The sequence below is a fragment of the Engystomops pustulosus genome, chromosome 6 (assembly GCF_040894005.1).
Source record: "Engystomops pustulosus chromosome 6, aEngPut4.maternal, whole genome shotgun sequence".
Lineage (NCBI taxonomy): Eukaryota > Metazoa > Chordata > Amphibia > Anura > Leptodactylidae > Engystomops > Engystomops pustulosus.
In genome coordinates this window covers 41,113,142-41,185,230 of record NC_092416.1, presented here as the reverse complement: position 1 = coordinate 41,185,230, position 72,089 = coordinate 41,113,142, and the positions used below count along the sequence as shown (strand labels likewise).

Here is a 72,089-nt window from a genome sequence, read left to right as displayed (position 1 = left end):
AAGTTAGTATTCAAAAGTTAAGCATTAGAGTGGACGCTTTATACCGTACTAAAAACCATAGTAGTTATGTAGGGAATTAGGCAATGTACAGTATATCCAAGAAGCTGTGGGTAAAGTCAAATAAATGTATACTTGGTCACTATTGTAGAAAGATTATCACTTACTCCATGTGTAGGTGACAGTGTGTTTGCACAAATTTTGGACAACCATTCTGGCCAACCCCTGCAGGTGCACCTAGTCATTGCAAGAAAAAGCTCGCCATGACTGCTTTGTGGGCAGTGGGCCTAACTCACTGGCCATGGAGCAGTTATGGTGGCTTTCATGCTGTATTACTGCTGTACCAGCATAATGAATTGGGTGCAAGCCTGCTCTTTACTACCCCACCCCCATAGGATAGGCGAGCTAGCCTTTTCTTCCCCTGACAAGCCCGGATGTGCAAAACATGCCATGTCGGGAATTGTTTACTGGGACTCCTACCATAAATTGTTTCCTAAACAACCAAACTGGGACCAACATTCACTGTAGGTTGTATTAGGGTCATTTGATTTTAGGGAAAGGTTCCTGTCGAGGTGGTATTTGCCTAGGACTAAGGCTCTGATTAGAGGCTACTAGGGTGTTCTAGGTTCATATGTGACATGATATCATCAGCGATAGAGACCCTGGTCCAGAGGTTACCATACCCACTCTGGAATTATTATACCCTAGTCATCACATTATACCTCATACCAGCATACACACTCACAAGAAGTGAATATATCTATATTAGCCATGTCCAAGCAGTAAGGGCATTGGAAACCTGATCCCTCTTTTTACTCCAGCAGGCAACAGGTTAAAGTAAGCACTCGTTCATTCAATGTACTTACCATTATTTTATACATTGCTGTTGCCCCTTATTAAGTTTTTAACTGCTGAAGTGTACCCTCTAAGTATACCCCTACCAACACACTCAGTAAAAGTTATGATTTGTATTTTGTATTGAACTTTTTGAGGTGATCGGATTTGGGGGGACTACTCCACCGATCCATTTTTGTACTTCAATCTCATAGAAGAAATGAAATGTTACCATAATGAGTCGGTGATATTAATAGCTGGCTAATCGGGGTCAATAAATCGGCACATAACTGTATTCATATAGGGGACCCATAGTACCGTGCATCCATGCAGACACATTTTAATTATTCCCCTTTGATACTATGAATAGATCATTTACATATGCTTTTGGATGAGTTTTGCTCATCAAAGGAAACTCCTAGTCCCAGTAATCCAAGCATTTCATGATGCATAGATTGTATTAACCATGAAAACAAATGTGGACCATTATTATCTAGTTTCCGTAGGACCAGAATTGGTGGTTTAGCTCTGAATTACAAATAGATGTCGTCTCTCTCTAAGCGGAAATTCTACAGCTCGTTAATTTGCATATGAGCCATATAGCCTCATTACCGCAAAACAGGATAGCAAGTGTTGTATGGAATACACAGCTGCACATCAAGTAATGCAAGAAACAGCTATTAGGCCACACACCATTACCTGTCAGAGGGATTGCACTGAAATACATGGAGGAGTGGGAGGCATGGGAAGCGGAGGCACTAGAAACATGTTTCATACTTACATTTCTATTCTCTTAAAGACAATGTTATTCCTTTCAGAGATGGTCTACTTTGGACTGACCATAGTAGAAACATTATAATGTAAGCCATTTATCTTTATATACCTTATAAAATGTACTAAAACTCCAAAAATAGCTTTAAAAATCAGTTACCACCCAACTTAACCCCTTTTTTATGATGGTTGGACAAACTCTTTATGTAGATATTCTTTGTCACTGGGGAGCTTCTGTAGGCACCAACAGTGTTGTCCTCATCTCCGATAAACTCCATCACCAGTTTTGCTATGTCCATGTGCATTATATTTTGAGGAAGGGGCAAAGCACTTTTTTGGTCAGTGGGTGGTATGAGGGGCAGTTTGGCAACTTTTTCCAGAAACCTTAGTAGAGGGAGCTGCAAGTACAACTTTTCCATTCGATCTCTTAGTTTATATGATGCCTAAATCGAGGTCATGAGACTTAGCTGTTAGGAGGATTAGGTATGTTAAGTTATAATGAGGGAGGATAAAAGTAAGTTTCCATTGATACGAAATTAAAAACTGTTCTTCTCGTTCCACCTTTTGTTAGTTATCTCCCCATAAGGCAACGTCCAATATTTTAAGGAAATCTACCATCAGAAGTAGATCTGATGGTAGATTCCTCCTTCCTGTCTCTGCCTTAATCTTTAATAATCCTGGAACCTAACCTAATTTGTTAAAAAACTTTATTTTAGTAATATGTAAATTAACCGCAGAGGCTATTGGGGCGTGTACTATCCTGGCCGGGCACTGGGAACTAAGACTACTCCACACCCCAGTAGCCTCTGCAGTTAATTTACATATTACTAAAATACATTTTTTTTAACCAGTTATGTTATGTTCCAGCATTATTTAATTATAGAAGGAAGGAAGAATCTACCATCAGATCTACTTCTCATGGTAGATTACTCATGGCAGGTTTCCTTTAAATATTGGACATTGCCATATGGGGAGTTGACTTCCAATAGGTGGAACTAGAAGCATAGTTTTTAATTTTGTATCAATGGAAACTTATTGTACATGTAACATACCTATTCCTCCTAACAGTTTCATGACCTCGATTTAGGCATCATACAAGTATAAGTAAGGGATCAAATGAAAAGGTTGTACTTCAGTTCTACTTCTGATGGTAGATTCCTCATGGTAGGTTTCCTTTAAGAAGGCTAGTTTCTTCTCCTCGTTAAGTTAACTAGTTGAGAGGTTGATTGGATCAGACTCACAAGGGAACATATTACCACTCTTTTAGGTAAAGGTTCACGCTACCTATCCAGTCAACCAGATTTGGTTGTCAACAAACTTTTTCTAAATTAAAAGTGGCTAAAACATTTTAATGACTTTTCAGAAGTGGCCAAAAATTGTAAGGATTATTACAACAATATAAGTCTTATACAGCCGCCTTTATTTTACATCTAGCCATTCCATCCATGGCAGCCTACAGCACATATGTGCAGCTGGTCACTACACTTCCAATGAATTAAACATGGGCTCAGTTACTTTCATCGCATCTCAAATGAGTTTTTTCTGGAACCTCATTTTACATCACACATAGAATAGATGAGCAGTACACAAAATGGCATGTAGGACAGTGGATCCTGCCATGAATATGGCTATACTTTGTCTCCAAAACTTGCACAATAGACTTCCTTTAGTAGTGCCAAGGGCATTACTGGGCGTCGGATAATACATTTCCTCCATTACATTATAATTAACCCATGTGCCCCAGTCTTTCACGATAACTGATCTCCAAGCTGACACCCTTTTTCCTCAGCTTTGGCATGTCCAGAACTAACAACGACCCTGGCAAGACAAGATAACCACGCAAAACACAGGGAGATGAATGGCCGGCATGGGACATAGCTCTCTCATGCAGCAGTGATTTCAGCTTTAATGGCAAAATCATTATCATTGCGACAATGGCTCACAAATGAGCAGAGGGTGAAATAAAGAGGAGGGGGGAGAATTATGTGTGGAATAAATGAGCGCTTCCGAAATTCATAGCATCATAAAGAGAACCTTATCAAATGAACCAGCAGAAGGTTAGACGAGCAGCAGAGCAATTAGGCTAACACCGTAGGGCCTCTATTTCATCTTCTGTGTGCTCATCATGTACAAATTCCCAATTAGATTTATTCCTTTCATTATCATCAATGGGAGTTCAAAACAATTGTGTATACAGCAACCCCCCCTTTAAAGGTACAGTTTTCCCACCGCGTATCGTTAATAGCGAAGAAAAAAAATAAAACGCAGTAAATTAAGAGCAAATCGCTTTTTTATATACTTTTCCCTATTTGCTCACTAATTTAGACATCTATTGCCAATATGTTTATGTTTTCAACCATATAACATATGTAAGGGTACATTTAGACAGCCGTCTGTGGGGATGTATATACGGCCACAAATCTGCCGATTGGACGCCGATGGCAGCCCGGCGGCTGTACGGCCACACATGTGTGGCACCGAACCGCTCCGTACACGTGAAAAAGATAGAGCATGCTCTATCTTTCCCTGTGCGTGCAGGCCATGCGCCACTTTTCTCAACAAATTAAACCACTTACGCCACCATGCACCTGCATCTCACCATCACCTCTGGGTCTGTCTCCTACAGTAACATCCAATAAATTGCTGATTGGTGGGGGTCTTAGTCCCCCAAAGATCACCAGAACGGGGGTCCAACAGGGTCCCAGGTACCTCCTTCGGACTCCTCATCACTCCCCCAGATCAATGGAGCGGGCGGTTCTGTCCATTCTGCTCTATTCATCTCTATGGAGCTGATGGAGATTGCCAAGCGCCACACTCGGTAATCTATGTCAGCTCCATAGAGATGAATGGGGCAGCACCGACCATTCTCGGCCATCTGCTCCATTTATCTCCAGGAGTGAATGAGACCCCCGCCGATCAGCAAGTTATGCCCTATTCCTATTTGTCCCGGGTAGTATGGAATTTCTTTTCCTTTTGGCCTACACATAGTTTTAGTTGGGGTTTGGGTGAGTGACCCGGACGTATTGCTGGAATGGCGGCCAAACAGCCAATTCAGCAAATTGAATCCCATTGCTACTAGCTATGGTCATGATGGGGGACATAGCCGGTAGCAAGGGACTTCAATTTGTCATGTTTAAGGCTAGAAGCGAGAGACCTTACTTTGCTGGATTGGCTGTTTGGTTACCAATCTGGCAATACGTCTGGGTCGCACGGTTGAACCCGAACTAAAACTATACTTACCAGTAGTTACTAATACACCCTCCAGCAATGTCTGCAGGTCTGTGTTTTCTATACTATTTGATACTATTTGACTAGGTGCCACTTACCACAGTTCACTGCTATTTATTGTTTGCAATAAGCTCTCCCCATAAAGGGAAAAACACTCTCTCTAGTGCCTTCTTAATGTGAGCAGTCAGATCCTACATAACTATAAACAGTTCTCTTTCAGACTTTTTCCTAATCACCATAACATTATCTGTCTGTCATCTCTCGAAGAAGCTCTTCAGAACAACGCTATTGACAGATACTTTGCTATGAATAGCTAATTTTCCTAGTCAAGGCTTTTTTCAAGATCTCACTTTGACACATTTACTTACAAATCGCTATATTATGGTTATAAAGAGATAAGAAAATTGTCAAAGACAGGTCGCTGATAGGTTTACAGGTCTGCACATGTCATCGGGGTTGTTCCTTTCTCCTTCCTAGAGTTTTATGCCCCATGTAACACGCTGTGCTTGCGCTCATTTAGCTAAAAAAGGTGTGTGTGTGGGGGGGAACTTTGTTCCCACAAATCACCATAACCTTTGGATTCATAACGAATTGAATTTTCCCTGAAATTTCCTGAATTCGGACCGAACTCCACAACGTTCAAATCGATTTGCCTATCTGTAATTGAGTTTCGAACCCTGGACCCTCTATAGCAGTGGTAGCAAACCTATAGCACGGGTGCCAGATGTGGCACTCAGAGCCCTTTCTGTGGGCACCCAGGCCTTCACGCCAACACAGAGTTTGCCAGCTAGGACTCAAGGCTTTCTCCTGTGATCCAATACAGCCCAGGACGTGCCATGCTCAGTGCTATTTTAAAACAACATCCTTGCCTGCCAGGGCTACAGGAGGAGTGAGAAGGTGTGGATAGAGATGGATTATCATTGGAGCTCCTGCTCTGGGTCCCCTGATTCTCTCTCTTCAGGGACCCTGGAGGGAAGCTACAATTCAAATTTCTCCATCCTCTTTCTATTGTATTGGTGAATTCAGAAGGCCAATACGATTAAAACCTGTGCTACAGTAAGAAGCAATAAGTTACTGCTTAAATTGTCATGTTGGCACATTGTGACATATACGTGGGTTTTGGGTGTAGCTTGGGCACTCTTTATTTAAAAGGTTCGCCATCACTGCTCTATAGGATCCTCTTGTTCGGGTTTGCCAGACCAACCCTGAAGAGTGCCTTCTTAGCTGCTTTTCATGCTTACTTTATATTCATTGTATAACTTGTTGTTCATTTATCATCATCTCATAAATTACTTTCCATTATTTTCCAGCTCGTTATCCGCCGCCGCCCCCTGCTATATATTGTAGGTATCCTTCTTCCTAGCATTCTGCTGATGATTGTGGACCTCATGAGCTTCTACCTACCCCCTGACAGCGGCACCAGGATCATGTTTAAAACCAGTATTCTTGTTGGATACACAGTCTTTAGGGTTAACATGGCAGATGAACTACCAGCTACCACCTTAAGTGTACCATTAATCGGTGAGTCCACCAAACCAAGACAACTTTTATTTTAAAAGTTTGTAACTACATAGATTGTATCAAAGCTTCACCATTTTGCTGCCCGGGGCTTTTGAACATATTTGTGATAACCTAAAAAATGTACTCTCTTTACACAAAGATAATACTAAAGCCACTCCCCATATTCTTCTTCAGGTAGGTTGCTTGTAGATCCCAGACTCTACCCTGAATGGAGGTTACCAGTTATGATGACTATTCATACCCAATATAATGTAATTCTAGTTTTTTTGGATGGGAAGTCAACATTAAATCTTATATGTTCTATAATAAGTCATGTCTTCTAGCTTTTATTGGACCACTCATGATCATTATGTTTATTATGTTTATTATACAGTAATCATTGAGATCAATGGTCTGTCTATGTAAAGCATGGATGTTTCAGATCCTCCAGATCAAGACATGATCTTTGTAGCCCCCAGGCCTATAAATAAGGGTCTTCAACTGCCTGGCAAACATCAACATAGGAAAAACTTTTTATGTGTTTATGTCAGAGGACTGCTAATTGGATATATGTATAAAAATCTACATTTTTCTTCTATAGGTGTGTTTTTTGTTGTATGCATGATACTCATGGTTTTGAGCCTCGGCAAATCCATTGTGGTGATAAAGTTTCTTCACATTGACAAAGAGGCATCTGGAGATCTTCTTATATCTCGTTGCCCAATGATGAGAAGATCCAATCATTATGATGAAAACACAGAAGATAACTCTATGGGATCAACCAATGATACAGCAGGTATAAATGGGAATCCATTAGCTCATTTGAATAATGTCTGATTTCTTGGATCACATTAGTCTCACAAATTGTGGCCAGATCATGACCCCCATAGTGGTCTGTAGCACACTGTGTCATGTTGGCTTTAAATATGTAGGTGCAAAAAGTCCTTTGAAGTGTGATACACGTTGTATGATGCTCATATGTCCTCATATTGGGTAATAGGACAGCTTCTTTATAAGATATTTCTTTTGCATTCTAGAGAGCCTCTGTGGTGTTGATGATGTGTTCCACAGCCCAGCAATACCAGATGATCCATTGATGGAGCAAATCCTACAGGAGGTGACCTCAATCCGTTCCTACGTTCAGGAGATGGAGTCAGAAGAAACATGGCACAGCCAATGGCTTAATCTGTGCTATAAATTAGATGGTCTTATGTTCAAAGCCTACCTACTGCTGTTCGCTACCTACGCTGCTACTCTTACATTTTTATGGTGGGCATGGAGCTCATACTCTGTACCTACATAAATATATGATATAATAAAATGTGTTATCATTCAACATCATCTGACAAGTTACAAATACAACTCATCTGCATTAAAAGTTGTTTTAGTACTTAGTTACATAGGTTGCACGTGTGACTTAACTGCATTATTAAATATCCCTGAATGTGTATCAAGTGATTCAGAGTTCCTGCTACTTACATTTGTATTGTCTGCAGTCTACATGATTCTTTGTTTACATGTCTGAGCTCTGATGAATAGGGGGAGCTGTGACAGAAGACTCATCCTGCTTCCTCCCTTTCCCCTCTTCCTGTCTCTCTCAGTGAGGACGGACAGTGAAAAGAAAGACACAGTTGAAGCCAAGAGGGTGTGCCTCAGAAATAAAAAAAAAAGGAAGCTTATGTATGCAGAGGGCAGCATGGTGCGAACAAAGAAAGACTGAAGCTCTCAAAGGAGGCGAAGACACAGGAACTATTACATGTAGATGTAATTGAACATTTATTTAAAAGTGGCTTATCCCTTTAATATATGTGATTTAATGTAAGAGTAACCAAATATATCTTTATCATCTACTATTTGTTGGATATTAATGGTAAGCCATTTACAAGAACTTGCAATGTCTGCAGTCATCACCACTTACAGTACAATGGAATAACCATTATAAATGTGCCCTGAAATAAAGTTTATGGCAAATAAAACTCTTGTGATATCAATAAGTGAAATGTTTGATAGTTTAATAGTAACATTACTTGTCAAATATATGTCAATAAACCTGAAACCCAAAGCAAAAAACCCACATGATGTTCATGATACTGTAGAATATTGTAGACTTGGGGTAATGCACGAGGGATAGGAGGCTGAAGCTGCATAGCAATACATTGGTAAAAAATATTTTAGTCTTGCGATTTTGTTCCCTTGCAGACAATGATTGTCTGGATTTATGTACCAAATTATACCCCTTTTCCTAAGATTCAACAGGGTTCTACCTTTTAAATCTTTTTATTCATGTTTCCCTGAGGACTGTATCCATGGGATTAGAGCCACCATTCATCTAAAAATAGACTTTTATTGATGCCCTCTATTACTAAACATCGGTAACCTGGCCACCCTCAGAAATGAGGGAGTTGAGAGAGACGTTGGCTGTGTGTGACTCGCTGAAGAAAAATCAGCTCCCTCATTCACTCCTCCCACAGGAATTCATCTCATTGAGTCAAACACAGCTAGCATTGCTCCATCCCCTCATTCCACATTCCCTCAGGAATTCTCTTCAGCGAGTTTCACACCCTTTAAGGGTTTTAAATAGTTTATGATATAACTGCACAATTCATCTAACTGTAAACTGGAGACTGACATCCACTCTACACGGGAGAGTGGTAGCATTTAGAGCTTATAACATTTGTTTTTGGATTATTTTTTATTGAAAACGAAAATTCATCGCATAAGTTTACTGCCGTAACATGAGGGTGTATAAGCGGAGTACAACATACTAGGAGCACTGGAAATAGTAAAGACTAAAGAGTAAAAGTTCAAGGGTATGTACATCTCTGGAACTACATTTTGTTTCTAAATTGGGCAAAATGTATCAAACTGGGAACAAATTGTAGAGACAAATAGTTTTACTAACTTTGCTTCGCTAGATTGCCTAATAGGTTTGTTGTACCTCATGTAAATATTATGCACTTGTATCTGTTACACTGTGTATCTTTGAGGCTTTATCATTAGGTGTGACAGTTGCTTTAAAAGAAATGCAACCCGAAAGAAGACCTCATTCTCAAACTATCTGGGGTTGTCCTGGTGCTGTCACCATTCCATTCCTCTATCCCTTAGACCACCCTCTTATCCCTGACATACAGCAATGCAGATGGTGGAAGTTATCTGTAATGGACATGATATTGTGTGCGGCATCCTAATATTTTTAACAAATCACTAGAATAAAGGATAACTTTTAAAAACAAATATTTTAATTAGCAGTGCCGAAGAAATGTACGAAGACTTTTCCAAAAATGATATAACAATGTAATAGATAAGTCATATGGAAATGGATATTCTAACTGAGTTAGGATCTAGAGTCTTTGGTACTGCTGGAGTCCTTGGTCTTGGCCTGCAGTGCTGGATGCTGCATTGGCACAGTTCTCTCCTGAGAAGGTTTCTGTGAAACCTCTACATGCAGTTGGCCTCCATTGGTCACTGTACAGCTAAGGTCTTCTGCTTGTACATCTTGGGGAAGATCGACCTCCTTCCTGAAGATCTGACACGTGTAGGAAAAGGAGCCTTTCCCATCTTCACTCTTGCATTCCTTTTCTCCACTCACCAGCAGTTTCTTTCCAATTATCTTGACTGTCAGTTCTTCGGGAGAAAAATCTTTGACTCCCAGGGAGATTACAAAACCACCCTCAACTGACTTCATATCACTGATGTTTAGAGCAGTTTCCGCCTTATCCAGAGTTATCCTTTCATTGGTAGCATTCTGTGGTTTTTCTCCCAAGACAGGCAATGCCTTGTTCTCAGTGGTTTCTTGAAGCAGCTGGTGGTAAAAATTGTCCATGAGCTTCATACTAGCTTTTACTTCTTCAAGTGTATGCAACATGTCTTCTTCGAGGCTGGAAAAAATGTCTATAGACAATGGCCACAGAGGCCGGAAAAAAGGCCTGAAAGGGCTTGAGGAGGACATCTTTGCTAAATGAAGGCTCATAATGATGTGTCTTGGTTCTTCCAGAGTTGAATCTGAGCTTGTTTTCTAGTCTGGGCAAACTAACCACAGAGCACTGGTTTTATACTTCAATCTAACATTTCTAGATGCTTCTCAAATTCCTTGGACCTGGTCTTCATGTCCCATTATTAGTAAGCAGGACTTTACACTTGATGACTCAGATGTGAAGTCTTCAGCCACTGCTCAGCATACTCAACACGGCTAACTGTGCCAGCATCTGAACTCAAAATATCACAGTGACTTAACCTAGCAACCTATGTAGTTCACATCTAATATGACGTGTCTACAAATAGCAAAGTCAAACAGGTTCTACAGTGAAATAGCAAATATGTCAAAGGGTATATATTTTATTTATTATTCTTATTAGTTATTAATTATTATTATTTTTTTAATTCTTAGGGTAAGGCAATGGGGCAGATTTACTTACCCAGTCCATTCGAGATCCAGCGGCACGTTCTCTGCCCTGGATTCGAGTCCGGTCGGGATTTATTAAGACAGTTCCTCCGATGTCCACCAGGTGGCGCTGCTGCGCTGCAGTTCTCTGGAACGCAATGGAATACACCGAGCCGGGCTGAGTGAAGGTAAGTGCAAGCTCCGCAACACATTTTTTTTTTTAAATGCGGCAGTTTTTCCGAATCCGTCGGGTTTTCTTTCGGCCACGCCCCCCCGATTTCCGTCGCACGCATCCCGGCGCCGATGCGCCACAATCCGATCGCGTGCGCCAAAATCCCGGGGCAATTCAGGTACAATCGGCGCAAATCGGAAATATTCGGGTAACACGTCGGGAAAACGCAAATCGGGCCCTTAGTAAATGACCCCCAATGTGTAATGGGTGTCTCTGTCCATACTCTCTTCCTAAATAATGTGGGTGTCTCTTTCCATACTCCTGAATCATGTGGATGTCTCTTTCCATACGCCTTAATCATGTGGGTGTCTCTGTCCATCCTCCTGGATCATGTGGGTGTCTCTGTCCATCCTCCTGAGTCACGTGGGTGTCCACTTCCTTCCTCCTGGGTCATGGAGTCATGGCTATGGCTATGTCACTTTAAATGCTGAATCAAATGCAGCTGTTGTGCAGTCCTCTCCCCTTTTTCTGTGAGCAGTATATAAGAGTCACATTGTGATTTTTCTATGCTGCTAGGTTGTGATCGGGGTATGCAACTCACTGCGGAGTGCATCCTTACAGCTCCTCACTGTCCAATTAGTTTTGTACCTCAACCACTGCCTAGAGATGGGCCTAGAGAAGCCATACATGTGCAGTGAGAGTGGAGACTCAACACCTCTGTTCTACTCAATGGGCAAAGGAGAGGACCACAAAAGCAGATGATTTGATTCAGCAGTTACCGTGACATAGCTGTGAGAGTCGGTGATGGCAAGGAGCCAGGTACTTTTTCAAGCTTTTTTTTTAGGTGAAAACAATGGATTTTTTTTTTAATAAAAGAAGCTTTGTACTCATTACAACTCCTATTACAGTAATTATAACATAGGTGAGTCTATACTTTAGGCCGCCTCATGTATACGATTGTTATAGGGCTGTCATCTGGTTGCAAAATTGCCGACCAGATCACGGCTGCCACAAAGGTCTATGGCACCTGGTCACGGTGCAATAAGCAAGAGGCCTTAGCCTTTTAAAGTTTGGTAAATGTCCAAACCCTTTAAAGTACATTTTCAAGGGGGTCTATTCTGTGGATAGTATTTATTTAGAGAGTCTGAATTTGTTTTAGGTTTGCTTTGTTTTCTCCATTTATTTGTATGGCAATAGAAGCTGTTGTATCGGTTGTAGCAGGAAGCCAAAGGTGTCTAGGGAGCAAACTACATGTATATATTATCCTGGCCCATGCTTTATTTATTAAAAAAGAAATTCTAAAAAAATGGAATACTTTTTCTTTGCTGTATTAGCATGGTGTGGTATAAATCATCACTGTGGCTGCTACATGGAGCCTTGTCTCATCTGTGCAGTTGATGCAGGTGGGCGCACATCTCACTATTTTCCCTTGTCACATCCTATTGCTGCGAGTCCAGAGAAATCCGGAGACATAGGAGGGACAAAATACGGCTTCACATTTATTGTCAGGATGCAGTAGGGGGAGGAGGTCTCAGATCATTTAGATATTGTTCTCCAGGAAGGCTTCCTCCTTCGCCGTTGATGGCCTCACATCCATAATGTAAATTATCCATGACGCTTATTAGATCAGTGAGCCGAATAAAATAAAGTTTAATGTTCAGCGCTGCATGGAGTGAGCACACTTCTTGATCTAATCACAAAGCTAACAAGGTACCAGAGCTTGGCAGAAAACTTGATACCTCTCTAGGGTCTGATTCAGTACAATTATCAACCCCTGGGAAAGGAAATCAATGGGGAGCAATTGTCTGCAGATTCATATTGTACTTTGGATCGCAACGTATACATCAAACGTGGCTGTAACGCTGCTGTGTATGGCGTCACTTAGAGATCAGCCAGTCTTTACACATTATTACTAGAGATGAGCGAGCACTAAAATGCTCGGGTACTCGTTATTCGAGACGAACTTTTCCCGATGCTCGAGTGCTCGTTTCGAGTAACGAGCCCCATTGAAGTCAATGGGAGACTCGAGCATTTTTCAAGGGGACCAAGGCTCTGCACAGGGAAGCTTGGCCAAACACCTGGGAACCTCAGAAAAGGATTGAAACACCACGGAAATGGACAGGAAACAGCAGGGGCAGCATGCATGGATGCCTCTGAGGCTGCTTAATCGCACCATTATGCCAAAATTATGGGCAACAGCATGGCCATGACAGAGTGACAGAATGAAGCTAGATAGCATCTAAAACATCCAATAATTGACCCTGACACTATAGGGGACGGCATGCAGAGGCAGCGGCAGCAGCGGAAGGCTAGAGAGTGGCATGGCGACATACCCTAAATGGACTCAGGCTTCAAACCAATGGGTAGCAGAGAGGAACCAAAGGAGGTGAGCAAGAAGCGCTCAAATAATATTGGTACATGATAAAAGTTTGCCAGTATATTTTGTGGATTACACAGCAGGGTGGCGACAAAGTTAACATGGAAGCCATGAAAACAATCCAAAATTCTGCCTGACACAGCTCGTTTGATAAGGGGACCATGTATGGAGGCAGTGAACTAGTAGTAGATTAAAGGTGCTGCAGTTAAAACTATGTTAGTTGGTTCTTGGCATGGAGCTGGCGCTCCGCTGCCAGGCGAGCTTTCGCCAATCCAAGCCCCTGTCTCTAGGCTACTCCCCAAACAGCACTTCTAAGAACCTTTCGGATAAGATCAAGTGTAGTAGCGTTCTTATAAGTTTGGGATATGGCGGGTGAGGGGAATGTAAACATCTGCGCAAGAAGCGCTGAAATAATATCCGTAAATGAAAAAAGTTTTCCAGTATATTTTGTGGCTTACACAGCAGGGTGGCGACAAAGTTAACAAGTTTGATGTGGAATGCCCTGCAATAGCTCTTGGGCGGTGTGCCTTTTATCACCTAGGCTCAGCAGTTTGAGCACCGCCTGCTGTCGCTAAGCAACGGCACTGCTGCTGTGCCTAGAGCTACCGACTGATGGCGCCATGCCCACGGATGGTAATTCGGAGGAGGAGGAGGTGGAGGAGGGGTGGGAGGATTTGGAGGTATAGTAGGCCTTTGAGACCTGGACCGAGGTAGGCCCCGCAATCCTCTGCGTCGGCAGTATATGACCAGCCCCAGGGTCAGACTCGGTCCCAGCCTGCACCAAGTTAAGTGTAGTAGCGTTCTTATAAGTTTGGGATATGGCGGGTGAGGGGAATGTAAACAGATGCGCAAGAAGCGCATGATGCGCATGGAGCTGGCGCTCCGCTGCTAGGCGAGCTTTCGCCAATCCAAGCCCCTGTCTCTAGGCTACTCCCCAAACAGCACTTCTAAGAACCTTTTGTATAAGATCAAGTGTAGTAGCGTTCTTATAAGTTTAGGATATGGCGAGTGAGGGGAATGTAAACAGATGCGCAAGAAGCGCTGAAATAATATCCGTAAATGGTAAAAGTTTGCCAGTGTATTTTGTGGATAACACAGCAGGGTGGCGACAAAGTTAACAACTTTGATGTGGAATCCATGAAAACAACCCAAATTTCGGCCTGACAAACCTCGTTTGATAAAGGGACGATGTATGGAGGCAGCTATATGGACGACTTTTGGAGGTAGCAATGGAGACAACGTGTGGAGGCTGCTATGGAGACAATTCAATTTGGATAGTGCCTGTATGTGGCAGTCCAAAAAATGTTTCAAACCAGAGGAGCAGGTAGGTGGCCCTCCAGAAAAATGGAATAGATTGAGTGCCTGTATGTGGCAGTCCAAAAAATTTTTCAAACCAGAGGAGCAGGTAGGTGGCCCTCCAGAAAAATGGAATAGATTGAGTGCCTGTATGTGGCAGTCCAAAAAAGTTTTCAAACCAGAGGAGCAGGTAGGTGGCCCTCCAGAAAAATGGAATAGATTGAGTGCCTGTATGTGGCAGTCCAAAAAAGTTTTTAAACCAGAGGAGCAGGTAGGTGGCCCTCCAGAAAAATGGAATAGATTGAGTGCCTGTATGTGGCAGTCCCAAAAAATTGTTTAAAACAGAGGACCGGAAAGGTGGCCCTCCAGAAAAATTGAATAGATTGAGTGCCTGTATGTGGCACTCCCAAAAATTGTTTAAAACAGAGGACCGTGTCGGTGGCCCTCCAGAAAAATTAAATGCATAAAGTACTATACCTAGAGCCAGTGGGCCCTGTCAAAAAACAGCCAGTTTCCTCTGCTTTACTGTAGAAAGAGGAGGAGAAGGAGGAAAATGAGGAGGAGGAGGAGTGGATAAATTATTCAGGTTGAGCTTCCTTCACCTGCTGGAGATTTGAAATTAGGAGAAATCCATGCTTTATTCATCTTGATAAGCGTCAGCCTGTCAGCGCTGTCAGTCGACAGGCGTGTACGCTTATCGGTGATGATGCCACCAGCTGCACTGAAAACCCGCTCTGACAAGACGCTAGCGGCAGGGCAGGCAAGAACCTCCAAGGCGTAGAGCGCCAGTTCGTGCCACATGTCCAGCTTTGAAACCCAGTAGTTGTAGGGAGCTGTGTGATCATTTAGGACGATGGTATGGTCAGCTACGTACTCCCTCACCATCTTTCTGTAAAGATCAGCCCTACTCTGCCGAGACTGGGGACAGGTGACAGTGTCTTGCTGGGGTGACATAAAGCTGGCAAAAGCCTTGTAAAGCGTACCCTTGCCAGTGCTGGACAAGCTGCCTGCTCGCCTACTCTCCCTCGCTACTTGTCCCGCAGAACTACGCACTCTGCCGCTAGCGCTGTCAGAAGGGAAATACTGTTTCAGCTTGTGCACCAGGGCCTGCTGGTATTCATGCATTCTCACACTCCTTTCCTCTCCAGGGATGAGAGTGGAAAGATTTTGCTTGTACCGTGGGTCCAGGAGAGTGAACACCCAGTAATCGGTGCTGGAATAAATTCTTTGAACGCGAGGGTCACGGGATAGGCAGCCTAGCATGAAATCTGCCATATGCGCCAGAGTACCAACGCGTAAGAATTCACTCCCCTCACTGGCCTGACTGTCCATTTCCTCCTCCTCCAACTCCTCCAACTCCTCTTCTTCTGCCCATACACGCTCAACAGTGTAGGACTCAACAATGGTCCCCTCTTGTGTCTCGCCAACATTCTCCTCCTCTTCCTCCTCATCCTCCTCCACCTCCACCTCCTCCAATATGCGCTGAGAAACAGACCTAAGGGTGCTTTGGCTATCAACAAGGGAATCTTCTTCCCCTGTCTCTTGTGAGGAGCGCAAAGCTTCCGACTTCATGCTGACCAGGCCAAGCAGCGGGATGGTGAGGCTGATGATGGCGGCATCGCCACTGACCATCTGTGTTGACTCCTCAAAGTTACTCAGCACCTGACAGATATCAGACATCCACGTCCACTCCTCATTGTAGACTTGAGGAAGCTGACTGACCTGACTACCAGTTCTGGTGGAAGTTGACATCTGGCAGTCTACAATCGCTCGGCGCTGCTGGTAAACTCTGGATAACATGGTCAGTGTTGTATTCCACCTCGTGGGCACGTCGCACAACAGTCGGTGAGAGGGCAGTTGGAGGCGGCGCTGCGCTGCCCTGAGAGTGGCAACATCTGTGCTGGACTTCCTGAAATGCGCACAGATGCGGCGCACCTTCGTGAGCAAATCAGACAGATTGGGGTATGTCTTGAGGAAACGCTGAACTATCAGATTTAACACATGGGCCAGGCATGGCACATGTGTCAGTCTGCCGAGTTGCAGAGCCGCCACCAGGTTACGGCCGTTGTCACACACAACCATGCCTGGCTTCAGGTTCAGCGGTGCCAGCCACAGATCAGTCTGCGCCGTGATGCCCTGTAATAGTTCTTGGGCGGTGTGCCTTTTATCGCCTAGGCTCAGCAGTTTGAGCACCGCCTGCTGTCGCTTAGCGACGGCACTGCTGCTGTGCCTAGAGCTACCGACTGATGGCGCCATGCCCACGGATGGTCGTTCGGAGGAGGAGGTGGAGGAGGGGTGGGAGGAGGAGGAGGCATAGTAGGCCTCAAACACCTGGACCGAGGTAGGCCCCGCAATCCTCGGCGTCGGCAGTATATGACCAGCCGCAGGGTCACACTCGGTCCCAGCCTCCACCAAGTTAACCCAATGTGCCGTCAGAGATATATAGTGGCCCTGCCCGGCAGCACTCGTCCACGTGTCCGTGGTCAGGTGGACCTTGTCAGAAACGGCGTTGGTCAGGGCACGGATTATGTTGTCTGACACGTGCTGGTGCAGGGCTGGGACGGCACATCGGGAAAAGTAGTGGCGGCTGGGGACCGAATACCGAGGGGCGGCCGCCGCCATGAGGCTGCGAAAGGCCTCGGTCTCTACTAGCCTATAGGGCAGCATCTCCAGGCTTAGCAATCTGGAGATGTGCACATTAAGGGCTTGGGCGTGCGGGTGGGTTGCACTATATTTGCGTTTCCGCTCCAGCGTCTGGGGTATGGAGAGCTGAACGCTGGTGGATGCTGTGGAGGATCGTGGAGGTGACGATGGGGTTTTTGTGGCAGGGTCCTGGGCAGGGGGCTGACTATCAGCTGACACAGGGGAAGGAGCAGTGGTGTGCACGGCCAGAGGTGAACGCGCTTGTTGCCACTGAGTGGGGTGTTTAGCATTCATATGCCTGCGCATACTGGTGGTAGTTAAGCTAGTAGTGGTGGAACCCCTGCTGATCCTGGTTTGGCAAATGTGGCACACCACAGTCCGTCGGTCATCCGGTGTTTCCTTAAAGAACCTCCAGACTTCTGAAAATCTAGCCCTCGCCGCAGGAGCCCTCGCCACGGGAGCTTCACTAGTTGACACATTTGGCGCTGATGCACCAGCTCTGGCCCTGCCTCTTCGTCTGGCCCCACCACTGCCTCTTCCAACCTGTTCTGGTCGAGGACTCTCCTCCGTCTCAGAAGCACTGTGTTCACCCGGCCTCTCAACCCAGCTTGGGTCTGTCACCTCATCATCCTCCGATCCCTCAGTCTGCTCCCCCCTCGGACTTCCTGCCCTGACAACAACTTCCCCACTGTCTGACAACCGTGTCTCCTCATCGTCGGACACCTCTTTACACACTTCTTCCACTACGTCAACAAGGTCATCATCACCCACAGACTGCGACTGGTGGAAAACCTGGGCATCGGAAAATTGCTCATCAGCAACCGGACAAGTGGTTTGTGACTGTGGGAAGGGTCCAGAAAACAGTTCCTCAGAGTATGCCGGTTCAAATGGCAAATTTTGCTGGGAGGGGGCAGACTGGGGGGGAGGAGGCTGAGGTGCAGGAGCTGGAGGAGTGCCGATTTCGGTGACATGGGTGGACTGCGTGGAAGACTGACTGGTGGACAAATTGCTCGAAGCATTGTCGGCAATCCACGACATCACCTGTTCGCACTGTTCTGGCCTCAACAGTGCTCTACCACGATTCCCAGTAACTTCAGACATGAACCTAGGGAGTGTAGCTCTGCGGCGTTCCCCTGCTCCCTCATAAGCAGGTGGTGTCTCACCCCGCCCAGGACCACGGCCTCTGACCCCTGCAGTAGTTGGACGCCCACGTCCCCGCCCTCGTCCTCTACCCCTAGCCCTCGGGTTAAACATTTTGAAAATGAGAGTTATAACTTTATTTTTTTTTTTACCTTTTTTTTTTTTTTTTTTGTGTTTTTTAGTTTTTAAAACCAAACGATGCTATCCTATTGCTATGGCTATTTTCTAGCCAAGTATTACAGCACACCACTATGCCAGATGAGATGACGCTGAGTTATGTAAAAAATAAACGTAAAATAAAAAAGGAAATGGCAGACTGTGCCTAGTTGAAATACAACCCCGGGCCCTAATAAATTTTCCCACTTCGGTCTTTGCGATGGATATGTGCGTCACTAAAACACAGTGGTCGCAAGTCTGACTCCAAATTGCTCCCAATTTGATAGTAGATGCACTGCAGCAAGTACAGCCACCAGCAGATCAACCAGAAATCAAATATATATAACGCTACTGTAGGCGTAATTAAGACGTTTGTATTCTCCTATGGCTATTTTCTAGCCAAGTATTACAGCACACTACTATGCCAGATGAGATGACGCTGAGTTATGAAAAAAATAAACGTAAAATAAAAAGAAACTGGCAGACTGTGCCTAATTGAAATACAACCCCGGGCCCTAATAAATTTTCCCACTTCGGTCTTTGCGATGGATATGTGCGTCACTAAAACACAGTGGTCGCAAGTCTGACTCCAAATTGCTCCCAATTTGATAGTAGATGCACTGCAGCAAGTACAGCCACCAGCAGATCAACCAGAAATCAAATATATATAACGCTACTGTAGGCGTAATTAAGACGTTTGTATTCTCCTATGGCTATTTTCTAGCCAAGTATTACAGCTCACTACTATGCCAGATGAGATGACGCTGAGTTATGAAAAAAATAAACGTAAAATAAAAAGAAACTGGCAGACTGTGCCTAATTGAAATACAACCCCGGGCCCTAATAAATTTTCCCACTTCGGTCTTTGCGATGGATATGTGCGTCACTAAAACACAGTGGTCGCAAGTCTGACTCCAAATTGCTCCCAATTTGATAGTAGATGCACTGCAGCAAGTACAGCCACCAGCAGATCAACCAGAAATCAAATATATATAACGCTACTGTAGGCGTAATTAAGACGTTTGTATTCTCCTATGGCTATTTTCTAGCCAAGTATTACAGCACACTACTATGCCAGATGAGATGACGCTGAGTTATGAAAAAAATAAACGTAAAATAAAAAGAAACTGGCAGACTGTGCCTAATTGAAATACAACCCCGGGCCCTAATAAATTTTCCCACTTCGGTCTTTGCGATGGATATGTGCGTCACTAAAACACAGTGGTCGCAAGTCTGACTCCAAATTGCTCCCAATTTGATAGTAGATGCACTGCAGCAAGTACAGCCACCAGCAGATCAACCAGAAATCAAATATATATAACGCTACTGCAGGCGTAATTAAGACGTTTGTATTCTCCTATGGCTATTTTCTAGCCAAGTATTACAGCACACTACTATGCCAGATGAGATGACGCTGAGTTATGAAAAAAATAAACGTAAAATAAAAAGAAACTGGCAGACTGTGCCTAATTGAAATACAACCCCGGGCCCTAATAAATTTTCCCACTTCGGTCTTTGCGATGGATATGTGCGTCACTAAAACACAGTGGTCGCAAGTCTGACTCCAAATTGCTCCCAATTTGATAGTAGATGCACTGCAGCAAGTACAGCCACCAGCAGATCAACCAGAAATCAAATATATATAACGCTACTGTAGGCGTAATTAAGACGTTTGTATTCTCCTATGGCTATTTTCTAGCCAAGTATAACAGCACACTACTATGCCAGATGAGATGACGCTGAGTTATGAAAAAAATAAACGTAAAATAAAAAGAAACTGGCAGACTGTGCCTAATTGAAATACAACCCCGGGCCCTAATAAATTTTCCCACTTCGGTCTTTGCGATGGATATGTGCGTCACTAAAACACAGTGGTCGCAAGTCTGACTCCAAATTGCTCCCAATTTGATAGTAGATGCACTGCAGCAACTACAGCCACCAGCAGATCAACCAGAAATCAAATATATATAACGCTACTGTAGGCGTAAGTAAGACGTTTGTATTCTCCTATGGCTATTTTCTAGCCAAGTATTACAGCACACTACTATGCCAGATGAGATGACGCTGAGTTATGAAAAAAATAAACGTAAAATAAAAAGAAACTGGCAGACTGTGCCTAATTCTACTCAAACCCCTAATAAATTTTCCCACTTTGGTGTTTGAGGTGGATATGTGTGTCACTAAGAGCTAAACACAACGGTAGCAAGTCCCCCTGCTAATTCCTCACAATATGGTACTAGCTGCAAATAAAAAAAAAAAAATTATAACGTTATTGTAGCCCTAAGAAGGGCTGTTGGGTTCTTTTAGAATCACTCCTGCCTAACAGTAAGCTAATAGAACACCCTAACGCTTTCCCTGAGCAGCAGCAGCTCTCTCCCTAGCGGCATCCAGACAGAGAATGATCCGAGCAGCGCGGGCAGCGGCTAGTCTATCCCAGGGTCACCTGATCTGGCCAGCCAACCACTGCTATCTACGTGTAAGGGTACCACGTCATGCTGGGTGGAGTGCAGAGTCTCCTGGCTTGTGATTGGCTCTGTTTCTGGCCGCCAAAAAGCAAAACGGCGGGAGCTGCCATTTTCTCGAGCGGGCGAAATACTCGTCCGAGCAACGAGCAGTTACGAGTACGCTAATGCTCGATCGAGCATCAAGCTCGGACGAGTATGTTCGCTCATCTCTAATTATTACACATCTATTCTTCAGGATGTAAATCTGTGAATCGTGAGGCTGAAGAAGTCACCTATCGCTAAAGTCAAGGGTCAGGTGCTTGTTTAAAGGGAAATACATAGGGGCTAGCACCAGTGACCAGGAGCCTGTGTTTCCTAGATATATCTCTGTCACATGAAGATACCATGACATATGGGTGCTTAGGACTTGGATACAAATTTAGTAATAGCTCTCCGTTATATTTATTTTGTAAAAATATACAGATGTGATTTTAATGTAACATACATTCATAGATGCAATCTCTCCCAAGTTACATCACAAGGCTTCTTGAAAGTCGGGTATTGATGCATAGAGAGTGGTCCCCTCTATAAGGTGTTAAAGGCAAAGAATTATTTTTCCTATAAAAGGAACACTTTTTAAAGTGGCACCAATGCTTATACAATATAGAAAAGGTCCCATTTAGGGCTGTTTCACGTTGGCTCTGGCGTTCCATTTTGTCTCCAAGTCAGCAAAAAAACCTTAAGGTTTAACATTGGGGCAGATTTACTTACCCGGACCATTCGCGATCCAGTGGCGCGTTCTCTGCACAGGATTCGGGTCCGGACGGGATTTATGAAGGTAGTTCCTCCGCCGTCCACCAGGTGGCGCTGCTGCGCTGAAAATCATCTCAACGCGCCGGAATGCACCACCTCGGACCAGGTGAAGGTAAGCGCTTCCCAAGCGACACTTTTTCGTTTTTTAAATGCGGCGGTTTTTCCGAATACGTCGGGTTTTCGTTCGGCCATGCCCCCCGATTTCCATCGCGCGCAAGCCGGAGCCTATGCGCCACAATCCGATCGCGTGCACCAAAATCCTGGGGCAATTCAGGTACAATCGGCACAAATCGGAAATATTCAGGTAACACGTCGGGAAAACGCGAATCGGGCCCTTAGTAAATGACCCCCATTGTTTTGAAAACATCACACCTTGTATCAGCCTCATTGGTGAAAAAAAAAATGGAAGTCTTATAATTTTTTCCACGGACAACGGATCAGTGAAAATACAAGCTGATGTGAAAGCCCCCATAGAAACTAATGGCTTTGTGAGGCATCCATGGAAATTACTGAACCACAAACATGAAAAACAACGCCAATGTGAAAGAGCCCTTATATGTGACCAATGATCAGTTTGGAATGTTTGACCTTGATAATCAGGCCTTGTAAATGTACATCACATTATCCAACAAGAAAGCAAATGCTAGTTTATTGAAGGATTACGGCCTAATACCATTTATGAATTTCGAGATTGTGATAAATTTTTTTGTCTAAATATGTATTTAGAGGGAACCTGACATCAGGTTTTCCCCATTAACCTTAATGACAGGTCACTACAGAAGTCTTTTCACTGTTCCCCATTCAGTTTTTATTATAAAAATCCAGAGCTCTAATCTTTATCAAATTAATTTTTTAGCTGACACCTTGGCGGGAGAATCACAAAGTCTCAAGGTGCATGTTTTCTGTTCCCCAACGTCTTAGCTCACTTTTAACCCACTTTTTACACTTGATACTGGACTTCGTGTGGTGTGCTGCCTTTTTCCACTATTTATCTACAAAGGACCCTGGGCCCGGTCTTATTGTGCCTGCACCCACCGTTACCGATTGCTACGTGTGCTGCTTGCATTTTCTTCAAGTAGATAGATAGATAGATAGACCCCTTTTCTCCTGCTATATTTGTTCCACTGAATTCACAGACAAATCTTTAAAGGCGTTTTCCCACAAAGTAAGTTAGGAAGTCAGGAGAGGACCTAACTTCCTGATCGGTGGGGGTCTCAGTGATGAGATCCTCCCAGATCATGAAAACAGGGGAGCCAATGGGGTCCGAGGTATCTCCGTTGGACCCCTTTTTGTTCCTCAAGCTGAGCGGAGCAGCTGGCTGTGCATGTCCTCTTCATCTCTATGGAGCTGACAGAGATTGCAGAGCGTGGGTCTTGAAGGCCCCGCTCTGCATATCAGTGTGACACCTGTGTCTTAACATAGGCACTATTGATATGTGTATGGACTGTACTCCTGGTGGGTGATTCAGGGACTGTCTGAGTCACCCACCCAAACGACCGATGGTGGGGGTCCCAGACAGTTGCCCACTTTGTCCGTTTCGCCGGCTCAAAAAAGTTGCATAGTTTGCTAGCGTCCATCCACCCAATTGTTGTTCTTAATAGTGTGATCCGAGCAGCGCGGGCAGCGGCTAGTCTATCCCAGGGTCACCTGATCTGGCCAGCCAACCACTGCTATCTACGTGTAAGGGTACCACGTCATGCTGGGTGGAGTGCAGAGTCTCCTGGCTTGTGATTGGCTCTGTTTCTGGCCGCCAAAAAGCAAAACGGCGGGAGCTGCCATTTTCTCGAGCGGGCGAAATACTCGTCCGAGCAACGAGCAGTTACGAGTACGCTAATGCTCGATCGAGCATCAAGCTCGGACGAGTATGTTCGCTCATCTCTAATTATTACACATCTATTCTTCAGGATGTAAATCTGTGAATCGTGAGGCTGAAGAAGTCACCTATCGCTAAAGTCAAGGGTCAGGTGCTTGTTTAAAGGGAAATACATAGGGGCTAGCACCAGTGACCAGGAGCCTGTGTTTCCTAGATATATCTCTGTCACATGAAGATACCATGACATATGGGTGCTTAGGACTTGGATACAAATTTAGTAATAGCTCTCCGTTATATTTATTTTGTAAAAATATACAGATGTGATTTTAATGTAACATACATTCATAGATGCAATCTCTCCCAAGTTACATCACAAGGCTTCTTGAAAGTCGGGTATTGATGCATAGAGAGTGGTCCCCTCTATAAGGTGTTAAAGGCAAAGAATTATTTTTCCTATAAAAGGAACACTTTTTAAAGTGGCACCAATGCTTATACAATATAGAAAAGGTCCCATTTAGGGCTGTTTCACGTTGGCTCTGGCGTTCCATTTTGTCTCCAAGTCAGCAAAAAAACCTTAAGGTTTAACATTGGGGCAGATTTACTTACCCGGACCATTCGCGATCCAGTGGCGCGTTCTCTGCACAGGATTCGGGTCCGGACGGGATTTATGAAGGTAGTTCCTCCGCCGTCCACCAGGTGGCGCTGCTGCGCTGAAAATCATCTCAACGCGCCGGAATGCACCACCTCGGACCAGGTGAAGGTAAGCGCTTCCCAAGCGACACTTTTTCGTTTTTTAAATGCGGCGGTTTTTCCGAATACGTCGGGTTTTCGTTCGGCCATGCCCCCCGATTTCCATCGCGCGCAAGCCGGAGCCTATGCGCCACAATCCGATCGCGTGCACCAAAATCCTGGGGCAATTCAGGTACAATCGGCACAAATCGGAAATATTCAGGTAACACGTCGGGAAAACGCGAATCGGGCCCTTAGTAAATGACCCCCATTGTTTTGAAAACATCACACCTTGTATCAGCCTCATTGGTGAAAAAAAAAATGGAAGTCTTATAATTTTTTCCACGGACAACGGATCAGTGAAAATACAAGCTGATGTGAAAGCCCCCATAGAAACTAATGGCTTTGTGAGGCATCCATGGAAATTACTGAACCACAAACATGAAAAACAACGCCAATGTGAAAGAGCCCTTATATGTGACCAATGATCAGTTTGGAATGTTTGACCTTGATAATCAGGCCTTGTAAATGTACATCACATTATCCAACAAGAAAGCAAATGCTAGTTTATTGAAGGATTACGGCCTAATACCATTTATGAATTTCGAGATTGTGATAAATTTTTTTGTCTAAATATGTATTTAGAGGGAACCTGACATCAGGTTTTCCCCATTAACCTTAATGACAGGTCACTACAGAAGTCTTTTCACTGTTCCCCATTCAGTTTTTATTATAAAAATCCAGAGCTCTAATCTTTATCAAATTAATTTTTTAGCTGACACCTTGGCGGGAGAATCACAAAGTCTCAAGGTGCATGTTTTCTGTTCCCCAACGTCTTAGCTCAGTTGATTCTTTTCTGAGCGAGGGGAGATGAGTGAGATATTGGCTGAGTCACACACTGGGGCAGATTTACTTACCCGGTCCATTCGCAATCCAGTGGCGCGTTCTCTGTCCTGGATTCGGGTCCGGCTGGGTTTTAATAAGATAGTTCCTCCGCCGTCCACCAGCGTCCACTGCGCTGAAAAGCATCTGAAAGCGCCGGAATTCACTGAGGCCGGCTGAGTGCAGGTAAGCGCGTCCCGAGCGACACATTTTCCGTTTTTAAATGCGGCGGTTTTTCCAAATCCGTCGGGTTTTCGTTCGGCCACGCCCCCCGATTTCCGTCGCGCGCATGCCGGCGCCAATGCGCCACAATCCGATAGCGTGCGCCAAAATCCCGGGGCAATACAGGGGAAATCGGCGCAAATCGGAAATATTCGGGTAACACGTCGGGAAAACGCGAATCGGGCCCTTAGTAAACTACCCCCAATGACTCTCTAGGGAGGGGGGAATGAGGGAGCTGAGGCAGAAGTTGGAGAAGATAAAACATGGCTTCTTGACTTTTTAAAATTGATTTAATAAAGATACGAGTTCTATATTAAAAAAAAAAAAAATTAATTGAATAGGAAACAGTGATAAGACTTCTGTGGGAACCTGTGATTAGATTTATTGGTGAAAACCTGATGACAGGTTCCTTTAAAGTTTTTTTAATGTAGTTCGAAAGCCAGATGATTATAAAGGGCATTTTACAGGACAGAAGGGCTATCAACATCAAAAACCTGAATGCCTTTACTCTTTTACATGAGCTATTATATGTAGCTTGAAAAATACAATCTTTTTAAAAAATATAATAGACCTAGTCAATAGGTGGGGCTGTTCTCCAGACAGTCTTGGATCATCACCAAAATTTGTAGGAGACAGAGAGCCCAACAAAGATGGGGTCAAGGACTAAGTCAAGGTCAAGAGGTAGAAACAGTGACCAAAGAGTTTTGCAGTAAACTAGTGAGTAAACAGTTTTGGGAACCTACCTGAACATTAAATGTACTAGTTACTGGTTTACAATAATTATGCAGTAGGTATGATCATGGTGCATTAGCCATGGTTGCCACGGGCGTACTCGAGTCAATAGTTTTTTCCAGTTTTTGGTGGTAAAATTAGGGGTTTCTGCTTATACTCAGGTCGGCTTATACTCATGTATATACGGTATATATGTGTGATTGTACCTTGCATATTTTAGTATACAAATATGTATATAAGAGGGGGGCCTCATTCAGAAGTCGGCTATAGGGCCCTGCCTGTCCTAGTTATGCCACTGATGGGTGCACTGGTTTTAACCTTGGCAAGGGTATATGTGTGCCATAGGGAGTGACAGAAGTAAGGGAGGATGCCAGTGGCGATGCAGGTTTGGGAGGTGATAAACTTGTTTATACTGTATCTGTGTCAATTTTCACGCATAATTTACCATATAATTTGTACATGTTTATTTTCAATAATAATTTATTTTACCAACAAGGTTTCATATTAGATCCTACAAGTAGGAAGGAGTGTTAGTATGAGTACAGGCTCTGTCCTATGGCCCATGGCTTGCCTTCCCCTCCCTTCTTCATCTCCTAAAACGAATCAGGAGCATATATTGCATTTATGCACATGAACAAGTCTGTATTCAAATCCATCTCCCATCTGAATAGAAGGCACCTAGTGCCGGACATCAGGTGTATGGCGTTAAATTATAAATGACGTGTAATTCTGTAAACACTATCATCTGCTGCAGCGGACACCTCCGAGCACAGCGACGGCACCGGCACGCTGGCACTTTATAACTATTTATTATTGATCCTGACAGCTGCAGCTGACTCCGAGATGGAATTCTTCACAACTGGAAAAAAATAATCTCATGAATTCTATTTTTTTCCCATAGATTGCTTTAAATAGTTTAGCATTTGGACTCTCGGGGGCAGGGGTTTATTTCGTGGTACATGTGTTCATTCCGGAGAGGGGCTCTCTGGAATTTCAGGATAAAATGTAGTAATATAGCAGAGTTTTATTATATTACAATACAGTGTTGTCATGGAGATGGACATGACTATTGCTTCTACTACACAAGGGCCACGGTGTATAACTATATGCAGGGTCTGGGGGCCCTAAAAGTGAGGACCCAAAATAAAATTATTTGATGAACCATCCAGGTATCAGGTGAAATAAGCTGCAACTTTTCAGCCAAAACATTACAGCTTGAAATAAAGGCCACAGCTTATTTCACCTGATACCTGGACTGGATTGTTGATATTTTTTTCTAGATAGACAGATAGATAGATAGATAGATAGATCCAGTATCAAGTGTAAAAAGTGGGTTCCATTTTATTCCATGTTTCAAAATACAGCTGTATTTTGAAACATGGAATATAATGGAACCCACTTTTTACACTTGATACTGGACTTCGTGTGGTGTGCTGCCTTTTTCCACTATTTATCTACAAAGGACCCTGGGCCCGGTCTTATTGTGCCTGCACCCACCGTTACCGATTGCTACGTGTGCTGCTTGCATTTTCTTCAAGTAGATAGATAGATAGATAGACCCCTTTTCTCCTGCTATATTTGTTCCACTGAATTCACAGACAAATCTTTAAAGGCGTTTTCCCACAAAGTAAGTTAGGAAGTCAGGAGAGGACCTAACTTCCTGATCGGTGGGGGTCTCAGTGATGAGATCCTCCCAGATCATGAAAACAGGGGAGCCAATGGGGTCCGAGGTATCTCCGTTGGACCCCTTTTTGTTCCTCAAGCTGAGCGGAGCAGCTGGCTGTGCATGTCCTCTTCATCTCTATGGAGCTGACAGAGATTGCAGAGCGTGGGTCTTGAAGGCCCCGCTCTGCATATCAGTGTGACACCTGTGTCTTAACATAGGCACTATTGATATGTGTATGGACTGTACTCCTGGTGGGTGATTCAGGGACTGTCTGAGTCACCCACCCAAACGACCGATGGTGGGGGTCCCAGACAGTTGCCCACTTTGTCCGTTTCGCCGGCTCAAAAAAGTTGCATAGTTTGCTAGCGTCCATCCACCCAATTGTTGTTCTTAATAGTGGTGGTGCAAGGTACTACAATATCATAGCATCCAACCATCTTGGAGCAGGACAGTTGCAACATCCCCCACCGGGGGCCTAGCCTTTTCTTGGGGCCTGGAGGCAGCCGGGGCCCAGAATACCGGAGTGGCTCGTGGTTGCGGCCTAGGCACGCTGATGTCACAGTGCTTGGTATGGGGACCGGAGGGCTGTCCCACGGCCTGGCAGGTCTCTAGCGGGTGGTGTTTGCAAGAAATTAGATGAGGGAGAGGCTGTTGTACTGGTTCTCCCTGGGGCAGCCCTTAGAGTCTGTAGTATGTGTCCCTGTGTGATAGATGGGGCACCCTTGATGGTGATACAGCCGTAGCAGGGACCAGATGGAGGCAACCTTGTGCATAAAATAACTCACAGTTTGTCAGCACCCGTCCAGCAAACGCGCAACCACAACCAGACTTGGCGCTAGCTGTCAGACTACGTAAGTGATGGCGAACTCACCCTGCGACGTCCCTGCGGGCTAAGGCCCTGCCTAAAGCAGATAAACCGCCCTGATAAGGGCGAACCCACTATCAGGAACCTAACTGACGGTCCCTGAGTGACCCTACAACAGGACAGGGGACACTTACTTCGTCTGGCAGCTGCTGGATGGTGGAGCGGACAGGTAACGGAAATACAGGTAAAGACCAGTGTACATACTGGTGCACAGAATACAAACGCAGGACAGAACAGGAAACCGGAATACAGGAATAGACCAGTGTTCACACTGGTGCACAGAATACAAACACAGGACTGAGACAGGGACAGATATATACAGGTCTTCAGGCAGATAATCACAGGTCAGATCCAGATACAGGTACGGGTACAGGCAGGATATACAAAGGTCAGGTCAAGATCAAACGGGTAATATACAGATCAGGTCAAGCACAGATACAGGTACAAGGCAGGATAAACAGAGACAGGTAAAACTGAGTTCGCTACACAGATAGGACAAGACTAAAATTAACCAGCAAGCCTGATGGATACAGGTAAAGGAGGGATATACACAGGTCAAACTCAAAATCAAGATCAAGCAAGATATACACAGGTCAAACTCAAAATAACCCGCAAGGTATGATGGGAATGGGCAGGTATTTAAAGCCGATCCCGGACACGCCTCCAGCAGCACACTGGGGGAACTGTCCATCAGCCTAGTAACCCTTGCTGGGCAGGACAGAAATGCAAGGAGCAGGGTGTGGCTCAGTTAATCCAAACACAAGAATTAAGCCACAGTTCACACACAAATACGCCATGTATTCCGCCAACTGCGGATAGAGGGACATTCAGGCACGGACGTTACAGTACCCCCCCTTTTATGTGGGGCCACCGGACCCTCACTATTCCCAAAGAGGTTGGGAGGAGGGCTTCAACGAAGAAGTGACATGATGCCTACCCTCTGTGCATCATTACCAGAAGACTGGGACCCAAGGTGGAAATTCAGCTTGCAACTCTCCCTGGAGGGAAAAATGTCTCCAGCGAAGAGATAAGAAAGCTTAACCTTAGGCTCATACACAGTCTGGACAGAAATCAAAGGGAGGCGCTGTTCATGCTGCTGCACACATTCAGACAGATTCTGCACCATGTGAGCCAGACTCTGTACCTGAGCAACAACAGCTTCCATGGCCTCCATAGTGTAGGTATGGCTGGTTATTATGTCAGCACCCGTCCAGCAAACGCGCAACCACAACCAGACTTGGCGCTAGCTGTCAGACTACGTAAGTGATGGCGAACTCACCCTGCGACGTCCCTGCGGGCTAAGGCCCTGCCTAAAGCAGATAAACCGCCCTGATAAGGGCGAACCCACTATCAGGAACCTAACTGACGGTCCCTGAGTGACCCTACAACAGGACAGGGGACACTTACTTCGTCTGGCAGCTGCTGGATGGTGGAGCGGACAGGTAACGGAAATACAGGTAAAGACCAGTGTACATACTGGTACACAGAATACAAACGCAGGACTGAACAGGAAACCGGAATACAGGAATAGACCAGTGTTCACACTGGTGCACAGAATACAAACACAGGACTGAGACAGGGACAGGTATATACAGGTCTTCAGGCAGATAATCACAGGTCAGATCCAGATACAGGTACGGGTACAGGCAGGATATACAAAGGTCAGGTCAAGATCAAACGGGTAATATACAGATCAGGTCAAGCAGATATACACAGGTCAGGTACAGATACAGGTACAAGGCAGGATAAACAGAGACAGGTAAAACTGAGTTCGCTACACAGATAGGACAAGACTAAAATTAACCAGCAAGCCTGATGGATACAGGTACAGGAGGGATATACACAGGTCAAGATCAAGCAAGATATACACAGGTCAAACTCAAAATAACCCGCAAGGTATGATGGGAATGGGCAGGTATTTAAAGCCGATCCCGGACACGCCTCCAGCAGCACACTGGAGGAACTGTCCATCAGGCTAGTAACCCTTGCTGGGCAGGACAGAAATGCAAGGAGCAGGGTGTGGCTCAGTTAATCCAAACACATGCAGTAAGCCACAGTTCACACACAAATACGCCATGTATTCCGCCAACTGCGGATAGAGGGACATTCAGGCACGGACGTTACACAGTTCTTTATTCTAACCAACAGCAGGCAACAGGCCAAACGATTCTATACAGATGCAGATTACTGGAGTGATCTTGGAGAGAGAACCTCAGGAGTTAGGTCACCAGCCTGGTTGCAGATGAAGGCTGGGAGGTAGCTGTGTCCAATGCTGGAAGCTGCAGCTTTGTCCTGGTTCTTTTTAGTGAGCTCACTAGAGGTGTGAGGCACACGCTGTCTCTACTCACTCAGTGCGGAGTTGCTATGCCTCTCTGTCAGGAGCTGGGTTACAAGAGCTGCTCATGAGGTGAGACCTCAGCACTAACTCCCTGTCAGCACTAACTCCTCTAACTGACTGTACTGACATGCGGTCTCACTCTCCAATCACACTCCAGTTATAAAGGTGAAACATCATTGGATGACATCAGTAAACAGGTTAACCCTTGCCTATCCAGGCAGTATCTACCGCTGCATATTACCTCATGGTGTACTGAATGGTTCAAGGGGCTTATTCACAACTACTCCTTTGTTATGCGCATTGGCAGGGATATTGCACAGTCCCATTGACCCAGACGGTGGTAGATATGTCCTGGGGATTTTTAATTAGGCATCAGGTATTAGGCATCATGAAGCTACAGAAAGAGAGAGCTAAACAAAAGGAAGCATTATAAGGAGGGGGCTACAGAACAGGGGGCATTATACATTTTGTGGGAGAGGGCAAAGAAACAGTTATTATAAGGAGGAGGCTACAGAATATGGGGTATTATGTAGTTTGTTGGGGGAATCACAGGAAGGGGGCATTTTACTGAGTTGGCAATCAATACCCATAAGAATACCCAGTTTTATCATATATAGTCCAAATACCAGACAAAACATGAATACCATTTTAAGTATATTGGACCTGATTATCACAACACAATAACTCCAAAGTTGAAAAGAATCTATTCCAATCTTTATTTAAACATGACAAGGTAATCACAAAAGACTAAAAACAACCAAAAACAGCCACGTATCTGTGAGATGCAGCAGACCTCACAGTGTAAGGCTACATTCATACTAACGTATGGGGGACGTATATACGGCCGACGTATATACGGCCGATATACGTCCCCCATAGGCAGCAATGGGCGCACGGCACCCTACGGGAGCGGTACGGTGCCGCACACGTGCGGCACCGTACCGTTCCGTACCCGGGAAAAAGATAGGACCTGTCCTATCTTTTCCCGTAATACGGCGCCGTGTGCCATAGGTTGCTATGGAGAGGGGCGGGGGTGAGCTGCGCTCACCTCCTCCTCCTCTCCCCGTACACTGCCGTTGCCCGCTACGGTATGGTACGGGCGGGCAACGGCAGTGTGAATATAGCCTTACAGTGTAAAAGTCTGTCAGCCTCTGTGTAATAGGCATCTCATGCATCTCCTCTCTCATCTGTCTCATCTCTCCTTTTATGTGTCAGTGTGTTAGTACAATGTCAGAAGCCCGATGAGAGTGTATATACACCTGTACCCTGATAATCTAACCACACTGTTAGCTCATAGAACTAGATGGATCATAATTTGTTTGCTTAGAGAGTCCCCACCTACAGCCTGGGATTTTGCACTGAGCAGCCTATGGAGTGATAGGAGCTAAAACAGCAATAAAACTGAGTAACATTGTAGAGTAAATAAAATTATCTTTATTGTGTGGACATCACTAAGGGATTGAGATATGAGAACTTTCATTCGTGGGAAAACCCCTTTAGTGTCCTTCCCATTTTTATCCTGGACGCCCTCTAGTGGTTAATGTCCTGTACATTTTTATCCTGGACGCCATCTAGAGGTTACTGTCCTGCACATTTTCATCCTGAACGCCATCTAGAGGTTACTGTCCTGCACATTTTCATCCTGAACGCCATCTAGAGGTTACTGTCCTGCACATTTTCATCCTGGACGCCATCTAGAGGTTACTGTCCTGCACATTTTTTAATCCTGGATGCCATCTAGGGGTTACTGTCCTGCACATTTTCATTCTAGACGCCATCTAGTGGTAAATGTCCTGCACATGTTCATCCTAGACGCCATCTAGTGGTAAATGTCCTGCACATGTTCATCCTAGACGCCATCTAGTGGTCGATTTCTTAGGATTCCACTGTTTTCTGTTTAATTAAGACTCTTAGTTTTATTTCCTTATTAATCGTATTGATCGCGCAGCATCTGACATCCTTGTATTGTTTTGTGATTAGAATTATAACATTTGTTCATATAAGCGACTTCCCAGAAACACAATTATAGATCAGCGAGTTACAGTACTGGAATGAAATCTCATTATAGCAATTGAATTCAGGAAGAATTTGATACTTCAGCTCAGGTTCATTATGCACCAGACACAAACAGGGAAAATCTATTTTAATAATCTCTGGCCATTTAAGATCCAGGGTTTTGGTCTCCTAGAAGATGGAGATGACTGTGACAAGAAGCGGAAACGTGAAGACACATAGATGTAATTGTCAGATTACAATGGGATATATCCTTCACTGTTTCAATCAGGTTATTCACAGGATCCGCTAAAATTACATTTATAAAGATGGATTTAGTAGCAGCACAAATCCCTGCAATGATGTGACTCACGTAGAGAAGAGCCGCGCTCACCCCATTCAAACAAGGTAAATGTAGACATGAAATAATAATTATTCAGGGCTCAGGGGTGTTATTTATTCAGTTTCCAGTCTACACAATGGGGCTCATTTACTAAGGCTCCTAACGCTGCACTTTCACCGGGTTTCCCGAATATTTCCATTTTGCACCAAATTGCCCCGGGATTTTGGCGCACGCGACCGGATTTTGGCGCATCGGCGCCCGCTTGCACGCAACAGAAATCGCCCTGGACCTGAATCAACGTCGGACAACGCACCGCAGGATCACGACGGGACCGGGTAAGGAAATCTGCCCCAATGTTGTCCCTGACTGCAAATAGTACTGGAAACCTTAAAGGGGTTGTCTCAAAGTAGACATTGGTAGAAAACGGTAATTTGCAATGTTGGTGGCACCATTACAAGCTGATGAGATTGGCAGCCTATAGACTTAGAGGTACCAGAAGAAGGTCCAAGAGAAGCCTGATACTATAAGTAGGAAAGGCAGGGCATGTAGATGGCTGAGGAAATCAATTGTACGGAGGTTGACTTCTAAAGATGAGCTTGGACATTGCTTGAAAGTTGGTCAATCTTTACGAGGATCTTTTAGGCTCTTAGGTCTAACTGGTAGTATCTAAATGGAAGTATCTTGCAAACAATTTAGCAGCAAAGCTTCTCCATAGTGACTGTAAAAGGAGGAGAAGAAGAACAAGGCTAAAGCTGGAGACTTAACAATATTCATAGAACAAACTGATGATGAGAAGTGAGAATGATTCAACAGCACACAGACCCCCCCCCCAAGTATAAAGGAATCCAGAACACTGCCCCCCCCAAGTATATAGTAATCCAGAACACTGCCACACATGTATATAGGTATCCAGCACACTGCCTCCCCAGTATATTGGGATCCAGAACACTGCCCCCCCCCCAAGTATATAGGAATCCAGAACACTGCCCCCCCCCAAGTATATAGTAATCCAGAACACTGCCACACATGTATATAGGTATCCAGCACACTGCCTCCCCAGTATATTGGGATCCAGAACACTGCCCCCCCCCAAGTATATAGGAATCCAGAACACTGCCACACAAGTATATAGGTATCCAGCACACTGCCCCAAGTATATAGGAATCCAGAACACTACCTCCCCAGTATAAAGGAATCCAGAACACTGCCCCCCCAAGTATATAGGTAGCCAGCACACTGCCCCTCAGTATATAGGAATCCAGAACAGTGCCTTCCCCTGTATATAGGAATGCAGAACACTGCCACACAAGAATATAGGTAGCCAGCACACAGACCCTCCCCCCAAGTATAAAGGAATCCAGAACACTGCCCCCCCCCCAAGTATATAGGAATCCAGAACACTGCCCCCCCAAGTATATAGCAATGCAGAACACTGCCACACAAGTATATAGGTAGCCAGCACACTACCCCAGTATATAAGTATCAGGCCACAGACCGTCCCCCCAAGTATAAAGGAATCCAGAACACTGCCCCCCAAGTATATAGGCAGCCAGCACACTGCCCCTCAGTATATAGGAATCCAGAACACTGCCTCCCTCGTATATAGGAATCCAGAACACTGCCCCCCCAAGTATATAGCAATGCAGAACACTGCCACACAAGTATATAGGTAGCCAGCACACTACCCCAGTACATAAGTATCAGGCCACAGACCCTCCCCCCAAGTATAAAGGAATCCAGAACACTGCCCCCCAAGTATATAGGTAGCCAGCACACTGCCCCTCAGTATATAGGAATCCAGAACACTGCCTCCCAAGTATATAGGAATCCAGAAACTGCCCCCCCTCAAGTATATAGGAATCCAGAACACTGGCCCCCGGTATATAGGAATCCAGAACACTGCCCCCCAGTATATAGGAAACCAGCACACTGCCCCTCACATATATACTTATTGAGCACATTGGATCCCCCAGTATGTAGATAGTCAGCACACTGCCCCCCCCCAAGATTGAGGCATCCAGTACACTGCTCCCCCGTATGTAAATAGCCAGCACACTGCACCCCCCTATTATATAGGTATCCAGCACACTCCACCCCCTCTTCCCCAGTATATAGGTAGCCAGCACACTGCACCCCCCAGTATAGAGCTATCCAGCACACTGCTCCCCAGTAAATAGATAGCAAGCACACTGCACCCCCGATATATAGGTATCCAGCACACTTCCCCTTGCGTATATAGATATTGAGCACATTGCATCCACCAGTATATAGCACATATATTCAGCACATTTCACCCCCTCCCCCAGTATATAGGTAGCCATAACACTGCACCCCTCCCCCAGTATAAAGGTAGCCAGCACACTGCATTCCCTCCCCCAGTATATTGGTAGCCAGCACACTGCACCCTTGTCCCCCAGTATATAAGTAGCCAGCACACTGCAACCCACCCAATATATAGTTAGCCAGCACACTTCACCCACACCCAGTATATAGGTAGCAAGCACAATGCACTCCCCTCCACCAAGGATATAAGTAACCAGCACACTGCCCCCACAACATAAAAAAATATCAGTACTCACCTTCTGGTATTCTCTACGCCTCCTCTCCTCCTTCTTTAGTAGTAGCGTGTGCAGAGCGCTGCCATGGGGAACACTTGAAGGTAAGTACTGAGTTTATTTTTTTTCTTTTACTGGGGGCATTTTTTTGGTGCAAATAATAACCAGGGTAGAAATAATTCACCCTATAACCCCTTACGCTATACCAAAAAATGGTTATAATAAATGTACTAATTTGTAAAAATCGATCTCTTACATGGCTTAGTTGTATGTAAAACATGAACCCATATTTTGGATATTACAACATATTGGTGAATTAGAAGATAATATCCAGCAGTCAGCCCCCACCCAACAAAATATATCCCATTCCCAATGGAGAAAGAGTCATCAATTGATTATGTAGACTGAGCATCATGTCTCCGGCCTCTATCTGTAGCCCTGGTGTCAGCGCTCTTACTAGAGGTAATTGTAGTATAATTAGATTTAGTCGCAGACTGAGCTGGGATAGAGTCGCGTTTCCAGAATTGTTTGTTTCTTATTGAGTTTGGATAATAAAATGGGTTATTCACACTAACATTGCTGTGAGAGTGTGTCCCATATCATACATGTGCCGGGATATGTAAGCCATAGATATATACTATGTACAATAGACATGGGGGAGATTTATCAGAAGTTTCTGAGAACAGAACTGTTCAAGTTGCTCATGACATCGAATCAGAGCTCAGCTTTCACTTTACCACAGCTGTTTATAATATGAAAGCTGAGCTCTGATTGGTTTCCATGGGCAACTAGAACAGTTCTGCTCTCAAACACTTCCCAATCTCTCCCAATTATTAACTTTTGCATTCTTTTGGTATTTATAACCATTAGGTTGGATTCCTTACCTAAATTAACTCATGTAAGCAACAGAAATTAATAAATTGTGAACACGGTGGTAACTGTAACTCCATCTCTCAAGGCCTCATAGTGGCCAACTCTACACTACATGCAGTTCACTCGCTACTCCAACTCGGCAATAGCCTTTCTTATAGTCCCTAGGATAACATTTAACCTGCCTTGACAACTCCAATTGCTTAAATAGAATAGACTGTCCAAATATGATCCTTTAGATGCAACTGCAATGGAAAGGCCTGAAATATCCCACATGTTAGCCTGACCCAGTGGTGTAACTAGGATAGGCAGTGCCCCATAGCAGTCTTCTGAAGGGGACCCCCTGCTGATTTAAAAATATACATATATTACATTCCTATATACATAAACATACAGTTAATCACTCATACATACACATGTATGCACTGTTACACACATATAGAGCATATACACCTCACATATACACACATACAGTGCCATACACAGACATACAGCTTACATACACACATAACGATAACATAAACAATATATATACCACAATGTGCAGCATAATATGTATATAATGGTGCACATTCTTCATTGTTTAGTGTCAGGTCGGATGACGGGGCCCCCTGACACTGTGGGCCCCATAGCGGCTTCTATGGCTGCTACCTCTGTAGTTACGCCCCTGACCTGACCCCACTGGTAGACTATCCACATCCATATGTAGTGCTACTGGTATAGTCCTTACAGCCCCCTCCTAAATTTTGTCAAAAGCCTAAAACAAGGTCTAATACAGGAAGTCCCCTACTTAAAGACACCTGACTTAAAGACTGACCTCTCTGCTCACTGTAACCTCTGGTGAAGCTGCTATTACTATAGTCCCAGGCTGCAAAGATCAGATGTAAGTTGTCTTTAATAAAGCTTTATTGATAATCCTTGGTCCCATGACAGCAAAAAATTCTGAAAATCCACTTGTTCCAGGGACAAAAAAAAATCTGTCGGCAGTTACAATAATAAAATATACAGTTCCGACTTAGATACAAATTCAACTTAGGAAGAAACTTTAAGAACCTATCTTGTACATAACTGCCTGTAGTAATGATATGTTATCTCACTCCCCGTTCCCTACTATGACTCAAAATTGGCGCATGGATCTTTGAAAGATTATAATTCGAAAGCAACCACAGCAAAGTGGGAGCCAGCCAGGGCTTGTGGTCTGCAGCCTTCATAAGACTTTTACATCAAATACGAAGTCTTGAAACCTTATCCATACTTCTGACCTCTGTCTTATTGGATTCAAGGCCAACACTCAAAGCAATGGCATATGAGCATTTCTGCAAGGTAGATGTGGCAGACGGAGGGTTAATCCGATCTCAGGTAACTAATTGCTCTGTGCAAACCCATCCGTCTGCCTGATTAGCATTGAGTGGACATGACAGTACTAATGGGCAAGGGAGCAGGGGGCAATAAGTTCAACCCGACTCCTTAGATTACAGGGTGACATCACGCAGAGGAGTGACAAGCTGCCAGATGCTGACAGCAGGAAAACATATCCAGGAAAGTTACTGAACATCAAGTAAAAAAGGGACAGAAGAGATGGACAAACAAGCAGATAAGATCTGCTAGCGATAGAGGGAGGAACATAGTGAGGGAGATGTATTTAGGAAATATCTGAGATAAGTGTGGTCCAGGGTTTAGCATGTAAGAAACTAAGACTGCCACTGAAGAAGGAGAAGAAGCTGGAGACATAAAATATTCATAGAACAAACTGATCATAAGAGAAAGATACAACAGTTCAGAATAGAAGATCAAACCCCCTTGGGCCTACAGGGCAGTGCCAATCCAAAATATATGGCCGATAACCAAGGACGAGACCCTATACCAGAGCTGCAAGAAAAACTAAAGCCTGAGGAGCAAGGACCTTCGGAGATCTAGCATTTTGCGCCCTCTGCAGAAGGGTGTAAACCTGACATATCTTGGTGCCTAATTGCATCTCAACTCCTATCTGAAACTATCGGGCAAAATGGTGCCAAAAAGATGCCTGATCCACCACGGTCTTCTCATCTCAACTCTCTTCATGTTCAGTGCAGGTAGGTTCCACTCTTTAGTTCTTCCATTATACAAAAAAACTCTTGTACAGGGGCGGTCTACCCAAAATAGATGCCCAGAATATATAGTAAATGTGAGACTTGGTTGAAGGGGGGGTCTTCTTCTCTGTATATGGTTGGTCTATATGTTTGCAGTAGAAGGTTTCATTTTTAATTATATGTTAGTTTAGTTCTAGTTTATGAGCTCTCTGCTTTTTGATAATGTGGTACTTACCTTCAGTACAAGAGTCTATTTCAGCTCTACTGTATATTTTTTTGGTTTATAGCATCAAAGTGTCATTGAAGCAAATGATAAAGGATGTTAATATTAATATAGTGTCGTAGGGTATCCATATTGACAACTTCTATGTCTCATTTGGGTTTGTGGTAAGGTTTTTTTTAATTGTCATCAGTTTTTATTGTTTTTGTTGCTGTTCTGCTTTGATCACATTTTCACGGTAACAATGCCAAATGGTTTCCAATTTCCATGAAAGTGATTTTATTTTTGGCTCCCAAATTTTCAGTTTGTACTTAGTATATATATAAAAGCAAGTATGTAGTAATTATTTTACTATATAGTAGGTAATTCTATTAGTAGGTCATTATGTAATAAATAAACATAATTGATAAAGAAAAAGATGGCAATGGTTGGAAAATGATGAAATTTGGTAATAAAAAATGGATCCCAAAATTTTATAACATGGATATCACTAATATTTCTTCAGATTTTTCTTACTAACCTCTAATAGAAAGTAATACTAGCTAATGGGTTCTGCCTACATTAAATCAGAAGGATCCTTGTTGCGAGAAACAATACAATCTTTAAGATGATATTTATCATAAAAACTTTGTGCTGCAGTGAACAAATAATGATAGATCGATAACTATCAGAGTACATGGCCACGGTTAGTAGAAGTATAATTTGGGGTTTCGCTGAGATGATACAAGTTGAATGATCCCTTTTGAGGAATAATTTGACATCAGTCTGAGATGATCACAGAAATCCAGATTTTGTTAGAATTCTTGCAATGGTTTAGGTAAATTGAGATATTGCCATGACTATTGTGCGGCCATTAATCCCTATACCATCCTATAGTAGCTCAACTTACCGACATCTTTGACACCATGTAACCGGTACATACATTGTTCCCTTAGAAGCATGACGGTCATGCCTACTAAAGGTAGAACTTTTCTTCTTTCTTCTACTATCGTAGCACATAGGATGGATAATTCCTCCAAGCCAGCCCTTCTGCGTCTTTCGGATAAGCTCATGGAGGGATACAAGAAGGGTGTGAGACCGGTGCACGACTGGAGGAAGACCACCACTGTGTTAATAGACGTCATGGTGTACGCTATACTAGGAGTGGTAAGTGGAAGATGTGATATGTATACGGAAAGAGGTATTATGGTTGATTTAGTTGTTGATGTATAATCAGTGAGGATCAGAACACGTGGACTGATACCAGAAATGGGTATAAATTAAGTGGGCAGCCATGTTGGTTTTTAATTTTTTTTTTAAATGTAAAGGGTCATATTGCATCAATATTCTAATACTGCACATCCAACTATTACCCTACTAAAGCAAAAAGATGTGCTAATATGGTACAAAAGTATAACAGACCTTTATCAATCAAGTAGGATAAACCATGTGTGCAAAAATGTTGTCCCTGCCTCACCTCATTTATGACCCACCATGGTAATATTAAGAGGGAACCCCTCGCAATGCCCAATGCAAATTGGCCAAAACTGAGAAACCTACAATTTCTATCTGGTCAGGTTACAGGTAGGGCAGGAGATAAATCCAAGCTTGTATGACCTGTGTCCACAGGTTTCTTCAGGCGTCCTGAGGCATTTTACAGTCAGGTCAGGAAGAGGATCTTTAAGAGAAATGAATAAGTACACAAAAAATTAGGGTAAACAAATCCGAGATTTTAAAATTTGTAAAAATCTTCAACCAGAATATATTTAATACAGTTACGAGTTATAATATTAAACAAATTGTCGGATAAACACTTTTCTAATATAAGTTAATTAAAAAGATCAATATTTTACACACGTTTTTATGTTCTCCCAATAAAAAGAAAGCCTGTAGTGAATGATGTTCCTCCCTACTGTGTCAGGGGAAAGTCTTTTCTCAATACTTCCACATGATGCCTATAAATATTACTGAGAATTTTTATAATATGGACTCGGGGACCATTGGAATCAAAGGCAGCAACATAGAATGTGGATCCACAATGCTTGAGGGATTCTGTTATTTCTTTCTATGTATGTGTCTTTATATCACTCTATTGATATTTCCCTATATATCAATATTTTGTGCTTGTAATGAAGAAGATTGTTATTGAAGCTGCTAGCTTGTGCTTACCACACTACATTGCTTCCTTTGGCACCAAGGGTCCTGAGTAGTGATGAGCAGACCCATCAGTATGAAGGTTCAGCTGATCCCAGAACCTAAATCTGAACTGGGATCAGTGTTTGCTCTGATTGCGGGTGTTAGCTCATTAAATCGGTCTGCTCACCCACCAGTAACACTTGCGATCTGCGCTGTCACTGATTGTGGGAACTATCCTTTACAAGCCATGGGAAAAGGCACCTGCGGCATGTAATTGATGGTGCATTTTGGTGCCCCATGCACTCCGCCATATTGACTGGGATTGTCACTCACTGTGAAGTCACAGGGTGAGACAAGATTGCTTCAAAAATGGCAGCATCAACAATGCTGCTGGTGGATTTGCCTTTGGCATGTGAAGGATAGCACCAATAATTGGTGCCAGCATGATTGCGGGTATGACTAGTGGGGATGGTAAACCTTGCACCTTAGTGCAGGAAGGGAAAGTTGACCAGTTGTCACCTCTTGCTAAGGGTAGATTGGGCAATTAGGTAGGAACAGGTGGGAAGGGGTTTCAACCTAACTGTCCCTCAACCTGCATAACATATTCCATGAAATTCCTGCCAGAATTTCAGGACTAAAGTAAAGAGCAAAGAAGACAGACAGAGGGAAGCTTCTTGCAAAGAAAGAAAGGGCAAATATTGCTCTCAGCAAAAACTTAAAACACATTCAAAAATTAGAAAATTACATGTTGAAATTTTCAGACTTTTTTCAGCTGGAAAACATCTTTTATTTATTGTGGAACCAATGTTTAAGTACTGTAAATTGAACTAGAAAAGCACTATAAAAACTCATTTCAAAGTCTCTAAAATGTCAACCCAAAAGAAGATAAAATCAATACTAAAGACAAAGTAAAAACAATACTGATGCTTATTCCAGATAAAGCAAGTTGTATTTACCAGGCTGAATCTGCTGATGTGAGCTGTAAATCAATTTTTTTGATGAGGACAGAATCATACACAATATTCCCATATCACATGGTGTCAATTTACAGCTGCCATTTGTCATCAAGGACACATAGGTAAATTATCAGCAAGAATTTTATTTTATGGATGGGTAGACTCTACTAGACACTGCCAATCAATCTAGCAGCTAAGGAAACAAGATATTGTCCAATTTGTTTATAGAAGATCTTATATGTTGCGAACATGCATCCCCTTGGGTTGATATCCCCTTGGTCATGGTCATTCATCTTGTAGTCATGTTTGCATATATTTGGAATATTACACCATATAGCTCTAAGTGTGCTCTTTCGTTGTTAAAGGGAATCTAGCAGAAGTTTTGATAATGGAAAAACTCCAAATCGTGTTAGTTTGAAGTCCTGGAAATGCAGTATGTGTGTTGTTTGTAGCAGCATGAAAAATGCATTTGTATTCTAGGATTGTAGCTGGACTTGTTGGATGTGGCTGTGTCTCCCCACTGCTGTGCTCTTAGTTATGTGTATTGAATTGCCCCACAATCTCTACCCTTTTTTCTGACTCACTGCTTTAATAATCAACTGGAAACCTGTTAAAGACTTTACTCGGAGCAGAGACAAATCAATAGTAGAAGTCAATGCAGCAATTTTACTGCACAGCAGTGTGAGAACATTGCAGTGCAACAAGTCCAGCTTCAATCCTGGAACTGAATAGAGTTTCTTGAGTTAAAGCAAATATAAAAGTTAATGAAGAATTCACCTACTGTATGTTAATTTTTCTGTTGTAGCCACCATTCCTTCTACAGTATACTACAATATTCTGCTTAATATAATATCTTATTACAATTATGAGCTATCCTGTTGTTAAGTTCTGAATTTCATTAATGTTTGTACATTATACATCTATGTAGGATGAGAAGAACCAGGTGCTTACAACGTACATATGGTACAGACAGGTAAGGTGACCAGACTATTGGTTATGGCTAAGACATTGACTTTATCATAAACAATTTCCTTCTTTTTAAAGGGAACCTTTCATCAGAGACGTCCTTTTTATCTGAATACAGGTTCCAATAGCCTATGGCATGTTCATTTCAAAAACTCCTTTGTCAGCACTATGAATAAAAATGTAATTTCCCTAAAGCGCACACGTCCTGGATGCCCGCAGCCCCGCGCGTGCAGCAGGGTAAACTCGCTGCGGACCGGGGGCGGAGCCAGCGCGGAGACGCGCAGAAACTCAGGGAGGACCGCTAGCATTGTCAGCATGGAGCGTAGAAGGACCAGCAGATGAGGTGGCCCTTCCAGCAGATCTGACAGACGGTTTGGGCGTGAGCCCGGGGCCCAAGTCTTCTAGGGCGCCCATGACCACCCAAACCACTAAACAAATTTTATACTGAGGAGGACCATCACCCATTAAACCCTTGTACATCCATTCCTGCTCTAAATATACATGTACACAACAGCTATTTTCAGGACCTTAAAGGTCCTCCTATGGTCCAGAAATTGCAGAAAGAAGGGACACATCTTCCATTCTCCAAGAAGCTGATTCTAGTACCATGTGTAGGACCCCAGACATGTAGGGGCTATAATATTCACACAGCCCCAGGCTAGGCAGTCTTAATCTACCCCTGTTACCACTGTCCGGACTCACTTGATGTTAGTTGGCTTTATTTACAAAGATGAATTCCAAGTTTGACTCATTTATGATGCACAGTATAGCTGCTTAGGCCCCACCCACTTTGTGCAGACCTTTCCCCTTTTCTTAGAAGCCACGCCCCTTTTCATATAAGTTTCAAAAAACATGTCTAAACCCATATGTGGCACATCATAATTTATACAGACTGGGCAAGAGAGGCTGCAATTGATCTAACGGCACAGCCCATGGTTCACCAAAATTTTCTTTTGGATTTTGTAAAAATTTCAACTTCTCAGTATTCAGGCCATGGATTGTCTGACAACAAATATACTTATGATGCACCACACTTTACTCACAAATCCATATGATTACTTTATATGTGAGCCAGGGGCAAAGATGTTCCCTTTAAGACAAAAATATGACAATATGACCATATATATGTTATAAATACACAATTTTATGTTATAATTGGAATGCATGTTTTTTTCCTTTTCATTCATTCTGGAAAGTTTTTTTATGCTTCTTTATGCTCTTGACTTTTGTCTTACTTTGCATTGCTAATAGTTTTGGGTTGATGAATTTCTTACCTGGGATCCAAAAGAGTATGAAAACGTGTCTCAAATTTCTATCCCTACTGAGAAGATCTGGGTTCCCGATATTCTGATCAATGAATTGTAGGTAACATTTTGGCTGCTTTAAAAGATTTTTGCAATATTTACTAATTTTTCTATGGAATAGAAGAAACAATTAGTGCGTTAAAATTGTTTAAAACATTTCTACATAGAATTAGTACAACCGGCAAAGGAGAAAGCTAAAGTACATATGTGTGCACTTTACCCTTTAACTGGTTATGAACTTCAATTTCTCATAAAACATATTTGATATTCTGTAATTTTGAAAGGAAATTCTGCCATCAAAATTAAGCCTGATAAACCAGGGACACTTACTAATAGATCCATGTCCTGGGACTGTGGTAATCTTATATTTGTTATCCATGGTCTCCTTCCTTCTAAATTCAACTTTGAAAATTATGCTAACGAGCCTAAAGGGCTCGTGTGGGGCACCATTACCAGAGTGCCTCCATGTTGTGACTTTACAGGCTGTTACACTGTGCAAGAACACTTCCACCATTCCACCATTCCACTGTGTGCTGAATCTTCCCCTGTTGCAGTGAGATTATCAGGCAAAAGGATGGGGAAGTGCTAAAAGAGTAGGAGAAATGTAAGACAGTGTAGCAGCCTGTGAAGCTATAGCACGCCCCCAGAACCCTTCTTGTTCATTACCGTAATTTTAAAAGTTGATTTTAGAAAGAAGGAGGCCATGGATAACAAATATAAGGAGATTACCACAGTCACGGTGCCTGGATCTAAGAGTAAGTGCCCCTGGATTAGGCTCTAGGACATACATGTCAAACATATGACCTGTGGGCCAAATCCAGACTGCTTCATCAATTTATGAGGCAGCATTTTGATTCTTTAGTACCTCACACGTTGTTTGCAGGAGTATGGAGAGGGCTCATGGGATGAGCAATCAGCACTAGCACTTATCACAGGTTTTAACTTTTAACAGCTTCATTAGCAGCGAGTGGGCACCGCCATCCTGGCTGGACGATCCCAAGATTAGATGATTTCTGAAGATCTGTTACAATGTGCCACTGTCAGATTGTAATAGATCATGTGTAAAATCCCCATATACTACCATTCTGTACTAGGTATGGTAGGATCAGACACTCTAGGGGGGTAAAGTACCCTCAGAAAAATAGTAAAACAAAAAAAAAAAGAAAAGTTAAAAAATAAATATCTAATCTATCAATATAATAAAGGTTATTCCTGGCATTGTAATATAAAATAGCACATCCTGTAATATAAAATAGCACACAAATGTAGCAAAGAAGACTCAGCTCATCCTGCCAAAAAAATGACACCACACATAGATCCATACACCGAAGTATGCAAAAGTTATTAGTGCCCGAAGATGGATTCTTTTTACACTTTCTTTTTACTTGCTAAGTTTCTCAATAGATGTTCTTTATTTTATACCTTCTGTACATGAATATCTCACCTGTTATCTTTATACTGTAAACCTGTAAATGAGGCATTCTTCTATGTCACACAGTGTGGATGTTGGAAAGTCTCCAGATATTCCCTATGTCTACGTCAACCATGAAGGCAGAGTCCAGAACTACAAGCCCATCCAAGTGGTGACGGCCTGCAGCCTCAATATCTACAACTTCCCCTTTGACTTACAGAATTGTTCTCTGACATTCACCAGCTGGTTACATACAAGTAGGTTATGTATCCTTCATTATTGAGACCCTTTACATTTTTCACTCTTTGTTTCATTGCAACCAGTTGGTAAGATCAAAAAAATAATTATTTTATTTACTCATCAATGTACATAAATGCTGCATTTTTGCTAATTTATTAAACAAGAAAAACTGACATATCACATGGTCATAAATATTCAGACCCTTTGATGTGACACGCATATTTAACTCATTTGCTGTGCATCTCCTTCTGATCCTCCTTGAGATGGTTCTACTCCTTCATTAGAGTCCAGCGATGTTTAATTAAACTGATTGTACTTGATTAGAAAAAGCACCTTATATAAGACCTTACAACTCACAGTGCATGTCAGAGCACATGAGAATCATGCGGTCTAAGGAACTGCCCTAGGAGCTCAGAGACAGACTTGTGGCAAGGCACAGATCTGGCCAATGTTACAATAGAATTTCTGGGGTCTGAATACTTTCTGTACCCACTGTATTTCTCCATACACCTCTAGACACTAAATTTTGTATAGTGTTTTCTTCATTAGTATTCTATCCATGATTTCCACGGATAACATACTGACCCTTTATTGTCTTCCATAGAAGGCAATGTGTTAGCAAAAACAGATGTTTTTTATTCTCAGAAGGTGCTTTGCCATGTCATTTTCACAAACTTTCAGGTTTTTTTTGTGAACCTGAAGGAAACGGATCAGTGGATATCATACGGGCGTGAAAAAAAATGATGCATTTAGAATACTGACAAAGAACAGGGATGTCATTAGTGTTTATCATGTGATAGAGCTAGCTCTTTCATTATTTTCATCTACTTTTAAAATAAAATAGAGAAAAACAAATGAAAAATATGAATCCTAACCCAGCCTGGAAGACGAATAAATATGTAACTATTCAACAGCTATTTACAGCTATCCCATGATTTACAGCTATCTCCATACCAGTGACCTACCACTTGTATCTTGAAAGCTTAGGGTCTATAACCAAATGTCCTTCAAGGAAGCAATGGTTTTCTATGAGATTGAGACTGATGACATTATGAAATCTTTTTGTAGTTCAGGACATCAACGTGTCTTTATGGAGGACGCCAGAAGAAGTAAAGGAAGACAAGAGTGTTTTCATGAACAAAGGGGAGTGGGAGCTGCTCCATGTGTTGTCTCAGTACAGGATGTTTGTGGAGAACGAGGACAGCTTTGCAGAAATGAAGTTCCATGTAAGTTCTGTATACTTTTTAGTCAACATATCATTATTTCCTTTTTACATCTGGGTGCCAAGAAGAGAGACGATAACATAGCTAGGTTATCCAACACCCGGAGCAAATTTTCAGTTTAAAGCATTTGGCTTTTCCCCATGTCCTGCTGGTTACGGGGAACTGAAGCGGCCGTGCAGTCAGTACTGTGTGCGCACCTACACAATGATAACCACTCCCATATCAGTGGTTGGTAGGGTGTGCGGATGTCCTTCCAACCACTCCATCCATCATTAATTTATTACATTTGAAGTCCACTTACAGCAATAAAAACAATAAATAACAGCACTTTATAGAACATGGGATACATATATGGACAAAATAAGACATTACGGGCAATAACATTATCAGATGAAACAATAGGAATGGAATCCCTAGTCATAAATGGTTACAAGCCTTTGTTTCCCCTTTGAGGCTGGTAAATGTTGGCAACATAATGGGGACCACAATCCACTGCATTATGATCGATCAGCATCTATAAATACATGATATAAGAAATACATTTTGTTACTTAGGCTTGATTCATGTTTTTTCCCCATACAAAAACATCCGTCAGATGGATTTCAGACATGTCCTTACAACATACCCCATAGAGGTATCCCAGTGTATTCATATACGGTGCGATACCTTGCCAGATGACTTATGCCGCTAGTTGGCTGTTGCCGATATTACGGGTGTTTCCCCAGGATGTTGGATGCTGGGGGACATTGCGTCCACTCGCCATAGGCTTCTATTGCCACCACTGAGCGTATTATGTCGCTCAGCAGAAGGGAGCAGGATTGAAACACAAAGCTAACTGCACAAGTCAAGTAATTTTTTGCACTAATAGACTAATTTTCATCATAAATGTTCCAGGTCGTCATCAAAAGAAGACCCCTCTTCTATGCTGTAAATCTACTTCTCCCTAGCATGTTCCTCATGGTTATGGATATTATTGGGTTCTATCTCCCTCCTGACAGCGGTGAAAGGGTTTCCTTCAAGATCACCCTCCTTCTGGGGTACTCTGTGTTTCTCATCATTGTATCCGACACTTTACCAGCTACAGCCATTGGAACCCCATTGATAGGTAAGATATCACATCCTATTTCTCAGATTTATTGTTTTCCCTGTATAATGTTTAAAATGATATTCTGGGATGTTCCTCTAATTCCCAGCCTCCTCTTTGTTTGTGAGGTGTCGATCAGGTTCCTAAGTGAGTTTATGCTCTTTGAGCTTTAATAGTCTGAGACCGTCCCCCTTTTTTTAGATCAACCAACCAAAAGCAGGGGGAGTGGTTTAGACTATGAAATACTACCAGAGCATGGACTAGTCTGAGAAGCTGGTTATCATTCCAGAGAAACAAAGAGGAGGCTGGGAACTGAAGGAAGCACCCCGAATAGACTAGAAAATAGGACACCTTATATTATAACTATACATTACACATACATGTATATTTTCACATTTATATTCTAAAACAAAGGGTCATTTTAGAACTTTTTTACTATACACTCTGCTTTCTCTCCTTGAGCTACCATGGTCCATTGTGTCCCAAAGTCTAATTATGTTTCCAAGGCTTTCCTGATTTTTATTGCAGCTAAAAACGATATCAGTGCAGAACAATCAAATAGTAAAATTATGTCTGAATATTATTGAGATGTCGAAGCACAATAAAAATTAATGATCTGAAGAGATACATCAATGTCTATGAGGTGATAAAAGGAAAACAGATGTAATGAAGAAGAGCACATTAAAGAGAAGAAAGAGAAAAAAAGCAGAACATCTGCTGTCAAAGCAAAAATAAATGAAGGGGAGATTCAGTGGAATACCAATACCTGTCCTTAATATGATGACTGTCAAGGTGCCTGGGTGGGGTCTAAACCAAGAAGGCAGCGAAGGCACAGAATCAAAGTACTAGAGAAAGGTTGAGTAAACGTAGCAGGGGTTGAATACACAGGAAAGCAAAGTGCTAACATGAGGTAATAGGGAAAAGGTATGAGGAGATTAGCAGAACAAGCAAGATGTAATGGAACTGGGCAGGTATATAAAGGAGATCCAGGATGCCGCCCCCACTCAGCTGACTGGACAGGCCGTCCATCACTCTAGTAGGCCTTGCTGCACAGGGCCAGGCTGCAGGGTGTAGCTAAATCAACGCCAATGCAGTAGCAACATAAGCCACAGTTCACACACAACACACAGAGGAAAATTAATGCCACCTAACTCACACTCTGTGGACAGAGTCACAGAGACTTTGGCACAAATGTTACAAAATATATGAAATTCTGCTTTAAATGATTTTTTCCAGTGGTGGGGTCAACACAGAGATTAGACCAAAGAGAGAAAAGCAACTACATTATCTGTATAGTGGTTGAGCTATATTACTACATGTGGAAGAAGAGGAACATGTGGAAGAAGAGGCACTACAAAAAGAATGGAAATATTCTTCTGACACCCTTTATAGGGAAAGATTTATCAATCTAACCATTGTAATCTGTCTATGATTAATGATCAAGATACACACCAGAAAAAGCTGATTTATCAAATTGCACATGGCACAGGGCCTGATGGGAGGAGAATGACTCTAAGGTTCTAGGAATACAATGAAAATGGGTGACCTTCAAATCTATATTCTGTCCCTGTACTGCTAAATGTATTTCTATAGGTAATAAGTATTTATGTGCTAGATTACATCCTGCATGGATTACAGCTACAGTTAAAAGGGCAATAAATGAAAACAAAAAGGCATTCAAAAATTATAAATCTTATGGGTCACCTGAAGCCTTCATAAATTACAAAACATTTACCATATATACTCGTGTATAAGCCAAGTTTTTCAACACAAAAAAATGTGCTGAAAAAACTCACCTCGGCTTATACACAAGTCAAGTAAAAAATAAAAATTTAATACACACCCTCCGGTGTCCGGATCGTTGGCGCGGGTCCCGATATTCAGTGCGAGGCTCCCGATCTTCGGCACGGGTCCCGGCAGCTCGTCTTCTCTCTTCTTTCTTCTTTCGTCGGCAGAGTCGCGTCCGGGTGCACACTATGACGTCATCAGCCGCATAGTATGCGCCCGTCGGCAGATCGCATGGACGGAACTCTGCTGGCGAAAGAAGAAAGAGAAAAGGAGCCACCGGGACCCGCGCCGAAGATCGGGAGCCTCGCGCTGAAGATCGGACCCGCGCCAACTATCCGGACACCAGAGGGTGAGTATTACGTTTTTTCATTTTTTTGGCAGGGGGCTGGCTGTATACTACATGGGGGCTGGCTGTATACTGCATGGGGGCTGGCTGTATTCTAAATGGGGGCTGGCTGTATACTAAATGGGGGCTGGCTGTATACTACATGGGGGCTGGCTGTATACTACTTAGGGCTGGCTATATACTACTTGGGGCTGGCTGTATACTACATGGGGCAGGTTGTATACTACTTGCGGCTGGCTGTATACTACTTGGGGCTGGCTGTATACAACTTGGGGCTGGCTGTATACTTCATGGGGCTGGCTGTATACTACTTGGGGCTGGATGTATACTACTTGGGGCTGGCTGTATACTGCATGGGTCTGGCTGTATACTACAGGGGGCTGGCTGTATACTACAGGGGGCTTGCTGACTGTATACTACAGGGGGCTGGCTGACTGTATACTACCTGGGGGCTGGCTAGCTGTATACTACACCCTCGGCTCATACTCCAGTCAATAGGTTTTCCCAGTTTTTGGTGGTAAAATTAGGGGTCTCGGCTTATACTCGGGTCGGCTTATACTCGAGTATATACAGTACTCAAATCTGCAAGAAGGAAATAAAATCAGCCAAAATGCAAAATGAAAGGCAAGTGGCCAAAGATAGAAAAACAAATCCCACCCAAAAATATTTAAGCATTTAATGGGGTATACCCACAAAGATAAGATTCTCAAATATACTCATGATTACAAAATAACACATTATCTAATGCACTGTTAAAATACAGAATTTCACAGATATAACTCCAACCTGTCTTTATCGGTCCTGGTGTACACAATTTTGTCTGCTCCTGGATCCTACCATAAATCTTCTGACTAAGGTTGGATTCTTCTCCTGAATACCGTCTCTTACCTGCACACTGCAATGCTCTCTGCCTCCTTCCCTTCCCCCTGCATTGCAAGACCAGCTCAGACACAGGCACTTCCTGTCGGCAAGCAGCAGTGTGCAGAGACTTACTCTACAAACTATAGACAGGATAAGGTCTTTATCCGGGAGGGAGTCATGTAGCAGAGCTGACTGTGTGTGTTAAAGGTTAGTTAGAAGAGTTGAGAGTGTCATGTTGTTTTACATCCATCTCATGGATCTCATCATCTCTCATCTCTGATCTGTCTCTCTTTTTCTATTTGTCAGATACTAATAGAATGCTCAGAAGTTAATAAAAGTGTAGATAAACCTGTATCCTGATAATCTAAGCGCATTGTCAGCTCACAGCATCTCATAGCACTATCATAAAGTGTCTCTCCAATTTTACACTGGCCATAAGAGTCATAGGAGCTGAAACAGCAATAAAATTATAAAGTAAGGGGGTTAAAATGATCTTTTTTGTTTAAACATCACTAGGAATTTGAGAAATTTCTTTAATGGGCAAACCCCTTTAAATGTGAAAAAATTAATTAGAGCATTTTGGACCTGTATATACTGGAAATGGGGGTTTGGTAGCTGACCACAGGAAGGTGGAGATACTAAATAGGTTTTTATGCTCTTTTTATACAAAAGAAGAAAGAACATCTGGTGTGGGTGGTTTAATATACTAGACTGACTGAATGTAGACATCAATTCAATCTAAGCTCAATAAAATAATGTGTGCAAGGCTCCTGGACCAGATGGGTTACACCCCAGAGTTCTCAAAGAACTCAGTTCTGTTATTGCTGTTCCATTGTATAAAATCTTCAGAGATTCCCTAATGACTGGTGTGGTGCCAAGTGACTGGTGCAAGGTGAATGTGGTGCAAATATTCAAAAAAGGATCTAGTTCTTCTCCATGAAATTATAGGCCTGTAAGCCCCTCCCCCATACCGCCTCCCAGTTGTCAATGTATTTTTTTATTTATATTTTCCTGGGAGGACAAGACATCATAGAGTTTCAAAATGCTCTATAATGTTGAGGTCTCTATAATGATGAGGTCTCTGTAATGATGAGGTCTCTATAATGATGAGGTCTCTATAATGATGAGGTCTCTGTAATGATGAGGTATCATTGGGGATACATTGCCTTTCTACTATCTATCTTCTGTTTTGTAGGTGTATATTTTGTGGTCTGTATGGCTCTGCTGGTCATTAGTCTGACAGAGACAATACTCATTGTACGGCTAGTACACAAGCAAGATCTTCAACCTCATGTTCCTGAATGGGTGAAGAAACTGGTCCTGGAAAAGATTACAGTTTTACTATGTATCCGAGACAATAAGAAATTTACTGTATCTCGTATTCACAGTTCCAGTATGACCAGACAGGTGGAGAACAGTAGCACCGGTAAGATGACTTAAAATGCCTAAATAGATATAGGGGTCTACAGGGATATAACATTTACTATATACAATGTGCTTGTACACCAAGCACATTGTCATACTGTTTGGTATGTGATATGGAAAGAAAAAGGGGGCTTTAAAAATTATACAAATTAATCTGAGGGGCTCCAGGCTCTATTAACTTATATAGAGGTTGGAGCCCCTCAGACTCAATTGCATGATTTTAAAAGTATTTTTTCCTTAAAAACGAGAAGCATAAGCATAAGAAGCTAAAATAAGAGCAGCTCCTGCAAGAGAGAGCACACACCAGTATGTCAGTGTGCTTGGTGTACAATCCTTGATCTGGTGATAGATGTCCTTTCAAGGGAAACTGTCAGCGCGATTTGGGACATTAAACCACACACTGGTCCTAACAGGACGGTGGTTTAGTGTCCCAAATCGTCCTGTATAATTTTTTACTTTGTTGCATAAATAACTGCTAGCCACCTTTGAGCAGTCATTAACGACTATACGCCTATCAACTCCATCAGTAAAGCATCCTGGCATGTGAGGATAGTGAAACCATCTTTCCTCTACATGACTCTGGTCTATAAAAGATGACATTTAGTAAGTCAGTGGCAGCTTCACCTAGTGTTTTTTTCTATTGAATATTATAGTACATTTTAATTCTTTGTGCATTTTGTTTACTTTGCCCTAATATATTTTTTGGACCAAATTTTCCAATTTTTCCACACTTACAGCTAAACTTACCCACTACAACTCAGAAAGTTCAAAAGATTATGAAAGATCAGTAGGAGCCATTCTACCAACAAAAGAGAGCTCCATTGTTGTCGACAGTATCCTCCATGAGATCGCATCCATTCGACAGTATCTCGAGAAAAGAGATGAATACCGGGACATAGCCAAGGAATGGCTGCAAGTTGGATATGTCCTTGATGTCCTTCTATTCCGTGTGTATCTGGTGGCTGTGCTGGCTTACACAGTAACATTGGCAACTATGTGGTCCTACTGGCAGCAGGCTTGAAAAATATTTTAAAGGAAATCTACCGCCAGGAATCTACTTACTTAGTAGATCCTGACAGTAGATTCTCCAAATCTAACTCATCCCGAATCACCTAAACTATAAGATTTTTTTAACTTTATTTTTATTCAAATTACCTACAGAGGCTACTGTGGAGTGGAGAAGCCTCTGTGAGCTCTGGGGCGAAGGCTGCTCCACGTAGCCTCTGCAGACCTGCCCCCTGTGCTTCCATGCCGCTTGTAAATGAAGTGGCTTCCTGCACATCGCTGGCCAGATGGGAGCCATGTACATACTCTCCAGGTCCTCCAGTAAGCCGGAGTCACTAGGAGTCACTATGCCTCTATGGACCATACCACTGTCTTCACAGAGGGCATGGATGCACAAGAGGTGGAGGCTCTCCAGAGGCTATGTGGGCAGTGGAGTAGCCATAGCCCCAAAGCTTACAGCGGCTAGTCCACGCCCCAATAACCTTGGCAGGTTAGTTGCATAAAAATAAAAGAAAGTATAAAAAAATACGTTTATATAAGCTTTAGAAAATGATAAAAGGGGATTAGGGATTAGTTGGATCCTACCATCAGGACATGTTAAGTAAGTAGATTCCTAACAGTTTTACGGGCTCCTTTCTCTGTGTAGTGGATGGGAACTTAACTGCAGTGACTTGGTTCAGCCACTCCACAAAGGTTGGAGCTGTTGTACTCAAAGGGAGTACTGGTTGTCTTATCCTAAATGATTCCATATTAAGAACTTAAATTAACATTTTTACCCTGGAATACGCCTTTAAGACATCATTAGCCTTTTTGATTTAAGCCATTGTGTGGAGTAGTGATTTACAGATATGGTTAGCGATGGAAGAATTGATTCCCCATGGTCCCTATTCACAGCTAATCAGATTTATTAATTAGCATATTGAATCACTGGGGAATAGAATTTTTAAAGATTTCCCTCCTATATATGGTACCTTTCACATTTATAAACTTTAACTAGTCCAATATATAGCAAGTGTTGTATGAAAATATGATGATCTGAGCACAGGGAATGAATGGGTCCTTTGTCTCAAATCCATGGTGGATACTGATTGTATCATGCAATTATTATCTGTCATTCATAGTAATGTTCTTTATTAAAGTACCATTAATGGCTGGTTACCCACAAATTGCCTCAGTCTAAGAAAAATGTGCTGGAGGGATTTCCAAGACCAAACCTCATATCCGGGAACTTTTCGGTTCAGTCTGGTTCGAGGTTCGGTGCAGGAAATCCCTCCACCACGTTGAACGTTTTTCTCGGGCCGAGCTGCTCTCGGGTAACTGCCCCTATGGTTACTAGATGCTAAATGTGCATGATACATGATATTACATTATTATGTATTTATAGTATATGTCATTAAGAAGATGTACAGAATAATGCACAGTGTCTCGCCTCACTCTTCAGCTAATGTAACTAGAATCCAGTATTGTAATAAAAAACATTTTATTGTAATAAAACGCATTTTCTAAAGAGTCATATATTTCTTTTCTGAAATGGATATAGAATAATTTTTCAAGAGGAGAAATTATTCCAAGATTCGGTCTGAATTTGGTCTGAAATGGCCCAAACCAGCGTTTCTCAAATTGTCTTGGAAATGTATATATATCGCCTGCTATGGTCTTCTTGCGTTTTTGTCTTGCGTTTCTTTTAACTTTTTAAAAATGTTATGACTTTTCCTTTGCTAATAGCTCCCTAAACTCTTGAATGAATGACAGTACTAAATAGCCGCCATTTTGAAAGATTTGTCTGAAGTTGATCAGAAAAGATTTGATTGGGTGCCTGAAAAATACCAGATAAGTACCAAATTTTAGAACCAATGTATAGATCCTCTCATCTATAATCTTTTAAAGGAAATTTACCATCAAAATCAAGCATGGATAAACCAGGGGCACTTACTCATAGATCCAGGCACCATGACTGTGGTAATCTTCTTATATTTGTCATCCATGCCTTCCTTCTAAAATCAAATGTAAAAATTATGCTAATGGCTGAAAAGCTCCTGGGGGAGTTACCAGAGCTTGTCCTCGCTGCAGCTTAACAGGCTTTTAGCCAGTGCAGGAGCACTTCCCCCTCCAGCTGTGGGGGACAGTGGGGGGCAGAGTGCAAAGGGAGCAGAAGTGGAGGGGGAGACAATGAAATAGCCTGTGAACTAAGAGCATGAAGGGGCTTTGTTAACACCCTTCAGAGCCCTTCAGGCTCATTAGCATTATTATACTTAGTGCTTATAATGCTAATATAATGCTTATATTATTAGCATTATATATATTTAGCATTATTATTAAACTTATATTATTATAAGTTTATTTTAGAAGGAAGGAGGCCAAGGACAACAAATATAAGAAGATTACCACAGTCACGGTGCCTGGGTCTATGAGTTAGGTCCCTTCCACACTTGCGTTGCAGATCACGTCAGAGTCTGACCAGGGTGCGATCAGGGTTTGGTCAGTGAAAAACTGACGTTTTGCATCAGAGTTCAATCAGTTTTCAGTCAGTTTTCATGCGCGTTTTCAATGCAATTTCAATGCAATTTCAAAGAGTTTTTCACACGCAGGTAATGCGCGTGAAAGGACTCAGGACTGAGCTCTATCTTTTCTATGGCAATTGATGCGTGAAAAACCCAATGCACTTGCATTGCACTTGCAAGTGTCTCAGAGTACAATGCGTTTTTGCTGCGTCTCAATAGACTTGTATGGTGCGTTTTTCACGTGCGTGACTTGCAAAAGTAGAGCATGCCGAGATTTAAATGTGCGTTAAAAAATCGCGCGTCAAAAACGCAAGTGTGAGAGAGGCCTAAGGCCCCTTCCACACTGGCGTTTTTCACGCGCGAGTTCTGCGCGTGCATTTGACGCGCAGAACTTGCATTGCACTCTGTCCCATTGTATTCAATGGGTCTTTCTTCATTAGCGTTGGTTTTCACGCGCGTGCTTGCGTTTTTCCCGTCCCATTCAAGTCTATGGAGATGCATCAAGAATGCATTGCACTCGCAATCATTGCAAGTGCAATGCGAGTGCAATGCGTTTTAAACGTAAGGGTTGCTAGGTGACCAGAATAACAGTATTTCCCCTGCTCGAGAACGATCATTTAATTAAAAAAACACAATGATGAACAGTGAAGAATAGAATAAAAACAGTGAACACAGTGAACACAGGATCATTTAAGAGAAAAACACAGTGCAGAACACAGTGCAGAATAGATTACAGATGTTCGGCACATCTGCTTACTTGTCGGGAGATACGCGCGGAACGGTGCGCCCAAAATAGCATGTGAAGAACAATATATATGTGTGAAGAAGACATTGCAGATGTATTTAAACATCTGCAATTTGTTCTTCACACACATATATATTGTTCTTCACATGCTATTTTGGGCGCACCGTTCCGCGCGTATCTCCCGACAAGTAAGCAGATGTGCCGAACATCTGTAATCTATTCTGCACTGTGTTCTGCACTGTGTTTTTCTCTTAAATGATCCTGTGTTCACTGTGTTCACTGTTTTTATTCTATTCTTCACTGTTCTTCACATCTGCTAACTTGTCGGGAGATAATATACACGGGGAACAGTGAAGAATAGATCGCAGACGTTTGCAACTTATCAGAAGACATTATTTTTCAATTAAATAACAAATTTTAATCCCAAACCATGGTCCCTTTGAAAAATGCTCGAGTCTCCCATTGACTCGCGCGTGAAAAAAGCGCCGAAAACGCAAAAAAAACGCTAACAACACGCGTGTGAAAAACGCAAAAACGCTAATTACTCCAAGGAAAAATGGAACAAAAACGCAGCCAAAAACGTCAGTTTTTCACGCATTGCACCCTGACGTGAAATGCAACGCCAGTGTGGAAGGGGCCTAAGTGTCCCTGGTTTATCATGGTGGATTTTGATGATAGATTTCCCTTAAATTTTTTCTTGTTCCCCTTTCACACTTGCGTCTTTCACACGCGTTTTCTGTGCGTGCATTTGACGCGCAGAACTTTCATTGCACTCTGACCCATTGTAACCAATGGGTCTTTTCAGACTTGCATTTTTTTTCACGCACACACGCGCATTTTTTTTGTTTCAATGTCAGCTTTTTCATTGCCGTGAAGTCACAGATAATGGCCTTACCAGTGATTGGTGGAGATTCAGGCGTGTAAAATACAAGTTATATTGAACTTTTTCCCTACAAATGTGAATATCAATCCCTTTAGATCTTCCTGCTCTATAACATGCTGCCTGCAGTTAGCACTTCTATGGTAACCGTTGTTTAGATTGTGAGCCCCATGGGGACAGGGAACAATTTGAACTGCTTTGTGCTGCGCTGTATAAATAAAGAATTATTATTATTATTATTGAAAAATATCAACACTTTTTATGATGACGTCACTGTTTTGGCACGAGACACAGAGGCTTTTACTGATAGGACCATTACCACACTACTTAGCACAATACTTTCTGTAAACCCTTCTAATGTACATTTAATGAGTAATTACTCAGAAAAACATGGACAGCTGACATGTGGTTGATTTACTGTGCTCTCCATTTCTTACCTTACTTTCATTGGAGAGGTTAAATAGTCTTGAGCGGACCCAAACTGTAAAGTTAGAAGTTTAAGTCAACTCCCCGCTGTTAACATCCACAATTTGTGCTGGCAAAGATCGCAGGCGTTAACTTTTGAAATTCTCCTGGCAAAATCCCCATTTAATTGGCTGCGGTTGCGTGCGCAGAGGCGTTAACATGCTGTCATTGAAAGTCGATGATCCTCCCCAAAATGGCGGCGTGGATCTTAGACCCTAACAGTGCTTTTCATTTTTAAATTCGGGCATTTATGGGCGAGTGCAGCCAACTTTGCAGCTCAGGTCTGGTTTACAGAAAGTATTGTGTTAAGTAGTGTGGTAATGGTCCTATCAGCAAAAGCCTCTGTGTCTCTCCCCAAAACAGTGACGTCATCATAAAAGTGTTGATATCTCTCAGATAAAGCAAAATGGTCACCATGAAAATTCAATTTGAACTGCAGGCAGCATGTTATAGAGCAGGGAGATCTGAATGGATTAATATTTAGTTTTGTGGGGAAAAGTTCAATATAACTGGGATTTTGGGATTATGGGTCTGCTCATCAAACTATGCTGCAACAACATATAAAAGTGGTCTAAAGTTTTCACAATGTACATTAAGAATCTTGTAATAAGTAATAAGAGTATACATTTTATGTTAATGCATGATCAAAACATTGGGGCACATTTACCTATCCAGTCTGCGTAGTTCACAAAAGTACATTGTCCGGCGATCATGCGACACAATTTGAAAGTGAAATCCCGCGCTCAGTCTGAATCAGTTGGATCATCCAACCACATGCCACCCGATTCTGTCATATATGTCCCATAATCCGATAGCGTGCGACACAATCCCAGCGCAAACCCTTGTTAAATACCTGTGACAGCTGCGCAAATCCCGAAACCCATTGAACAGTCCAATGAAATTGCGATCCGAGACCCTAAGTAAATAAGCCCCATTATGCTTGCTGATTGGTTGCTTACATGCAGGGGTGTAATTAAAGATCACAAGACACAGCATTAAAGTTTAACTTGAGGCCCCCCCCTTGGGGTACCTAACATGACCCAACGATGCAACACTAGAAGCCAATGTCACTGTCAGTCTCTTAAAATATAGGGACACAGGCACAAATATTTATTTGTTCCCCTCATCCCAAAAGAATCTATTTGTATTTTATAAAGAGAGTAGCAATAATATTTTTTTTCTAAAAAGGCAGCTTCATGTAATGTAGATGGCTATATAATGAAAGCTTTGATACAGCTCTATACATGGTAGATATCCTTATGATATAGATTAGAGACTAGCTATACTCTAACTATAGTAAGAAGTGATCACTTTGCAGTTTATACAATAACATAGTTTCTGAAAGTAATAAAAGTAGAAAACTGTAATTGCTGCATATTTCTCTTTAGCCTCTATACCTTAATATACAGAATACTGACATTAATGATAAAGAATACTAAAACCTTAATGATATCCTAAGGTAGGGACATAAATCTCAGTGCACGGAGTTAGGGTGAAGGATGTCCTTTGCTTAAATTGAGAGACACAAAGAAGATCAAAGTCATTATAATATGTCCTTTTGGGGTAGATCCCCAGGGTCCAGGGCTCAATAGCTATGTAAAAGTCAGCCAGGTAAAAAACATATGGTTCAGTTTTTGCATTTGCACACATTCTTATATCCCTGAATACTATCATTAGGTCCTGGCAGGGTGATTGTTGATGGACAGTTAGAGATCACATGACCTTCCATCTGCGGCCATTTTATGGTCATGAATGTCTGACTGATGAGGTAAAAGACAGGAGGCTTCACGTTACATATCAAGAAAGCGGATCAGAACTTTTGAAAGATGTATATTCAAAAGTAGCCCAAAACGAAGAAGTAGCACAGCAGGCACTATCCACACAACTCAAGGGGCGGGCACAACTAGAAGACCAGGCATCTCATACACTCAGGCACTGCGGGTGTTGCTCTGCATAAGACACACAGACCCAAATTTATTAAAGACTCTTGGGCTGGTTTTCTGTCGGACTTTGCATGTTATTTTTAGTGCAAATTGCTTGCACATGTATTTAGGAAGTGCCCTAGATGCAAATGTGCCGCATACCACACATTTGTGTCGTGGCTGCACTATAACCAACAAAACACTAAATTCTGCACAGAAAGGGGAATTTTGGTGCACAGTCAGAATGTGTGCTACATTTATCATTCAGTGCCAACAGAATCGTTAAAAGTGCACCAAAAAAACTTGGTGCATTCTGTTGGGGCATTACAGAGGGCGCCAGATTTATGAAAAACATGCGTCACAATTCCTGAATATGGCACAGTCTGCACTATACATAAGCAAACTGCACATAGTACATACTGCATAAATGTGGGCCACAGCAAATTTGCAGTAAGTTTTATGGATAGCTTAAACCCGCTCCATGGTGTGTAATCATATGGAGCAAACCCTGGAACCAGGGGGTCCAATGCAAAGGACGTCATCTAGATAATAAATAATAGATTCCAACCTGGTCTCTACCTTCATCACCCATTCCAAAAATGTATCAAAAGTTTAAAAATATGAACATGACAGCAAACAACCCATAGGCAAACAGCGGTCAACAAAAAACTTCCTGTCCCACATGCAACGTAATTAGAGATGAGCGAACACTAAAATGCTCGGGTACTCGTTATTCGAGACGAACTTTTCCCGATGCTCGAGTGCTCGTCTCGAATAACGAACCCCATTGAAGTCAATGGGAGACTCGAGCATTTTTCAAGGGGACCAAGGCTCTGCACAGGGAAGCTTGGCCAAACACCTGGGAACCTCAGAAAAGGATGGAAACACCACGGAAATGGACAGGAAACAGCAGGGGCAGCATGCATGGATGCCTCTGAGGCTGCTTAATCGCACCATTATGCCGAAATTATGGGCAACAGCATGGCCATGACAGAGTGACAGAATGAAGCTAGATAGCATGTAAAACATCCAATAATTGACCCTGACACTATAGGGGACGGCATGCAGAGGCAGAGGCAGCGGCAGCAGGCTAGAGAGTGGCATGGCGACATACCCTAATTGGACTCAGGCTTCAAACCAATGGGTGTCAGAGAGGAACCAAAGGAGGTGAGCAAGAAGCGCTCAAATAATATCGGTACATGATAAAAGTTTGCCAGTATATTTTGTGGATTACACAGCAGGGTGGCGACAAAGTTAACATGGAAGCCATGAAAACAACCCAAAATTCTGCCTGACACAGCTCGTTTGATAAGGGGACCATGTATGCTTACAGTTCATGCCAGTCGCTGCACTGGCTGCCAGTCTCCTTTCGAATACAGTTTAAAATAATAATAACCCTCATCCATAAAGCTCTGTATAATGCTGCACCCCCCTACCTCTCCTCTCTTATCTCAGTCTATCGCCCAACCCGTGCTCTTAGATCCGCCAGTGATCTTAGATTAACCTCTACCCTAGTGCGGACCTCCCACTCGCGTCTCCAAGACTTCTCTAGAGCTGCACCAATTCTATGGAATGCTCTGCCCTGGACTATCAGACTAATACCTAACCTCCAAAGTTTCAAACGTGCTCTTAAAACCCATTTCTTTAGGCAAGCCTATAACACTCATTAACTGCATGAAGTTTTAACTCTTCTACTAACCCGTCCTGTGTCGTCCTCCCATCTGTTATCCAGCAACCAACAGGCACCAGACTTCTCTGCAGTCCCATTCACCCTGGACCTGGTATATAAAATAAGGGTGAGTGGTTCAAGCGACAGCAATTCCATTTATTATATTTTGTTCTATTCCCTAAGAAGAATGGCTTGACCGTTAAATATTCTTTTACCTCGTGTTACCCCATCATCTTCATAAACCGTAAGCTCTGGCGAGCAGGGACCTCACTCCTGTTGTTCCATACAAATGTTGTGCTCTGTTACAATACATTTGTATTTGTTTCCTATGATTTGTAAAGCGCTACGGAATATGATGGCGCTATATAAATAAAGATTATTATTATTATTATTATGGAGGCAGTGAACTAGTAGTAGATTAAAGGTGCTGCAACTATGTTAGTTGGATCTTGGGATGGAGCTGGCGCTCTGCAGCCAGGCGAGCTTTTGCCAATCCAAGCCCCTGTCTCTAGGCTACTCCCCAAACAGCACTTCTAAGAACCTTTTGTATAAGATCAAGTGTAGTAGCGTTCTTATAAGTTTAGGATATGGCGGGTGAGGGGAATGTAAACAGATGCGCAAGAAGCGCTGAAATAATATCCCTAAATGGTAAAAGTTTGCAAGTATATTTTGTGGATTACACAGCAGGGTGGCGACAAAGTTAACAACTTTGATGTGGAATGCCCTGTAATAGCTCTTGGGCGGTGTGCCTTTTATCGCCTAGGCTCAGCAGTTTCAGCACCGCCTGCTGTCGCTTAGCGACGGCACTGCTGCTGTGCCTAGAGCTACCGACTGATGGCGCCATGCCCACGGATGGTAATTCGGAGGAGGAGGAGGTGGAGGAGGAGGGGTGGGAGGAGGTATAGTAGGCCTTTGAGACCTGGACCGAGGTAGGCCCCGCAATTCTCTGCGTCGGCAGTATATGACCAGCCCCAGGGTCAGACTCGGTCCCAGCCTGCACCAAGTTAAGTGTAGTAGCGTTCTTATAAGTTTGGGATATGGCGGGTGAGGGGAATGTAAACAGATGCGCAAGAAGCGCATGATGCGCATGGAGCTGGCGCTCCGCTGCCAGGCGAGCTTTCGCCAATTCAAGCCCCTGTCTCTAGGCTACTCCCCAAACAGCACTTCTAAGAACCTTTTGTATAAGATCAAGTGTAGTAGCGTTCTTATAAGTTTAGGATATGGCGGGTGAGGGGAATGTAAACAGATGCGCAAGAAGCGCTGAAATAATATCCCTAAATGGTAAAAGTTTGCCAGTATATTTTGTGGATAACACAGCAGGGTGGCGACAAAGTTAACAACTTTGATGTGTAATCCATGAAAACAACCCAAATTTCTGCCTGACACACCTCGTTTGATAAAGGGACGATGTATGGAGGCAGCTATATGGACGACTTTTGGAGGTAGCAATGGAGACAACGTGTGGAGGCTGCTATGGAGACAATTTAATTTGGATAGTGCCTGTATGTGGCAGTCCCAAACATTTTTCAAACCAGAGGAGCAGGTAGGTGGCCCTCCAGTAAAATGGAATAGATTGAGTGCCTGTATGTGGCAGTCCCAAAAATGTTTCAAACCAGAGGAGCAGGTAGGTGGCCCTGCAGTAAAATGGAATAGATTGAGTGCCTGTATGTGGCAGTCCCAAAAATTTTTCAAACCAGAGGAGCAGGTAGGTGGCCCTCCAGTAAAATGGAATAGATTGAGTGCCTGTATGTGGCAGTCCCAAAAATGTTTCAAACCAGAGGAGCAGGTAGGTGGCCCTGCAGTAAAATGGAATAGATTGAGTGCCTGTATGTGGCAGTCCCAAAAATGTTTCAAACCAGAGGAGCAGGTAGGTGGCCCTGCAGTAAAATGGAATAGATTGAGTGCCTGTATGTGGCAGTCCCAAAAATGTTTCAAACCAGAGGAGCAGGTAGGTGGCCCTGCAGTAAAATGGAATAGATTGAGTGCCTGTATGTGGCAGTCCCAAAAATGTTTCAAACCAGAGGAGCAGGTAGGTGGCCCTGCAGTAAAATGGAATAGATTGAGTGCCTGTATGTGGCAGTCCCAAAAATTTTTCAAACCAGAGGAGCAGGTAGGTGGCCCTCCAGTAAAATGGAATAGATTGAGTGCCTGTATGTGGCAGTCCCAAAAATGTTTCAAACCAGAGGAGCAGGTAGGTGGCCCTGCAGTAAAATGGAATAGATTGAGTGCCTGTATGTGGCAGTCCCAAAAATTTTTCAAACCAGAGGAGCAGGTAGGTGGCCCTCCAGTAAAATGGAATAGATTGAGTGCCTGTATGTGGCAGTCCCAAAAATGTTTCAAACCAGAGGAGCAGGTAGGTGGCCCTGCAGTAAAATGGAATAGATTGAGTGCCTGTATGTGGCACTCACAAAAATTGTTTCAAACAGAGGACCGGGTAGGTGGCTCTCCAGAAAAATTAAATGCATGAAGTACTATAGCAAGAGCCAGTGGGCCCTGTCAAAAAATAGCCATTTTCCTCTGCTTTACTGTACAAAGAGGAGGAGAAGGAGGAAAATGAGGAGGAGGAGGAGTGGATCAATTATTCAGGTTGAGCTTCCTTCACCTGGTGGAGATTGGAAATTCTGAGAAATCCAGCCTTTATTCATTTTAATAAGCGTCAGCCTGTCAGCGCTGTCAGTCGACAGGCGTGTACGCTTATCGGTGATGATGCCACCAGCTGCACTGAAAACCCGCTCGGACAAGACGCTAGCGGCAGGGCAGGCAAGAACCTCCAAGGCGTACAGCGCCAGTTCGTGCCACATGTCCAGCTTTGAAACCCAGTAGTTGTAGGGAGCTGTGTGATCATTTAGGACGATGGTATGGTCAGCTACGTACTCCCTCACCATCTTTCTGTAAAGATCAGCCCTACTCTGCCGAGACTGGGGACAGGTGACAGTGTCTTGCTGGGGTGACATAAAGCTGGCAAAAGCCTTGTAAAGCGTACCCTTGCCAGTGCTGGACAAGCTGCCTGCTCGCCTACTCTCCCTCGCTACTTGTCCCGCAGAACTACGCACTCTGCCGCTAGCGCTGTCAGAAGGGAAATACTGTTTCAGCTTGTGCACCAGGGCCTGCTGGTATTCATGCATTCTCACACTCCTTTCCTCTGCAGGGATGAGAGTGGAAAGATTTTGCTTGTACCGTGGGTCCAGGAGAGTGAACACCCAGTAATCGGTGCTGGAATAAATTCTTTGAACGCGAGGGTCACGGGATAGGCAGCCTAGCATGAAATCTGCCATATGCGCCAGAGTACCAACGCGTAAGAATTCACTCCCCTCACTGGCCTGACTGTCCATTTCCTCCTCCTCCAACTCCTCCAACTCCTCTTCTTCTGCCCATACACGCTGAACAGTAAAGGACTCAACAATGGTCCCCTCTTGTGTCTCACCAACATTCTCCTCCTCTTCCTCCTCATCCTCCTCCACCTCCACCTCCTCCGATATGCGCTGAGAAACAGACCTGAGGGTGCTTTGGCTATCAACAAGGGAATATTCTTCCCCTGTCTCTTGTGACGAGCGCAAAGCTTCCGACTTCATGCTGACCAGAGAGTTTTTCAACAGGCCAAGCAGCGGGATGGTGAGGCTGATGATGGCGGCATCGCCACTGACCATCTGTGTTGACTCCTCAAAGTTACTCAGCACCTGACAGATATCAGACATCCACGTCCACTCCTCATTGTAGACTTGAGGAAGCTGACTGACCTGACTACCAGTTCTGGTGGAAGTTGACATCTGGCAGTCTACAATCGCTCTGCGCTGCTGGTAAACTCTGGATAACATGGTCAGTGTTGAATTCCACCTCGTGGGCACGTCGCACAACAGTCGGTGAGCGGGCAGTTGGAGGCGGCGCTGCGCTGCCCTGAGAGTGGCAGCATCTGGGCTGGACTTCCTGAAATGCGCACAGATGCGGCGCACCTTCGTGAGCAAATCAGACAGATTGGGGTATGTCTTGAGGAAACGCTGAACTATCAGATTTAACACATGGGCCAGGCATGGCACATGTGTCAGTCTGCCGAGTTGCAGAGCCGCCACCAGGTTACGGCCGTTGTCACACACAACCATTCCCGGCTTGAGGTTCAGCGGTGCCAGCCACAGATCAGTCTGCGCCGTGATGCCCTGTAATAGCTCTTGGGCGGTGTGCCTTTTGTCGCCTAGGCTCAGCAGTTTGAGCACTGCCTGCTGTCGCTTAGCGACGGCACTGCTGCTGTGCCTAGAGCTACCGACTGATGGCGCCGTGCCCACGGATGGTAGTTCGGAGGAGGAGGTGGAGGAGGGGTGGGAGGAGGAGGAGGCATAGTAGGCCTGAAACACCTGGACCGAGGTAGGCCCCGCAATCCTCGGCGTCGGCAGTATATGAGCAGCCCCAGTGTCAGGCTCGGTCCCAGCCTCCACCAAGTTAACCCAATGTGCCGTCAGCGATATATAGTGGCCCTGCCCGGCAGCACTCGTCCACGTGTCCGTGGTCAGGTGGACCTTGTCAGAAACGGCGTTGGTCAGGGCACGGATGATGTTGTCTGACACGTGCTGGTGCAGGGCTGGGACGGCACATCGGGAAAAGTAGTGGCGGCTGGGGACCGAATACCGAGGGGCGGCCGCCGCCATGAGGTTGCGAAAGGCCTCGGTCTCTACTAGCCTATAGGGCAGCATCTCCAGGCTAAGCAATCTGGAGATGTGCACATTAAGGGCTTGGGCGTGCGGGTGGGTTGCACTATATTTGCGTTTCCGCTCCAGCGTCTGGGGTATGGAGAGCTGAACGCTGGTGGATGCTGTGGAGGATCGTGGAGGCGACGATGGGGTTTTTGTGGCAGGGTCCTGGGCAGGGGGCTGACTAGCAGCTGACACAGGGGAAGGAGCAGTGGTGTGCACGGCCGGAGGTGAACGGGCTTGTTGCCACTGAGTGGGGTGTTTAGCATTCATATGCCTGCGCATACTGGTGGTAGTTAAGCTAGTAGTGGTGGAACCCCTGCTGAGCCTGGTTTGGCAAATGTTGCACACCACAGTCCGTCGGTCATCCGGTGTTTCCTTAAAGAACCTCCAGACTTCTGAAGATCTAGCCCTCGCCGCAGGAGCCCTCGCCACGGGAGCTTCACTAGTTGACACATTTGGCGCTGATGCACCAGCTCTGGCCCTGCCTCTCCGTCTGGCCCCACCACTGCCTCTTCCAACCTGTTCTGGTCGAGGACTCTCCTCCGTCTCAGAAGCACTGTGTTCACCCGGCCTCTCAACCCAGCTTGGGTCTGTCACCTCATCATCCTCCGATCCCTCAGTCTGCTCCCCCCTCGGACTTCCTGCCCTGACAACAACTTCCCCACTGTCTGACAACCGTGTCTCCTCATCGTCGGACACCTCTTTACACACTTCCACTACGTCATGAAGGTCATCATCACCCACAGACTGTGACTGTTGGAAAACCTGGGCATCGGAAAATTGCTCAGCAGCAACCGGACAAGTGGTTTGTGACTGTGGGAAGGGTCCAGAAAACAGTTCCTCAGAGTATGCCGGTTCAAATGCCAAATTTTCCTGGGAGGGGGTAGACTGGGGGGGAGGAGGCTGAGGTGCAGGAGCTGGAGGAGTGGCGATTTCGGTGACATGGGTGGACTGCGTGGAAGACTGACTGGTGGTGGACAAATTGCTCGAAGCATTGTCAGCAATCCACGACATCACCTGTTCGCACTGTTCTGGCCTCAACAGTGCTCTACCACGAGTCCCAGTAACTTCAGACATGAACCTAGGGAGTGTAGCTCTGCGGCGTTCCCCTGCTCCCTGCAGTAGTTGGACGCCCACGTCCCCGCCCTCGTCCTCTACCCCTAGCCCTCGGGTTAAACATTTTTAAAATGAGAGTTATAACTTTATTTTTTTTTTTACTTTTTTTTGTTTTTTTTTGTGTGTTTTTTTTTTTTTTGTGTTTTTTGTTTTTTTTTTGAGTTTTTAAAACCAAACAATGCTATCCTATTGCTATGGCTATTTTCTAGCCAAGTATCAAAGCACACTACTATGCCAGATGAGATGACACTGAGTTAGTGCCTAATTGAAATCCAACCCCTACTAAATTTTCCCACTTCGGTCTTTGCTATGGATATGTGCGTCACTAAGCGCAGAACACAGCGGTCGCAAGTCTCACTACAAATTGCTCAGAATTGGCTAGTACATGCACTGCAGAAAGTACAGCCACCAGCAGATCAACCAGAAATCAAATATATAGAACGCTACTGTATGCGTAAGTAAGCTCTTTGTATTCTCCTATGGCTATTTTCTAGCCAAGTATCAAAGCACACTACTGTCAGATGAGATGACACTGAGTTAGTGCCTAATTGAAATCCAACCCCTACTAAATTTTCCCACTTCGGTCTTTGCTATGGATATGTGCGTCACTAAGCACAGAACACAGCGGTCGCAAGTCTCACTACAAATTGCTCAGAATTGGCTAGTACATGCACTGCAGAAAGTACAGCCACCAGCAGATCAACCAGAAATCAAATATATAGAACGCTACTGTATGCGTAAGTAAGCTCTTTGTATTCTCCTATGGCTATTTTCTAGCCAAGTATCAAAGCACACTACTGTCAGATGAGATGACACTGAGTTAGTGCCTAATTGAAATCCAACCCCTACTAAATTTTCCCACTTCGGTCTTTGCTATGGATATGTGCGTCACTAAGCGCAGAACACAGCGGTCGCAAGTCTCACTACAAATTGCTCAGAATTGGCTAGTACATGCACTGCAGAAAGTACAGCCACCAGCAGATCAACCAGAAATCAAATATATAGAACGCTACTGTATGCGTAAGTAAGCTCTTTGTATTCTCCTATGGCTATTTTCTAGCCAAGTATCAAAGCACACTACTGCCAGATGAGATGACACTGAGTTAGTGCCTAATTGAAATCCAACCCCTACTAAATTTTCCCACTTCGGTCTTTGCTATGGATATGTGCGTCACTAAGCGCAGAACACAGCGGTCGCAAGTCTCACTACAAATTGCTCAGAATTGGCTAGTACATGCACTGCAGAAAGTACAGCCACCAGCAGATCAACCAGAAATCAAATATATAGAACGCTACTGTATGCGTAAGTAAGCTCTTTGTATTCTCCTATGGCTATTTTCTAGCCAAGTATCAAAGCACACTACTATGCCAGATGAGATGACACTGAGTTAGTGCCTAATTGAAATCCAACCCCTACTAAATTTTCCCACTTCGGTCTTTGCTATGGATATGTGCGTCACTAAGCGCAGAACACAGCGGTCGCAAGTCTCACTACAAATTGCTCAGAATTGGCTAGTACATGCACTGCAGAAAGTACAGCCACCAGCAGATCAACCAGAAATCAAATATATAGAACGCTACTGTATGCGTAAGTAAGCTCTTTGTATTCTCCTATGGCTATTTTCTAGCCAAGTATCAAAGCACACTACTGTCAGATGAGATGACACTGAGTTAGTGCCTAATTGAAATCCAACCCCTACTAAATTTTCCCACTTCGGTCTTTGCTATGGATATGTGCGTCACTAAGCGCAGAACACAGCGGTCGCAAGTCTCACTACAAATTGCTCAGAATTGGCTAGTACATGCACTGCAGAAAGTACAGCCACCAGCAGATCAACCAGAAATCAAATATATAGAACGCTACTGTATGCGTAAGTAAGCTCTTTGTATTCTCCTATGGCTATTTTCTAGCCAAGTATCAAAGCACACTACTATGCCAGATGAGATGACACTGAGTTAGTGCCTAATTGAAATCCAACCCCTACTAAATTTTCCCACTTCGGTCTTTGCTATGGATATGTGCGTCACTAAGCGCAGAACACAGCGGTCGCAAGTCTCACTACAAATTGCTCAGAATTGGCTAGTACATGCACTGCAGAAAGTACAGCCACCAGCAGATCAACCAGAAATCAAATATATAGAACGCTACTGTATGCGTAAGTAAGCTCTTTGTATTCTCCTATGGCTATTTTCTAGCCAAGTATCAAAGCACACTACTGTCAGATGAGATGACACTGAGTTAGTGCCTAATTGAAATCCAACCCCTACTAAATTTTCCCACTTCGGTCTTTGCTATGGATATGTGTGCCACTAAGAGCTAAACACAACGGTAGCAAGTCCCCCTGCTAATTCCTCACAAAATGGTACTAGATGCAAATTAAAATAAAAAAAGTAGAACGTTATTGTAGCCCTAAGAAGGGCTGTTGGGTTCTTTGAGAATCACTCCTGCCTAACAGTAAGCTAATAGAACACCCTAACGCTTTCCCTGACCAGCAGCAGCTCTCTCCCTAGCGGCATCCAGACACAGAATGATCCGAGCAGCGCGGGCAGCGGCTAGTCTATCCCAGGGTCACCTGATCTGGCCAGCCAACCACTGCTATCGACGTGTAAGGGTACCACGTCATGCTGGGTGGAGTGCAGAGTCTCCTGGCTTGTGATTGGCTCTGTTTCTGGCCGCCAAAAAGCAAAACGGCGGGAGCTGCCATTTTCTCGAGCGGGCGAAGTATTCGTCCGAGCAACGAGCAGTTTCGAGTACCCTAATGCTCGACCGAGCATCAAGCTCGGACGAGCATGTTCGCTCATCTCTAAACGTAATAGATAAAACGACTCTGCATTAACCGACAGCAAAATCCAGCTTCTATATCAGTTTTTTCAATAAGTTCTCCGGACCACTCCTCCTTTCTAACAATTCTTGTCAAAGGATACATAGGTGACCGATGCCAAGTCTTCGCTGATGCCATTGTGATTTCTAAAACGCTGCGGAATTTGATGGCGCTATATAAATAAAGATTATTATTACTGTCGTTACCTGAATCACCATGGAGGTATGGCAGATATTGAATCAAGCTAAATTTATTGGGTTCTTTTTTTAGGCACTACACCGGCAGGATACAGCCATGAAGGTTCCTGAAAGGGACTGGCTATTCTGCCCAGCGCTACTTCTTTATATGCTTATCTCTTACTACCTCAAGGTTCTCCAGAGCAGATTTCAAATTGCTACCCATCCGCTGGGAAACCTTTCCCGCCCCTGGAATGCAAAAAACTAACCGAAAACCCTACGTCAGTTTTAAATCCGTCCCTTATGCGCCATGAAAACATAAGTGAACCGTCTACCCCACCCGCTGCATCATCTAAGCAAAACTCAGGAGTAAATGGGGGCCTGGCCATATTTGAAGTGTAGAAGCACTTGCCGCCGCCGCCCCAGCAGCAGGGGCAATACCATTGCATTCTTGAACACCCTCTTATTGACTAAACCCTGTACTAAAACCACCCGACCCATGATGCTGACTAGCTGGCACCCTAACCTGGGAAGAGAAGGAGTGACTGGACACACAAGAGGCTGTGGTGGACACACCGGGCTGATGCACAGGAGGGATACGGCATCATCACAAGACACAAGTTGTGCCATCATGATCCAAAGCAGATGTGTGCGCAAATACACTCTGGTTGCCGGGCTCAGTGCCGAAGAAGCAGATGAAGGTGAAACTTGGATAGCATGAGGTGAGTGTGAAAAATGTGGTGTCACAAATGTGAAACTAACTTCTTAAATGCTTATTCTTACCTCTTTCAGTGTTTCTGTTCTTGTGCTGCGCTGCTGCCAGGCCCAGACCTCTATTTGTTTACAGAGGCAGGCGTCTCCGTTCTGACCACTGACACCCGCATGCTTAACACTGACTCTCATGCTGTAGGAGGCACGCGGCAGTGGTCGCCAAGAGAGAACTGGAGTACTGGAAGATGTATATATAAGTTCTTTGTTATTTTAGCAGCCCTCCCAAAATTTTCATTCCTGGACTACCCCTTTCATTTCTTGAGGTCCATGCCTTTCTACGTTTTTACATTCCGGCTTTTTGAAATTGTACTTTCTTGTGGCACCTTACTATTATTATTCTTGCCATTTACTGGACAACTGGAAAATCTTCCATATGTGGTGGAATCACCAAAAAAATTAAGTTGCACCATTTCCTTACATGCTTTGCTTTTCTGACTTTCAATGTGTGCTTCGCATGACACATCCCATTTCTACTTGTGCCTTATGCCCCAAAAGCGAGTGTGATTATTCTGCTACAGGAAGAATGCATTTTCTGCTAACCTGTGTTAGAGCTCAATAATTCAGTGAG

The 72,089-nt window shown here is 43.6% G+C and overlaps 4 protein-coding genes across 4 annotated transcripts in view; 3 read left to right on the top strand and 1 right to left on the bottom strand.

Annotated features, from left to right (window-relative positions):
- The window catches only part of HTR3B (5-hydroxytryptamine receptor 3B), an 18,062-nt gene extending 9,914 nt beyond the window's left edge, over window positions 1-8,148 (top strand). The window contains exons 7-9 of the mRNA XM_072155841.1: window positions 6,141-6,351; window positions 6,932-7,126; window positions 7,368-8,148. Of these exons, the coding sequence (XP_072011942.1) occupies window positions 6,141-6,351; window positions 6,932-7,126; window positions 7,368-7,633 (672 nt within the window). The 3' untranslated portion in view covers window positions 7,634-8,148. The remainder of the gene's footprint in view (window positions 1-6,140; window positions 6,352-6,931; window positions 7,127-7,367) is intronic.
- Window positions 8,149-9,589: 1,441 nt separating this feature from the next.
- On the bottom strand, window positions 9,590-10,362 carry LOC140134980 (heat shock protein beta-11-like). Its single transcript, XM_072155842.1, has one exon. The coding sequence runs from the start codon at window positions 10,298-10,300 to the stop codon at window positions 9,665-9,667; it is 636 nt and encodes a 211-aa protein (XP_072011943.1). The 5' UTR covers window positions 10,301-10,362; the 3' UTR covers window positions 9,590-9,664.
- A 27,751-nt stretch (window positions 10,363-38,113) lies between these two features.
- HTR3A (5-hydroxytryptamine receptor 3A) lies at window positions 38,114-55,227 on the top strand. The gene is made up of 9 exons (XM_072155840.1): window positions 38,114-38,831; window positions 40,043-40,194; window positions 43,048-43,092; window positions 44,337-44,446; window positions 45,888-46,057; window positions 47,109-47,266; window positions 48,158-48,368; window positions 52,538-52,768; window positions 53,505-55,227. Exons 1-9 carry the CDS (start codon window positions 38,765-38,767, stop codon window positions 53,786-53,788), a joined length of 1,428 nt encoding a protein of 475 aa, XP_072011941.1. The 5' UTR covers window positions 38,114-38,764; the 3' UTR covers window positions 53,789-55,227.
- Window positions 55,228-71,467: 16,240 nt separating this feature from the next.
- The window catches only part of LOC140065894 (5-hydroxytryptamine receptor 3A-like), a 19,120-nt gene continuing 18,498 nt past the window's right edge, over window positions 71,468-72,089 (top strand). Inside the window, exon 1 of the mRNA XM_072113454.1 lies at window positions 71,468-71,472. Within this exon, the coding sequence (XP_071969555.1) occupies window positions 71,468-71,472 (5 nt within the window). The remainder of the gene's footprint in view (window positions 71,473-72,089) is intronic.

What these genes read in the sequence shown, in the direction of transcription:
- HTR3A (XM_072155840.1), top strand. Translation starts at nt 38,765, where the DNA reads ATGGTGCCAAAAAGATGCCTGATCCACCACGGTCTTCTCATCTCAACT. An exon ending in CATTGGAACCCCATTGATAG is followed by an intron (nt 48,369 to 52,537) that starts GTAAGATATCAC and finishes TCTGTTTTGTAG; the next exon opens with GTGTATATTTTGTGGTCTGT. An exon ending in GGTGGAGAACAGTAGCACCG is followed by an intron (nt 52,769 to 53,504) that starts GTAAGATGACTT and finishes CCACACTTACAG; the next exon opens with CTAAACTTACCCACTACAAC.
- LOC140134980 (XM_072155842.1), bottom strand. Translation starts at nt 10,300, where the DNA reads ATGAGCCTTCATTTAGCAAAGATGTCCTCCTCAAGCCCTTTCAGGCCT.